General features: G+C 46.8%; 2 protein-coding genes across 4 annotated transcripts; one reads left to right on the forward strand and one right to left on the reverse strand.

The window, feature by feature from the left end:
- Positions 1-1,677: 1,677 nt before the first annotated feature.
- Positions 1,678-32,470, forward strand: FDFT1 (farnesyl-diphosphate farnesyltransferase 1). Of its 3 annotated transcripts, XR_006380955.1 has the most exons (9): positions 1,678-1,864; positions 11,390-11,487; positions 12,446-12,629; positions 15,983-16,111; positions 18,820-19,011; positions 23,556-23,732; positions 24,501-24,653; positions 26,915-26,987; positions 31,540-31,624. XR_006380955.1 is itself a non-coding variant. In XM_044225071.1 (8 exons), the coding sequence occupies exons 1-8, from the start codon at positions 1,766-1,768 to the stop codon at positions 31,759-31,761; spliced, it is 1,254 nt and encodes a 417-aa protein (XP_044081006.1). In that variant the 5' UTR covers positions 1,679-1,765; the 3' UTR covers positions 31,762-32,470. The 3 variants fall into 3 exon arrangements, 2 of the variants coding, with proteins under 2 accessions (XP_044081006.1, XP_044081005.1); XM_044225071.1 differs by lacking the exon at positions 26,915-26,987 and having other exon boundaries at positions 1,679-1,864; positions 31,540-32,470; XM_044225070.1 differs by lacking the exons at positions 1,678-1,864; positions 26,915-26,987 and having other exon boundaries at positions 11,081-11,487; positions 31,540-32,470.
- Positions 32,471-36,043: 3,573 nt separating this feature from the next.
- CTSB (cathepsin B) lies at positions 36,044-55,245 on the reverse strand. Its single transcript, XM_044225072.1, has 10 exons — positions 55,146-55,245; positions 43,125-43,275; positions 42,118-42,203; positions 41,231-41,345; positions 40,441-40,559; positions 39,570-39,655; positions 39,153-39,296; positions 38,512-38,628; positions 37,446-37,574; positions 36,044-37,003 (listed from the first exon to the last, which is right to left on the reverse strand). Exons 2-10 carry the CDS (start codon positions 43,248-43,250, stop codon positions 36,906-36,908), a joined length of 1,020 nt encoding a protein of 339 aa, XP_044081007.1. The 5' UTR covers positions 43,251-43,275; positions 55,146-55,245; the 3' UTR covers positions 36,044-36,905.
- Positions 55,246-70,462: the final 15,217 nt, after the last annotated feature.

Consider the following 70,462-nt stretch of genomic DNA (forward strand, 5'->3'; position numbering starts at 1 on the left):
TGCCTTCTGTTCAGGGCATGATCCCAGGGTCCTGGGATGGAGCCCCACATCCTGCTTCTTGGTCAGTGGGGAGTCTCCCTCTCCCTCTGTGCTCTAGCACTTTTTTCCTGTCTCTCTCAAGTAAATACAATCTTTAAAAAAGTTCCAGTACAGTCCCAATATAATCAAGTGTGTGTTTTAGATAAATTTACTCAAGTTGTCACATGGGAATGCATGAAGAGAGATGGAAGTGGACTTGAAAAATAGTTTGGGATTGGGAGAGAAGATGGGGCTTAAACCAAGATGGATCAGAGAGGAGAGATTAAGACGAAAGAGGTTTGGTTCTTAGGCTCCATAGACTTGAATGATTTCAAAGGGGGCAGGTGTAGGAAGAGAAGGGAATTAGGGATGACAGCAGGATTTGATAATTAGGGAGCTGGGACGCTGTTAGTGCCATTATCCGAAGAAGCAGTTTGAGTGGGGGAGAGATTTCACTTATGGACAGCATAACTTTGGAGGACACCAAAGAGGAGGAAGTACTGGCCGGTTCGGTAAATACTCACTGTGCCCCTAGTATGTGCCAGGCACCGTTCTAGATGCTTGGGGGTATGTTAGTGAAAAAAATAAAGATGTCAGTCATTGAGCTTACGCTCTAGCAAGAAGAAACCGACACAATATCCCGAGTACATTTTGGATTGTATTAGCACGTGATATATACTATGGGAAAAAACTAGAACGGGACTGGGAATTAGCAGCGAAGGTGGGTGGGAAGATCCAGCTGCGGTGGGGGTTGGCGGGGGGAGAATCCCCGCCCTGCCAGGAATCCGCGTTTACCTGCTGGCTCGCGCCGCGTTCTCAAATTAAAAAACAAGCGAAACTAAAACCCAAAAAGCAAGGATGGAGATAGAAATTTCCGTATCATACACTCTTTACACAGAGGTAGAAACGCTTCAGATCCATTTGGGGGATAAAGTGGTTCAACACATTGAAAGAGGTACTAGAGTTTCAATTCGAGGGGCGAGGTAACTTCGCCCAGAAAGAAGGGAAAAGCCTTGAGGGTTGTGAAGCAGGAAAAGGAGGGGTGTTCCTGCTGCACCAGGTGCCCGCTGTCCTCTGCGGCTGTAAGAGCCGCGCGGAGGACTTCTGCTCCCGCGTCGATGGTGAACGCCGACAACTCGGTGGCGGGGCGCTCCTGGCTTTTAAAGGGTCCGCAGCCTCGCGCAGACAGTACAGGAGGGGCGCGTCACTGAAGAGCTAATCTGGCCGCAGGACAAACACGACTACACACGGGAAGGGATTACTGACAAAATCCTCGCGAACTCTCGCCAAAAGCCCACGCACCTCGGGGCCAGGACCCACGACAGAAACGTTAGGGCGTCGGGTCTGGGTTCGGGCTCCAACTGCTACATAGGGAAGTGGAGGAAAAGGCCCGCCCCGTAGAAGCACCAATCCCGCTCTACCGTCCTTTTCTCTTCTCCAATGGGCGTCCAGGGTATGGTCGTCACGCCAGCTTCATCCTGCCGCCGATTGGCCAGCGCCTTCCTCGTGCGAGCGGTCCTAGCTAGTCAGAGCCCGTCAGCCCACCCCGTGAGCCCACGAGAAGTGGCGCGAGAGCCAGAGACCCGTTGAGGTGGGCGGGGTAGTGGGCGTGGCGCCCGCCTGGGCCCGCCTCTGCTCCGCCCCAGTTGTCACGCCTCCTGGGTTTAATCCGCTGAGTTCCTGCGGGTGTCGAGGGGTGTACGGCAATTGAGCACCGAGCCCCGGCAGCCGGCCGCCTGCTACCAGCATGGAGTTCGTGAAGTGCTTGGGGCGCCCCGAGGAGTTCTACAACCTCCTGCGCTTCCAGATGGGGGGCCGGCGGAAGGTGATACCCAAGATGGACCAGGTGGGAAGAGCATTCTTGCATCCTGGCTGGGGCGGGGCGGCTGCGCGCGGTCCCCGGGCGTAAAGCCTGGCGGGTAGGCCCCACAATGGACGGCGAGGGGCGCGGCGAGCGGGTGCCGGAAGCCTCTGGCGCCCTCCTACCCTAGGGGTAGCAGACACGCACCCCTTCTGGCGGCCCCACCCGCCCGGCCTGGTTCCGCTTCCCTTATCCCAAATCCGGCCCTGCTGGCCGACGTCCCTTCGGCGGGCCGCCTCTTCCCTTCCTCGCCCTCCCTCAGGTGATGGTCTTGATGCTTAAAATGTTTCTGTCCTTTCCAGACATGGGTTGTCAGGTGTTTCTTCGTCTGTCCTTCTGTCCTTCTGTCTTTGAGCATTGATGTTTATCAGTTTCTTAATAGGTGGTTGCAAAATTGAGATCATATGGGTAGATTAAATGGGAGAGGACGTGTGAGAGCATATCATGAAGGGTATGAACTATGCAAATATTGCCCCAATACCTTTTCGGGAATGAAACCTTCTTTGCTCATCCTTCAGTTTTTGGTTACACCTCTTCCAAAAGCTTGCCTCACTGTCCTGCAGTCTGATCAATTCCAATTTTTCAGTGTGTCTTCGGTTTTTTTAATAACCCATATTTACTCTTCCAAGTTCTTAGTTATTATTATATTATTTTATTACTTACCTGTATTCTGTCGATTAGCAACATTGTTGGTTGCTTGAAGGCCAGACTTGGTTTTATTTACTTAGATTTCATTTGCCTCATTCTTGTGCCCTTTGCTAAATGAATGCTTACATAGGTATCTGTTACAACAAGAAAATGATTGTTACGTGATTCTTGAATGAATAGACACATTTAGCCAAATTCGTGGGTTATATCAAAACTTTTAAATTCTTTTCTCTGATGGGAACATCACAAAGACTATTCTTTGTTTAAATATGCTCTTAATTGGTGTTCTTTATTATACCACTTTAATTTCCCATCAGAAAAAAATTCTCTTTCCCTCATAACTTGGGATCCTTCTCATCTTCAAGGTCTAGCTTCAGTGAGTGCCACCTCTATTGACCATTCAGTGGAGATTTTTGGACACCTGTTCCGTGCTAGATGTTATGCTGGTTGGACTGTATAGACAAATAAGACCTACAAAGAGCTCACCATCTTGTCCAGTCAATAAAACATTATGATTGTTAGTAGAAAATTCAGGTAGGCACCATAACAAGTTACCTGTGAAACTCCCTCCACCATTTTCTCCAGTACTACTTTGTAACAGCCCCATAGTCTTGTATTGTGGTTATTTGTGTTTTGGATTTATGATCCCTAAATCCCTTTTGGATTTAAGATTCTGTATTTGATTCTGGATTTTTAAGCTGTTTGGATGTAGGAATCCTGCTCTATGTCCCTTTAGTGAATTAATGAATAAAAGGTGGATGCGCTACCCTCAAGAAACCTCTAGCTTTTTAAACAAGCGAAACTTAAATAACTGTGGCAGAATATAGTAAATGCCATAAAGAAATTTCCAGTAGGGAAAGCTTACTGCTGGCTGGAATAGGGGATTCATCTTTTGGGGGATGCCTAAAGGAATTACAACTAAATATTGTTCCTGTGCCTTGCTCAATAGATGTTTAATCAGAGATTTTTACTAAGAGTTTTTGGAGCTTTCTTGAGATTGTTTGCAAGTTTTTATGTTCCTGCACATTTGTGTGTTTTGAGGAGAGAACAGTGTCTACTGTCATCATATTCTTCCAGGGACCTGTGACCTAAAATAGTCACTGCTTTGTAATCCAGTTTGTACAGTCTCCTGAACACCTCCTGCGACAGGTAGTTCACTGCCTCTGGAGACTTGCCCACTCCATCCGCAGACAGTTTTGGATCTTAGGAAGTGTTACCTTACAGTAAGCTGACCTTTTTTCACTCTCTTCTCCTTCTGGAACCAGAGTCCAATCCTTGTTGTGTAATACAGCACTTGCCATATTTTAAGAGAACTCTCATGTTATCACTGAGAATACTGATATTCAAGCCAAATGTTCTATGTTCTTCTTTAGTTATCATTATCTGTTACTCTTTCCAGATCATTTACCAACCTGGCGTCTCCTTTTAAAGTCTATTGTTCAAACTTGAATGGTACTCTTTCAGTGTGACCTGGTCATTTCAGAACTTAAAATTTCTTTCTTATGGATGCTGTGTAAAACTGCTTTCACTTTGAAAAGTATACTTTAATTATAAAATATTTCAAGCAAATAGAAAAATAATGAAAATACTCTAACCAATTTGTGTCTGTTTCCAAGATGTATAATGTTTGCTATATTTGCTTCATCTTTTGTTTTTTTCTTAAGAAATAAAATGGCCATGTACAAATAAAGTCCTTTTCCCCGCCCCCCTCCTCCCCACTACATCAGTGTTCCTTGTCTTTTTTAGGTAGCCTTGTCATGCTATGGACTTAGAATTGTAGTCAGTCAGATCCCTAATTGCACTTGTTCAGGATGATTTCTTCGATTCTGACACCCTGCGGAGAGACTCTTAAAACCTAGATCTTTTACCTTTTAGATAAAGGGCATCACAATAATGGCTAACATTTATTGAGCTCTTATCTATGTGCCAAGCACTATTTTACATACCTCCTTGCTTCTATTATTTAAATGTCCCAGTAACCTTATAAGGAAGGTACTATAATTTTTAGCATTTTGTAGATTAGAACAGAGGCATAAGGTGGCTAATTAATTGCCTGAGGTCCAGTTATCCTGGGGCAGAGCCTGGCTTTGACCCTGGCTGTCTCACTCCAGAGCTCACTGTCTTTCTTACCTCCATCACGCTGCTTGTCATTCAGGTGATGGACCAGACCACACTAAATGAGTACTGTTCAACTTTGACCACTAGACGTTAAAAGGAGAGATGCCAGGTTGGTAAATGATTAAGCAGAGGAGACACATTGAGTAGAGGATTGTTCAGAATCAGGTAAAAATTGATAACACTTCCATGTGACCAACACAGAGTAGAAAATGGCCACCCTGAATATATTCACAGTCCTGTGGAGAATCGGTGTCCAAAGGTCAGATAACCTAAGCAGTAATCTTTATTTATTTATTTATTTGGCAGAGAGAGAGAGAGAGAGCGCGCGCGCGCAGGTGGCCCGCGCACAATTAGGTAAAAGGGCGGGGATTGGGGGGGGAAGCTGAGTAGGCTCCCTGGATGCGGGTCTCAATCCCAGGACCCTGAGACCAAGATCAGAGCGGAAGGCAGAGGCTTAATCCACTGAGCCACACAGGCGCTCCAGTGCCAAGTAATCTTAAGTACACTTGGATTTCAGAAAATTTTAGTGAAATGAGAAATGTCTCTAAGTGAAACGATTTTAGAAAACACAGGAAAAGGGCTTTGTAAGTTATTAGATTTAATTTAGTTGGGGAGCCTCCTCAGTTGAAAAAACTACTGTGGGCCAAGTTATAGAGGACTGGGCATGCCCTGAGCAAGTCATAGAGGACTGAGCATGACTGCGCATGTATGGAGTGAAGAGAAAAGCAACCTGAAATTGAAGAATACAAGCTAGAAGTATGAAGTTCATTGAGGGCATGTGGGAGACCAAGAGCTGAGGTACCTAATCAGTGAAGCAGGTAAGGGTTAAGAGCAGAACAGTGACTTGATGAAAGCAACATTTTTGGAACACAAATTTGACAAGTGAGAGGGATTAGGAAGAAATTATATTGTGAGACTAATAAATTTAATAACGATAATAACAGTTTCCTAATAATAATAGCTTTTATTGAGTTTTTATGTTTGCTGGGCCCTATGCTAAAGTCTTCAAGTCTTTTATCTCCAGTGTTACCAGTTAACTTTCATTGAATAACAAACCATACCAAAACTGTGAGTGACTTAATTCTGGAGATTGGGTTTATAACATTGTGAAAGTCTTTAACACTGCTGAACTGCACACCTAAAAGTGATTAAGGTGGCAAATTTTATGTTCTGCATATTTTTCCATAATTAAAAAAACAAACAATTCAGTGACTTAAAATACCAACAACTTGAGTTCACAGTTTTTTGGGAGAGCTGGGGAGTTCTACGATCTGGGCCAGTTTGGTTGATTTCTTCTGGGCTTGCTCAGCTGGCTAGCTGGGTTGTGGCTGGACAGTCGGGTATTTGGCAGACTGTAGGTTGGAGTAGTAGGGAGAGACTGATGTTTCTGTGTTTCATCATCCACAGACTAGCCCTGGTGTCTTCAAGCCTTTGCATGAGTCACCTTTGCTGCTGTCTTATTGGCCAAAAAAAGTCACAAGGGAACCCACACGTAGGGAGGCAGAGAGAGAAGAGAGACTCCATCCCTTGATGGGAAGAGCCACAAACTTTTGTGGCTCACTTAGTCAATCTTGACAACAACCCTAAAATGACAAGCACTATTATTACCCTTTTTTACAGATTAGCAAACAGTGGCATAAAATAATTAGATAACTTGTTCAGGTAGTGGTTCTAGGATGCCCACCCAGGCTAGTCTGACAACCTCCATGCTCCCTGTTTGGAGGCTGTCTGCAGTGAAGAGCTCAGGTTTGACTGGCCCCAGATCACTGGTCAGATCCCAGCACCATCACACGTGCTCCTGGCACATCGCAGATACCCTTTAATTCCTAGTTCCTTTCTTCCCTTCCCAACCTGGTGTATAGTAGCTTCCTTCCTTCTTTCCTTTCTTGAACAAATACATGACCACCAAATGCATGGCAGATACTGTCCTAGGTGCCGGAGATAAAAGAGTTAATAAGATGGGCAAGACCTTGCTTTTATGAACCTTACTTACATTCTAAAGAAAGACAAAATGAAAAAAAAGGGCAAGTACAGTTGACCCTGGAACAGCATGACTTTGAACTGTGTGGATTTACTTGTACATGGATTTTTTCCCACTAAGTACAGTACGGCACTGTAAATTTATTTTCTCTTTTCTTAAGCTTTATTGTAAGAATACATCATTATATAACATACAAAAAAACTGTGTGTAAATCAACTGTTCATGTTATCCGTAAGGCTTTTGGTCGTAGTAGGCTATAAGTAGTAAAGTTTTGGGGGAGTCAAAAGTTATATGCAAATTTTTGGCTGTGCAGGGGTCCATGTCCCTTATTCCCACACTGTTCAAGAGTTTACTGTATATAGCGTTTCAGGTGGAGGTAAATACTATAAGGAAAAATAACAGCAGGGCAAAGGATCGGAGTGTCTAAAGTCAGGATACACAATTTGTAGGGTTGTGATTTGGTTCCAGAGACTTGACTTCTCTGACTCATTCTTCTCTATATAAAATAAGACTGTTGGAGAAAAGGGTAGCATTGGTTACCCCTAGAAACTGAAGACTTTGCACACTATAATCTCTTGATTTTTTTTTTTAAGTGAGACTCTTCTAGTTTTAAGATTTGATGAACAGTACAGTACAATATTATTTGTTTTGTTGCTCGCAGTTTTTCTGAGTCCTAAAAACCCTAAGAGCCGTTAAAAAAGAAAATGGTTGGATAGAGGGAACATAGGTTCACACATTTTCTTTTGCTTAACATGATTTTAGTTTCTCTCTCTCCCAATATTTTACTTATTTGAGAGAGTGAGCAGGGAGAGTGGGGGGAAACAGGGAGAAGCAGACTCCCCTTGAGAAAGGAGCTTGATGCCGTGCTCCATGCAGGGCTCTATCCCAGTACCCTGGGATCATGACCTGAGCTGAAGGCAGAGACTTAAAACCAGTTGAGCCACTCAGGTGCCCCCTTAGTTTCGCTCTTATGTAACAAAGGAACTGGGGGGAAATGTGCACTTAGCAGATATTGATGGCTGACTATTTCTTTCACAGAAGGATTTGGCTGTAGGAATTCAGGGTTCAGTAAACTTGATTTCTACTGAGTTTTTAGGAGTCTATCCATAAATCGGGGCATGCTGGTGTGATCACCCAGACAGTACATCATGGAAAAAGCAGGTGTTTTGTAATCGTGCATTTCTGGCCTCTATTCTCTAAATCCTGACTCTTAGCTAAATAATTTTTGGTAACTTAACCTCCAGGTAACAGTTTCTTCATCTATAAAACAGAGATACTGATCGCAGTCCCTGAACCATGATTTTCCAACTCAGAAATGGTCTGAAGATGAGAAATGTTTTCATAAATCTGGCTCAAAGTCATTTGGCGGCAAAACTGCTCCTAATTGAAGTAAAAATGGCTTAATATAAATATGAGTGTTTTGCTGAAGAAACATTAACAATTAATTATGGGATATTACTCTATAGCACTTGGGGCTGTATATGCATCTTATTGCCTATTTTCTGAAGCACTAAAAATTCTGAATTCTGCTATACATCTGGCCATGAAGTTTGAATGAAAGTGGATATAGGTCTGTAATATATTCCTTAAAGGATTTTGTGAGGATAAAAAGTAATATTTGTATTGTGCTTGGCATGCGGTAGCTGCCCAGTAAATGGTAGTTATTAATTTTATATAAATTTGGTTAAATTTGTGGGGTTTCTCCCCATTCTGAGGAATCTGCATTCAAGTCTGAAGGAGAGCTGTGGAAATGGTTGATAGCTGTTCACCTGTGGACTTTTCCTGGGAGTCCCAGTCCTGGGAATTCGGTCTCACACTTCTAGCCACTGCACACTCTTCCTCCAAATGCCTTTCATTCCTGTTTTTCTCTCACTTGAGAGTTCTTGGGAGCATACTTGATGTCAGACAGCAGTGGGAAACATCAGGAGGCTCTAGAGACAGGCAGCTGTTAGTTAGCTCTAGTCTTTTTTCCACCCTTTCCTCCCTGCCAGCCCATGGGAATCAAGCAGCGGAAATTTTCATAGGGAGTCGAGTTCTCCAGTGCTTAATAGTTACAGCTTCCTATATCTTCTTGGTAATTTGAGGAAATTATTGTTATGGAGTGAGGAACTGAAGCAAATAGGTGACAGAAGAATGGTGAGGGAAGGAGACTGGGAAGGGATTTATTGACCTTGCTCACTTTAAGAGTGGAAGAGGTGTGTTGATAAGGAAGGGTAGTATTCTTTAAGGTTGTTGCTCTTCAAAAACCTGTCCAGCTTTTATAGGAGCTCATGGTTAGATGTCAGCCCCTAAACCATAAGTTGTAGTTGAGGATTAAAACATTTGGCAGTGCAGTGAAAGGAATCATTGTGGCCTGGTAAAACAGTTTCTGTGAAGAGCTGCCATAGAGCTCAGTAGTAGCTGTTAATTTTGTTTTTTTGACTTGACTGCAAAGCCTGAAGCCTGTCCTCTCTATACTTGAGAGGGAAGGAGTTGGTGAATAGTTTTTAAACCCTTTCAATGGGGGTGGGGGTGGGGCGCCTGGGTGGCTCCGTCAGTCGGTTGGTTAAACGCCTGCCTTGGGCTCAGGTCATGATCCTAGGCCCACACGGAGGCTCCCCGCTTAGTGGGAGTCTGTTTCTCCCTCTCCCTCAGCCATTCCCCCTACTTGTGCACCCTCTCTCTGTCAAATAAATAAAGAGAATCTTTTAAAAATAAATATATAAATACTCTGAACATAATTCATTTTTCATCAAACCTTCACTGAGTATATTTGTATGCCAGACACTGCATGAAATGATTTTATTAGTATGGTGCCCAATAAACACTAATTTTTATTAATCATTTTTTATTGAACATGGCAAGAAAATGAAATTCTCATGATTATGTAATTTTTTAAGCTTTATTCTTGTTAATATGATATGCATCCGTGATAGGAAATTGAGGAAATAATACACATAAAAAAGAACATGGGCCCACTAGGGTTCAGGATTCACTGTTAACATTCCAAAGTGACTGCAGTATTTCCCACCAGTGGATATGCCATTAGGTATATTTTTAACCACTCCCCTGTTAGGTATTTCAGATGTTTTCCTTTTCTTAAAAAGAGAGTGGGGGGGAGACCAGGGGTTGGTGGGATACACGAGAACTCTGTACTTTGCACTCAGTTTTCCTCTGAGCCTAAAACAGCTCTAAAATTAAAGTCTGTATAAAATACACAGCAGTTCTTTCAGCTATGCTTGCTTTGAAGCTATGGCTTTTTTTTTTTTTCTGGAAAAAATGATTCTTGTTGGGGGTGCCTGGGTGGCTCAGTGGGTTAAAGCCTCTGCCTTTGGCTCAGGTCATGGTCTCAGGGTCCTGGGATCCAGCCCCACATTGGGCTCTCTGCTCAGCAAGGAGCCTGCTTCCTTATCTCTGCCTGCCTCTCTGCCTACTTGTGATCTGTCAAATAAATAAATAAATAAATAAATCTTTAAAAAAAAAAAAAAACGATTCTTGTTTTCCTTAGGGAAGAGTAAAAGTTCAGGAAGTAGCTCATTACAGCTTACTAATTTGAAAGAGAAAGAGGATCAGAAATCTTAAAAGTAATATCTTTCCAGAGCATATAAGAAGTGAGAAAAAAAAAAAGCCAGAGGTGGACTGTAGTTAAACCAATAAAAACAGTTTCTTCAGAATAGTCATTGCAATGACTCAGTATAGAAAGAGACCTCAGTATAGAACTGGGCTCAGTTCTGGGCACCTGGGTGGCTCAATGGGCTCTGACTTCCACACTCGGGTCATGATCCTGGGGTCTTGGGAAAGAGCCGCATCTGGCTCTTTGTTCGGCAGGAGTCCGTTTCCTCCTCTCTCTCTGCCTACTTGTGATCTCTGTCAAATAAATAAACAAACAAATAAATAAATAAATCTTAAAAAAAAAAAAAAAAGAACTGGGCTCAATTCTGAATGCAACAAGGAAAAGTGGGAATTTCTAGCCAAGGAGCAGAATGGAGGGGTCGGTGGATGGAAAAGATGACGATAGAACATGTTGGGTGAGGGACGTTCTCAACACACGACCTAACCTAGTGGGATTCTTGCCAGAGGCAGACCAGGGTGATAAGATGATGGGAACTGAGGAACACTGCCGGTCAGTCGGGGTGATCAGTAGCAGGATTCTTGCTAAAATTGAGCCATGCAGGGGTAGACACAGAAGTACAAGAGTGACTCACCGACTCCAGTTTGGTGAAGGAAAGATTCTGGCACCGAGAGGAAGAGCCAGTTTCTCAGAGTCGACTGGCCTTTGGCAGCTGCCCATGGGGTCCGGGGACAAGGGGAAGACTTGGAGGAAGGCACAGGTGGTGAAGGGATGGCAAGGGGGGGGGAGGGGGCGGGGTTGACCTCGGCCCCCCGGGGGGCGGGGCCGGCCAGCCACCGGCCTGGTGGGGTGGAGGGAGAGCCCGCCCCGCCCCACGGGGCGCCTCCCAGCCCCGCTCGGGTCTATGGAGGAAAAACTCTGATCGGGCCCCACGATTCCCATGGCCGTGGCTGCCTGCGGCACCAAGGCCATGTCCCTGTTCAAGCGGACCTTTGTGCTGAGTCCGGCCGCTGCACCCCGGGGCACAGGCGCGGGCGCCGGCTCCCAGCCGCGGGGCTGCCCCTTGTCTTCCGCCGCCTGGCCCTCCAAGGACTGGCCGCGGGGGGAGGGCGTCTGCGGATGGCTGCGCACCCCGCCGGCAGCCTGCCGCCGGCCCCAGTCCCACTCCTGCTCCTCTGCATCTCCCACCTCAGTGTGTCTTCTCTGTCCCCAGGACTCGCTGAGCAGCAGCTTGAAAACTTGCTACAAGTATCTCAATCAGACCAGTCGCAGTTTTGCAGCTGTCATTGAGGCGCTGGATGGGGAAATGCGGTGAGTGGCCAGACAGCTCCTTTTCACGTGGGGGAGGAGAGCTTTTCCTGGGGACCTTGAGCTAGTCTGGGACGTTGAGCCACTCAAGGCTACTTTCTGACAGTCCCTAGCGTTGTAGGGTCCGCTTGTGGCTCATCTAGAGCGTGCCCCACCAGAGTGAAGGAAACGTGGTCGGAACACCCATGTATTTACTCTAGAATGCCCTTCTAGGCACTTCGCCATCTAATAGTGTCCCTGTGGGCCCAGCTCTTTCAGGGAAGTGGGAGGAGGGGGGGTGGGGGATGGTGGTGTTTATTGACTCTTTTTTAGTCCTGGCAGCTGAACTCTGAGTTCTCTGAGTAGGTCATGAATTTTTCTTGGCTTCACTATGCAACTTTGCAATTCTAGTATATGGGGTTAATTCTAATAGAGTTGCTTTTTTTGTTTTTTAAAGTTTTATTCAAGTAATCTCTATCCTCCACCTGGTACTCAAATTTAGGACTCCTGTGACTGAACCAGCCCAAGTTGCTTCTGGGCAGATTGCCTGCGTGAACCTGGACCAGTTGCCTTTGTGTATGATAGTAATTAGACTGAGAAGTTATCGTGTTTTTTTTTACTTTATTTTTATCCGCAAAAATACTAGTTCCATGTAAACACTTGGCCTGTTGATCTTTGTACAGTTGTTCTACATTCGTTAAATGTAACTCATTCTGAGAGTAGTTGTGACATCCAGCCGGCAGGGTTTTTGTTTTGTTTTTTATAAATAAACCACTGAAGTCCGTTGCTCCCACCTAAGAAAGGAAAATTAAGATGTCTCGTTGTATACAAAAAGCTTTGGCTGTCCTTTCATAGTTCTTTAGAGGTGGGGTCCTAGTAGGGTTTAGGACTTCAGTAGGGTTTGCATAAATGACATGTTATTTTGAAATAAATATCTTGGAATGTTTGTCCTGTTATATTAATAGTTCCTCCATTTTCACAGCCATGCGGTATGCATATTTTATCTGGTCCTCCGAGCCTTGGACACTCTGGAAGATGACATGACCATCAGTATAGAAAAAAAGGTTCCACTGCTACACAATTTTCACTCTTACCTTTATGAACCAGACTGGCGGTATATGGAGAGCAAGGAGAAGGATCGACAAGTGCTAGAGGACTTCCCATCGGTAGCGGAATTACAAATCTCTTCTGCCTATGGTTGTGTGTATAACTGATGATGTAATTGTCAGCCAGCCCTCATCCCTGTAGAGAACCGTAAAATCAGCAGTGTGAGGGCAGTGTAATCTAATGTGATGGGTAAGAACTCTGAAACTACGCTGCCTGGGTTGGAATCCCACCCCTTCCCCTTATTAACTGGTTTGGAGTGATGCGGCCTATGTAAACCTCAGTTTCTCCATCTATAGTGATAATAATAGTACCCACCTTGTAGTATTGTTGTGAGGTTTGAAAGAGTCAAGACAGGTTAGAATGGTATTAGCTACTATTACTGTTACCAATATGTTGCCTAGAAGTCCAGTGTTTCTTCCTTTGGAAAGATACTTTTCTTTTCCTTTTTTTTTTTAAGATTTTATTTATTTATTTGACAGAGATCACAAGTAAGCAGAGAGGCAGGCAGAGAGGGGGAAGCAGGCTCCCTACTGAGCAGAGAGCCTGAAGCGGGGTTTGATCCCAGGACCCTGAGATCATGACCTGAGCTAAAGGCAGTGGCTTAATCCACTGAGCCACCCAGGCGCCCCTAAATAAGTGCTTCTTTCATATCACATAAATAAAAGGTTGATTTAGTGAAGTCTCATGTTCTCTAACAGACCAAAGAAGCCCGCCCTTTTATACACAGTTGCCAGAATTTGGGAGGAAGAATTGCCCTCATGTGGCTGTTGCTCCTGAAATAGATCTATATTCTTGAGCGGGGAGGGCTGTAATTCACCCCAAAAGAGTGTTTGAGAGACTTCTTTGGAGCAAGGGCTATTTCAGATTACTGAGAGCATGTCTTTGGTGTCAGAGACAAAAATAGAAGACAATAAAGTTCAAACCAAAAGAAAAGAAATCTCTGAGAAGTAATTACATGGAGCTGATACGGTACAATACAATAAAAAACAAGAAAAAAGGAAAAAAGAACCTGTGAAGAATAATTAGGTGGGGAATTAGAGCACTCACCTAGAGAAGGTACCAGTGATTTGGCTCTCCTAGAACACCTCTCGCGACCTGAGCTGAAGACCAATGTATAACTGACTGAGCCACCCAGGTGTCCTGATGTGTATTCTTACTTTAAAAAGTTATATTCTAGCTAGAGCCTCCAAAAAAAAGAAAGAAAGAAAGAAAGAAAGAAAAACAAAAAACCTTTCATACTTTTCGAATTGAGTAGATTCATAACAAATAATTTCTAGTCGTGGGATAAATGTCATAGGTATTTGAAAAATCAAGGCAGCCCTATCTACTCGGCAAAAATGAAAGAATATGAAAATGTGTGAATGTCAGATGGGGGGGATATAGCAAGTAAATGTTTAGGTAATATTTCAATATGCTTAGAAAACCAAAGTGGTCTTTATAAATATTGCATTCCAATGAGAAAACAACAGTTTGTTCAAGCAAATTTCAACATTCAATTGATCCTTTCCTATGTTGGGTAGTAGGGTGAGAGAACAGAGCCTCCCCTGCGGAGAGTGGAAACTTGCTCTGCCAGAATAGAAGGGAGCAGAGTGCACAGGCCAGGCATCACCATTTTGCTGGTGTTGACTTTTTATATCCTTAAGAATGTGAAATATACGAAGCTATGTGTTGGTGAGGATGGAACTTCAAAATCAGAGGTCCTTTCAGCCTGTCATTCCTATTGAGATAGGAATATATGGAAAATCGCAGTGTCTTATTTTCATCGGGAAAGCTTTGCGCACCTGCTGATCTATCCCAGCATCTCCTTGAGACAAGAGGCACAATTTGAAGGATAAAGCGGTGTCTTTGGGTTACGCGCACCATCAGTTTCGGGCGAGGTCCTAGGGCAGAACAGTTAACTTGGCCTCACTCACACAGTACTGCTCTTAGACTGAGGGAAGAAGGGCCCGCGCCTCCTGGTCCCTCACTTTAGAGGGCCCCACTCAAAGGGGTGAGGGTTCCGCAGTGCCATGGGAGTGTGCCTACCCAGATCTTATGCAGCTCGCCTTCTAGATTATATTCCAGGTGTGTGGAATTCCTTGCCCTCAGCTCCCTGAGCCTGCTTTCTGGGTTTGAGTCTGTTTCCTCAGGCTTGTCTTCTCCAGGGTGAACCGTGCACCAGTGACCCTGCCCCTAGGTCTTCTGGGTGCTAGACAGAGTTGGGAGTGGGAGGGCCAGGCTGCAGACCAGAAGCTGGGGATCGCCAGTCTCTGCTCTTGCTTTTTGGAACAGAGCCCTGAGGGAGATTTAAACTCACACCTGAGTCCTTCAGGTTGTGGTGAAGGTCTTTGTAAAAGCAAGAGAATAACACATACTGTTTAACAGATTACTAGTGTGACTGATAATTTCAAGATTTTGAGCCAGTATAGTGTGTGCGCCTCCTTTTGTGCTCTTGTCCCAGGTCCCACAGACTTTAGGCATAAGCCTAGACAGAGTTTTCTCACCAAGTGAGCCTCTCCCCAGTGTGTGTGCATTAAGATTGAACCTGGTGTTTTATGCTTTGTGGTCATTAGTTAGTATCATTTGAAGCCAGGCTTTCTAGAACTTCTGCTGTATATTATGGATTAGAGCTTATCTTTTTCGCCTGGTACTAGTGGAAACTAGTAGTCTTTGAGACCCCCCCCAAACACAACTTAAAGAATAGCATAGGGTTATTTTTAAATGCTAATAGTGGTAATAACATATATTTATTGAGCTATGAATTAGTTAATGAAATATTCATTTAATGTTTGTATTTTATGGTAATGTAATTTTAACATTTAGCCTTATAGTAGGGGAGACACTATAACTTCCTGATAGAAATTTGGAAATTGATGATAAAAATGGTGGCTCATCTCCTCTGTAGAATGTAAACTGTACCAAGTTTAAGTTTCTGTTCCTTTCCAGGCTGTGTATCCCCAGTGCCTAGAACAAAGCTTGTTACATAGGAAGTGCTTGGTGCATGTTTGAAGGAATGAGTCTTCCCTATCATGAGGTTTGTCTAAAATGGGGCATTCTCCCTAAAATTCTTAAAGTTTTTTTAAAATTCTTTAAAATTTTAAAGTTTATGTCCACTTTATGTTGAAACACCTCATTTATTATCTATTGGAAAGATGAGTATAGAGTGAGACTTTGATTTTCTTTAGAAATTTTAGCAGTTTTTAGACCCTTCTATTTTAACAGTTATAACATTTCTGAGCTTATTACGCAATATGTAGAAAACTAGCATGACCTAGGTGTTAGGCTTATAGATGAATCATCCGGGAGTCTTAATGAGTTCTACTGTTATTTTATCTTACGATCTGTGTGTACCATGTTCCCAGTGTAAATACATATTTCATACTTTCTTTTCTTTTCTTTTCTTTTTTTTTTTTTTTGTGATTTCCATTTCCAGATCTCCCTCGAGTTTAGAAATTTGGCTGAGAAATATCAAACAGTGATTGTTGACATTTGCCAGAAAATGGGATTTGGGATGGCGGAGTTTTTGGATAAACACGTAACCTCTGAACAAGAGTGGGACAAGGTCAGTGTTTACAAGCTGCGTTGGTGTGTGGCACATAGAACAGAGCTGGCAGCATGTGCTGTGAAGTTCAGAGTGAGGAAGAAAGTTGTCTTACCAGTTCCAAGTTCTCTGGTTTTACAGCCCACCTGTGTAGCTTGAATGTCTCATCATAAACACTTTAAATAAAGGGGCTTAGAGTTGAATACTTGAAATAATCCATGCCCTAGGGAGTTGGCCATTAAGTTAGGCCAAAGTGAATATAACCTGTCCCAGAGATACAAACATGAAGCTTCTAGAAGTGCCTCTGACTTGCTGTGAAATTTTAGATTTCTTAAAATTAATTAATGTAATATAGACATAGCCGAGGTTTTCAAATCTTCAAAAATGTGGTTTGGGTTATTTGCTTTCTTCCATCACTGAGTATGTGTGTATGTGGACATACCTTAGCATCTGAATCAGTTTCCAATTCCATCTTAGCACAAGATGACTTTTAAACTCTGTGCCAGCCTGTCCCCATTTGTTGAGGAGAAGTAGGTACCACTTAAACTGTTAAATTATATGTGTGTTTCCTTTCCAACTTTCTGAGTATCCAGAGGTACTGACTTAGGATCGTAGGTGTGTTGTGCTGAGGAGTGAGTAACTCTCCCAATACCGTATTCTTCCTTTCCCGTCATCTCCTTAGAGAATTAACACAATGGGAGAAGTTCCAAGTTTCTCAGCCTCCCTCCCCCAGTTCATATGGCCGTTAGAAATGAATATGTGTGGGGATTAGCAGTGGGAGACCCCACATGGGTGAGGTGGTCTTCCTCGGGAGGCAAGGTAGCTGGAAAGGGCAATGAGAGCAGATGATGTGGCAGATAAAATTATGATGACTTTTATTTGGCCTGCGTTTACTCCTGAGCAGCAGCTGCATAGGATATGGCCAGGGTAGGAGTTAGGGGACAGGGAGAAAGTGCCTGTCTAGACAAAGTGACCTAATTGACCATGGGGACTAAACTAAGCATCAAAATACTCGATAGGAAGGAAGGATGTTGCCCATTTTCCGTAGGAATGATGTTTGTGAGACTTGTTCATCTCCCCAGTGGAAGCGGAAGCAGAGGCATTTTAAACATCTGAACTATGTATGTATTTTGTATCTTTAATAGTGTTTAAGTTAGGATCTCAGAAGAGAGGTGACTACATGCATACTCCCTGGGTGAATATAGGTTCAAAGTCTGGCCTCTTAATCCTTCAGTCCTCAAAACTTGGCTGGCAACGTCTTTGCATCTGCTGGGTTATGCTCTCCAAGTTAGCATGAGTGATGCTGCTGCTGGAATTACCCATTTATGAAATTAAAGTTAAAGCTGAAACTCCTCCGGGCCAGGAATCAGTACTGGTTAGCTGTGTGGTGACTCCCTTTTCCGCTCTGCAGACCTATTCAGGAGACCCAGTGGTAGTTTGTTGAGTATAATTTCTGATTAGATGAAATTCAGTACTTTGAGTGATTCTCCCTGCCTTCAACTTTGGAGGAAGAGGACTACTTCCAGTCTGGGAATATTTCTATCCAAAGAACCGTTATCTTAAAATCTCCTTTTCCTAGGGCAGTGCCAAGGAGGAACTGATGTTTTTAAATTTCTAGTAATTCTTTTTAAGTTTCTTTTAGCTGTCCACAGCTCATTTCTCTATTTTAGCATATCTTTATTCTTTCCAGAGTCTTCCATTCTTAGACCACATTTTGAGTACTTTCTCTTTGTCATTTCATTGTGCCCTTTGATTAGTCTGGCTTTGAGTTTCTTTCATCCAGAGGTCCTCCTTGGGTCTTTCCTGAATGTTTGCCCTTGCTGTTGTCCACCCCAGAGTGTACCTTCTTTAACTGCTGTCCACCTCTTATAGTGTATAATGGACATTCATTTCATAGGAGTATTGCATTAAGTTGTCTTGGAATACTCTTTTTAAGAGAAGAGAGCTTTGACAAACTACTTTTATAGGAAGGAACTTCTTTGACAATCAAGAATGACACCAAGATTTCTTTGGAGAAAAGGCAGTTTCAGTAAAGTTGTTGGAACCTGCCTTGTAAACCAGACCACCTGGCTTTGAGTCCCTCGCCTCTAAATTCCAGATGAGTGATCTTGGGTAATTAATTGAACAAACTCTGTCTGCCCCAGCTTGCACATCTGTAAAATGGTGGTAGTAATAATACATGCCTCATAAAGGTGTTTGTGAGGAGTGAATATGCAGAGTGCTTTGAAATGTGGCAAGAACAGAGCTGTGGTACTTTGTCCTTCTATGTAATGAAGATTTTGAGACACGGCAAGATCTTGAAGTGTCTTCAAGACTAAGCTCCACTTACTATTCTAGTTTCTATTAGAATATTCCTTATTCCCTCATTGCCTTCACCCTCAATTTTAGATACCAAAAAGCTTACTGTACTAGTTTATTTTTTCAGTGACCTTTTATTCTAGGAGTAGTGCATGTCCACAGTAGAAATACGGAAAAGCAGGTGAAAAAATAAAACCATCACACTAGCCAGAGATCAGAGGTCACTTTGGTTAAATCTTTTGTGCACGTGTTTTTTATTCCTCACATGTACATAGTGCATATTTGTGTTTTTTAATCAAAATCAGATCTTGCACATTCTGTTTGGAACCTGTTTTGGGATTTTGGTTTTTTTTTTTGGCTTTTGGGATCTTTTTTATAGGCAATTATCTCGGATGTTTCCATTATAGTAAGTACTTTATTGTTTCTTACAGTACTGTCACTATGTCGCCGGGCTGGTGGGAATTGGCCTTTCCCGTCTGTTCTCAGCCTCAGAGTTAGAAGACCCCTTAGTTGGTGAAGACAGAGAATGTGCCAATTCTATGGGCCTGTTTCTGCAGAAAACAAACATCATTCGTGATTATCTGGAAGACCATCGAGAAGGAAGAGAGTTTTGGCCTCAAGAGGTAACAGATGTAGGAGATTTGAGAAAAAGAACTTTAAGTACTTCTGAGAACAAAACAAAACAAATCTTTCAGTTGTAAATGACAGAAATGTGAACAAACTACCTTAGACAATGTAAGAGAATATATGAAACAGGTTAGGATTTAGTTTGCTTCAGAGTAGACTGGCTAAATCCCGGGGTTCAGACTATGTATAGTAATGCACACACACACACAGACGCTCACACAGAGGCTCTATCCTTGTTCTTTCTATGTCTTGAATAGGCTTTCTCCAAGTGGTGGATATAACAACTCATGACACAATCTACTAGCTTAATAAAGAAGTTCTTAGGAAGGCCCAGTTGATGAGACATGGATCCTGTGCCCAGCCCATAATCAGTTACCATGTAGCCAGAGGGCTGAGTACTCTGGGTTATATCTTCCCAACACACAGAGTGGACTCCACCCCACCCTTAACCCCTGTCAAAAAAGGATTCTGTGGCAAGAAGGAAGAAGACCATAGAGAGGGAGAGGCAAAAACTACTGAATGTTCATTATAAGAGAAGAGTTGATCTTTGACTTAATTTTAAAAAAGCAAGTAGTCAAGGAAAGCCATGGATGTTGGCTTTATTCAGAAGGACAGCTAGAAAGTATTAGGACTATGTCCTGATTTTACTCCAGTATTTGTCTATTGCTTTCCGTAAAATGATTTCCTAAAAGCAAGCACTTTTAATTTTTTAATTTTTTTATTATTTAAATATTTTATTTATTTGAGAGACAGAACGTTAATAGGGGAAGGGGCAGAGGCAGAGGGAGAAGCAGACTCCCCGCTGAGCAGGGAGCGCCTCTATCCCAGGACCCTGAGATCATGCATGGCCTGAGCTAATGTCAGTCACTTAACTGACTGAGCCACCAGGCACCCCAACCAAATAATTTTAAAGTGAAAAAAAGGCAGGTGACAAAGTAGGGAAAATATTTGCAACTTATATAGCAAATACGGGACTGGTATTCCTAATATAAAAACTGCTAAAAGTTAAGACGAGCTACTTGATTGAAAACTGGGCAAAGAGATAACAGGTTATTCACAGAACAAATTTTTTTTTTTTTTTTTGAAAGAAATATCCTTAAACAGCTGAAAAGATGATCAGTCCCACACCTCATAAGAAAAATTCACATTAAAACGACCCTGGGCTGAGACATCCTAGTTTGCCAAGCTTCCCAGGTGACTCCTGTGTGGGCAGGGTTGCCAAAGAGCTCTTGACCACCCTTCTGGGATGCCCGGCTCAGCGAAGGGAAGGGGTTTGTGTGAGGACCCGCAGTGAGTCAGGGGCCACCTGGAAGGGCCACTTGAGTCTCTGGGTCCCAGCCGGGGCTTGTCCCTTGTCATCACACTGTCTGTCACCAAGGCACGTCCCCCCAGGATGGGTCATGTGCACTAGCTCTACAGGTCTGCACACCGTTTACTTCCTCTTCTGTAATATTGAATAGCTGTTAGACCATAGGGTAGTGGTGTGAATAAAGTGAGATAAACCTTGGCCAGGGTGCTTCTAAATGTCACTCCAAATAGCTTAACCAAAAAAGAGAGAAGAACCCTTAGAGACTATCCAGCACCAGACTGGCAAAAAGTCGTTAAGGTTGGTATTCACTAAGAAAAACTGGGGACGCAGGCACTCTGTGGCTGGGGAGAGTGTATCCTGGTGCAAACAGCCCTGAGCGCTGGCAGCTTGGCAAGTGAATAATATGGGGGCTTAGTGGTGCAGCTTTGTTTTTAATAGTTACAGTTTATAAACAACCGAGATGTTCATCTATACCGGACTGAGCGAATTATGGTCTATTCTCTTGGTGGAGCACAGATATAACTATACTACTATGGAGTAATCTCCAGGTTATATTATTAAGTGAAAAAAAGCAAGGTGCACAGCACCGTAAACATACTTAACGTAATCAAATGTGTATGTGATTATACTGGGAATAATATTGTTATTGAAATACTGAAACTGTTACAGAAACACTGCAACATACAGCAAATAGGCAGTTGTGTTCTTATCAGTCTGGGAACCAAGATGTTCAGTCTAAAATAAAAGGTACAAATATAGAACTATTAATAAAGTTAAGCAAAATTTCCATAATCCTAAACTGACTTGAAAATGTCAGCATGAATTCCTGATACAGATTCTCTATTAAAAAAAAATGTCTCGCTCGCTCTACAAAGAGATGTAGAAACAAACCAGTAATAATGGGTACCGCTGGTGTTCCAGTTTGGTTTTTTAATACTGTTTTCCACCACACACAATAGGGGAGTAGGAACTGAGAATACACTGTTGTGCCAGGAAGTAAGGCAGCTATCAAAGTACAAAGTATAGGGTTAAAAGGTATAGGGTCCAATTTAAAGGTGCCTTTACTGACTACATATGGAACAATTTGAGTATCGAAAAGAAGGAAGACTACAATGGGTTGAAACACAGCAAATGTGTTTAAATCTAAAGAGAAAAGAGCTTCTGCCTCCTGAAGGACGGGTTGCTCTCTTATCGAGAGGTACACAACGTCTGATCTTCGCTCACTTTAATGTTAGCAGTCATTAGGCTTCATGTCTAGTTCTGTTCATTTATTGGGAGTCAAGTCCCATATTGGGCTCCTTGCTCTGCAGGGAGGCTGCTTCTCCCTCATCTGCCACTCCCCCTGCTTGTGCGCTTTCTCCCTTTTCTGTCTGACAAGTAAGTAAGTAAATAAAATCTTAAAAAAAAAAAATCACTGATTAGGTTTAATCTGTTGTAATTATTCTCACTATTAAAGCTCAAAATTTCCCTCCTTTGGTCAGGAACAGGTGCAGGTTGGCTCCTGAGTCCTCACGAGGGGACTCTTAATACTTTGATAGCTTCCTTGCCGTTTGGTATGTACAGATGTTCTAAGCTCATTTTGTACATTTCTTGCTTGAGTACTGGACTCATCCAGCTCTTAGGAACCCCAGGTAAGACACCTGGACTAATGGGAAATAGTACCCAGCACTGTACTTGGACACTAAGCACAGTCACTGCTCTTGGGACAGTCACTGTGTGTGTGTATAGTTTTAAAGCTCAGATACCTTCCTTCTAAGTTCATGTTAATATTCCCAGTTCAGGGATTGTTACATAACCTCCTCCTCTGTATTACATTTCTACTTCATTTCTTCCTCATCGAGATTCATAATTCTCGGGGAAATCAGAGATGCTAGAATTAGTATATGCCATGATTAGTCATTTGCTTTTCTCCCCCTGCATTACAGATCCTGCAGTCTCTCAGTAGAGATAAAAATGCACTTACCACCAAAATGATTCTTGAAAATAATTGAAGACTATTTTTGTGTATGCTATACTAATTTCCAATTTTTTATGATTGTATTTATTTCTGAGTTGTCAGATTAGATGGCCACTGATACTGTACTATCTCCCTTTCCCCCTTCCTTAGTCTTAGTTTAAGCTCACCTTAAATTAAGGTGAGCTTATATTGATGTCTGTAGTCATTTTGGTTGTCTGGAGCTCACACACTTCTCGATTGGAAAGGCCCATGAGAATAATAATTTCTCACGTTTATACATATTGGTAATTTGTGACTTTGATATTTGAAAGTTAGTTTTTCTAGATATAAAATTCTTAGCTCACATTTTTGAGTATCCCATTTTCTTCCGCTTTACAGACTGTTAAAATTCTAAGGATAACTTAATTTTCTTTTCCTTGTAATTTATGGGTTTTCTTTTCCTTGGTGATTACTGCTTAGATCCCTTATCACTGGAGATGCCAAAAGGTGATGTCCTAAATTCTGTCACCCTTTCTGTATTTTTTGCAGGAATTTTGGATTTTGTAAAAATGGTAGTGGTGGTGGCCAGTCATTTATTGGGGGAGAGAATAAAGTGACAATAACCATTATTCTTTGGGAAACTTAAGAGTGACAAAAAATGAAATTAGTTCTTTGTTAGCTTCAGAGACTCCTTTAAAAATATTAAAAATTGTTAAATCAATCACACTGTTGGAGTTGAAGATGTTATTTCACTTTTGAGTTACTAAGATCCAAGGAGGTAATGTTCTCATTGTGTAGACTCAGCTCATTCTCCCCCAAGACACTTGTTCGGCAGCATTCTTCTCAGAATTGGGAACGTCATGTTAATCATTCATTAATTACTTTGAGTCCTGACCATCTTCAGAATATTTAACATTTAGCTTGCACAGTACTCTTGTAGCTGATTTTGTAAGGAGACTAATGCCTTCTGGAACAACAGGAGTCCTCTTTATTTGAAGTCATCAAAGTATTGCTTAGTACATGATGTACCAACTGTCCCTAAGGGACAGTTTCCCAAATACTTAACTGACTCCTAGGTTGTGATCAGACCCTGACTGGTCATCACAAGTAGCCACTTTGTGGAGCTTGAAACGGACTTGATCTTGGTGAAAGAGGAGTATGCAGCTAAGAAAAACTTCACTGTAGATCTTACTAATAAGATGATTCTTATTAATAAGATAGTTCTTATTGACAAAGATTCTTTCCGGTTGCTTGTATGTTCTTCACTTTATGCCTGTGCTAACTTACTTTTTAAGGTTTGGGGCAAGTATGTTAAGAAGTTGGGCGATTTTGCTAAGCCACAGAACATTGACTCGGCTGTGCAGTGCCTGAACGAACTTATAACCAACGCACTTCACCACATCCCAGATGTCATCACTTATCTTTCAAGACTTAGAAATCAAAGTGTGTTTAACTTCTGTGCTATTCCACAGGTAGGTAAGGGAGCTATTCTTGTGTATGAGAGGCGGAAGCTAAAAGGACTGGCATGGTGGTGCTGATGGGGGTGGACAGAATGCATTTACTATTTTGGTTTGCTGTATTCAGGAATATGGTTCCTTTTAAAAAGATGACTCCAGTCTCTTTTCTTTCGCTGGGTGGGAAGGCAGGCACCTCCCCTCTGCCCCACAACCATAACACCCAGCTCAGCTTCCTTAGATCCTTAGCCTCACAATTAAATCTAAGGCTTTGGCTTAGGTTTAGGGGGAATGCTGGGTAAGATATAGGTGAAGGTTTATCATTACAGAGTCTTACTTAAGGGCCTTGTTTCTGCTGTCCTTTTCCCAGACATGGGATAACAGAACCTGATCCTATGGACCTAGCCCCTCAGTCCTCTGGTACTTAGGCTTTTTTATTTAAAAAAAATTTTTTTTAAAGATTTTTATTTATTTATTTGACAGACGGAGATCACAAGTAGGCAGAGAGGCAGACAGAGAAGGAGGGGAAGCAGGCTCCTTGCTGAGCAGAGAGCCCTATGCGGGGCTCGATCCCGAGACCCCGAGATCATGATCTGAGCTGAGGCAGAGGCTTTAACCCACTGAGCCACCCAGGTGCCCCACTTAGACTTTTTTAAATGCCTTTGCCAATTATTTTAGTTTTTAACTCAAATACATGAAACTCATGGGATTTAACTGATTTGGAAACTTGGTTTGATCTTTTTTCATGTTTTTTCTCTTCTTTTCTCTCCCTCCTCATATATGTAGGTGATGGCCATTGCCACTCTGGCTGCCTGTTACAACAATCAGCAGGTGTTCAAAGGCGTAGTGAAGATCCGAAAAGGGCAGGCAGTAACTCTAATGATGGACGCCACCAATATGCCAGCGGTCAAGGCTATAATCTACCAGTACATGGAAGAGGTGGGTTCTTAACGACCTGGAAAATTTGTGTCTCTCTTTAAGATTTAAATACTGTCACTCTTTCAAGAGTTCATATTTGGCTACTAGATGATTGTAACAGCTCACGGTGTTATGGTATAAAGAGACAGGGGTTGGTGTCCTTTATTAGGAAGTATGTGCACAGGTTGCTGATTGATTGGAGCTGCACGGCTCCCTGCTGGGAAGCTCTAAATGGAACAAGGCTTTAGGGTGAAGCCCCTATGGAGGATCAGATTTTTTGAGGAGGGGATCAGATTTGAGGTGAACCAGGCTTCATGGGTGCGCTGAGTGAAGCTGAGGCTTGTGCATGCTGATGCAGGATCTGACCGAGTGCATCTCCAACCCCAGGCCAGGTTGCCTGACACCCAATCCAGTACTTTCCGTTACGTGATAGGTCTCAACTGAGAAACCACAGTAGGGAAATGCAGCAAAGGAGAATCATCAAGTGGCAGTGATTTTGTCAATTTTCTAAGGCAGATCTCATTTCAAATGCCAAGACCACCCTATAGGACAAAACACACTTGTTCAAGTCAGATCTCCTGCTGAGGAGGATATAATACATGACTAGGTTCTAAAAACTTTTTCATAGAGGGTAAAACTAATCACTAGGCCCTAGAGCAGTGGTTCTTAACTGAAAGGGCTTTTGCGCCCTCCCCCTCCGGGGACATTTTGCAGTGTCTGAAGACATTTTTTTGTGATGGTCACACTGGTGAGGGGGGTAGCCACTAGCTTCTGGTGAGTGGAGGCCCTGAGATCTTGGGTTCTTACTAAAGATCGAACTGCTATGGAAATACATGAAACATGAAAGACCTTCCTCCTTCCTCTCTCCCAGAGAGAACTACTGCTGCCAATAATTTTCTCCCTCCTTCCTGTCCTCTGGTTACACCTTTACAGGGATGTGATGTGTAATAGTGGTCTCCCCTAAACAGAATTCTGCAAAAACAGTGATTTCCTTTGATTTCTGTTGTATAATGCCCATTCTCCTTGGAGTTCCTCCCTGTCTTCTATCTGACAAGATTTGGACCTCTGCATTTCTACCAAAGACACCGATAGAAGACATAAGAGTAGGGACCCTGGGTGGCTTAGTCGATTAATCATCTGCCTTTGGCTCAGGTCATGATCCTGGGGTCTTGGGATCAAGCTCTGGGTGGGGCTGCCTGCTCAGTGGGGAGTCTGCTTCTCCCACTTCCTTTGCCCCTCCACCATCTCTCTCTCAAATAAATCAATAAAATCTTAAAAAAAAAAAGAAGAAGAGGAAGACAGAAGACCACATTAAAAAAAAAAATCCTAAAATTCTTTTAGTGACTAGGTACAGTGTTTAGCCATTGACCAAAAAAATTGCTGCTAATGAGACTTGGGGACAGTCTGGTTGACCGTATCGCCAGCACTTCCTCTGAGCTTGCTGCGCGCCTGGCATAGCAACTGACTAGGTGGGTACTATTAATATCAAGGAAACCTGAGGCTGGAGCCATAATTTGGGCCTAGATCTGGCTGACTTCCGAGCCTGCTGTAAGCCACAATCCTAAGGGGTTTGGATTACACTTTTGAGAATGAATAGTACCATAGTAGTTACTTTTCCTTCATTTTATATAAATGGGAAACCTTTTATGTAATACGTAGTTCAGAGAAGATTTATTAGAGTCCAGAAGCTGCAACAGAGGGTGGCCCACACAGCTGAAAATAGCTCCTGGCCCCTTTAAGAAAATTTGCAGACCCCCAATTCAGGGAGTCAGTTGTTTAAAGCTACTCCAGTGAAACTCAGTGTAATTTGGGGGACACATTAACGCTTGAGTTGATTTGACTGAGAAAAATCTCTGAAGGCTTCTGAGTCTGAAGGAATAAAATGTAGTAATGGTTTTGATGTCAGCATGAATGAAATTTTAACTTTTTGTATCAAGTCCACAAGTTGTCTGGCCTTTTTTTTTTTTTTTTTAGGATTTTATTTATTTTGAGAGAGAAAAAGAGAGTGCACATGAGTGAGGGGGAAGGGCAGAGGGAGAAGCAGACTCCCTGTCTAGCAGGGAGTGCAATATGGGACTCCATCCCAGGGCCCCCGGATCAGGACCTGAGCTGAAGGCAGACGCTTGAATGATTGAGCTACCCAGGCGTCCCAGCTGCCTGGCCTTTTGCTGCTGTCCAGATACTAACACTGATCAAGTCTGTTCTTCGCAGGAAGACAGGCAGACACATTTATTCTGTCAGGTCTCTGGGCCTGACAGGTGGTAACCAGAATGTCCTTGCAGGGGACTTGAAGGCTTTCCTCACGCAGCTCTAGTGTTTAAAGGAACAGTCAGAGGGACAGCCGACCATTGCAAAGTAAGTGCGCTCTGCTCCTCATGTCGTGGGTCCTCTGGAGCAGCCACAGCTTCAAACCACTCTGATTACCTGTCAGCTGGCGAGAAGCTCCACCAGCTATTTTGGGACAGAAACAAATGCTGAGGCAAAGAGCCAGAAACAATAGTTTCTTTCTCTGCCAGTGCTTGCTTACTCCTTGGCGAGGGCGATCTTTTTCAAGCTGGCACTGCTTCTCGTCTCCCCCTGCGCTGTGGTTCGTCTAGAGCATTGCCCTGCCTTTACCAAGCTCCCCAGGTGATCACCTGTGAACAGAAAGTCCGAAATGCACTGTTGTACTCCCCGTCCTCTCCTCCTCAGCTGGCACTGCTTTCACCGTGGGAGGAAGTGCGAGATCGTGTGTTGTGTGGCGTGAACCCCCTCCACTCCTCTGTGTCCACCTCTCCTGGGTGAGCCTTAGCCCTCCTGCTCCCCTCTGTCACCCCTAGATCTGCCACCTCGTTACCCAAAGCCCCCCCCCCATCACTCCTCTAGTTGTATGTGCACTCAGGCCACTCTGCTTCCAAAAGGGAACAGGTCATGGCTCTGGCTTGACTTTGCTCCTCTCTACCTACTCCCCTCCCCACTCTCCCTCACAGTTAAGCTTCTCAAAAGATAATGTACTTCATGTTATTTATTCCCATTTTTTTTCTTTAACCCACCTCATGCTCGCTGGCTTTTTTTCCTACCTTGTCATGAGACTTTTCTTACTAAAGTGATGTGATGACCTTCTAATGACCAATTTTGAAAACATTCTCCCCGGTCCCACTGTTTTGACCCTGTGGATCTTTCTTACCTTAAAAGCCCTTTCCTCTTTGGGCTTCTGTGACTCTGGCCCCCAGTTTAACATCTTACCTGTCTGTCGACTCCTTTGCCTTTCTGGCTTCTTTTTACACTGGTATTTCCTGGAGTTCTGTCTTTGTTTGCATTTTTTCTCACTGCACAAAAGCTTTCTGGTATTCTCTTCAATGGCCAGGCTTCTTTCTCCACTACGCACTTGTCAGTCCTGACTTGATTAGTCCAGCTCAGGACTTGGTCATAAACTTTTTCATTTTTGGTTAATGATACTATCATTCACCTAATCACGGAATCCAGATAACCCAGGCTCCTCTTTATTCTCTCTAACCCTCATCTATATGAAACTCCACATCCTGCCTATTCTACTTAAAAGCTTTCTTTCTTATCAGAATTTTACATGCATTACCCTCTGACCAAGCAATTCTAGGGCTTTATGTACAAAGTTAGCTAGAAGATGTCCAGAGGTGTTTGTTGTAACATTTTGTCCTCAGTCCTTATTGGGAAGGAATTGATTAAATTTTAGTACATTCACATTATGCGGCTTGTGTTTAGAAACAGAATGACATCATTTTGTAGGTTCTAGCATTAAGAAGTGTCCATAAAAAATTATGTGAGTGAAAAAAGTCAAATTGCAACATAATCTATTTATAATCTATTTTAAAAATAAAATTGTGTATAATTTTATATGCACAATGTAGTCATGTATTTATATGTTATATAGAATGATAGTCATTTTTTTAAAAAGATTTTACTTTATTTATTTGACAGAGAGCACAAGCAGGGGGAGCGGAAGAGGGAGAAGCACCTCCCTGCCAAGTAGGAAGCCCAATGTGGGGCTCGATCCCAGGACCCTGGGATCATGACCTGAGCTGAAGGCAGGCACTTAACCAATTGAGCCACCCAGACACTGACTATGATTTTCTAAATCATAGTTATTCTATGTAGTATATAGAATATATAATACATATATGCATTTTATGTGTTTGTATATGGTTATATTTGCATATGGCAACAGGTATAAAAGTAACTATACCAATTTATGATGTTATTATTATAGAAGACATTTATACATTTTTATATAGAGTTTTAGGGCATAGTGAAGAAAGGTATAAAAGTAACTATACTAGCCTATGGCTGAGAGAGTAGTATAAGGGAATTCTGGTTTTTTATTTTATTTTTGTATTGTTTATTTGTTTTGAAGATCTTACTCGTTTATTTATTTATATTATTTATTTAATTATTTTAAAATATTTTATTTATTTATTTGTCAGAAAGAGAACACAAGCAGGGGGATTGGCAGGGAGAAGCAGGCTTCCTGCTGAGCAAGGAGCCTGATGTGGGACTCGATCCCAGGGACTCTGAGATCATGACATGAGCTGAAGGCAGATGCTCATCTGACTGAGCCACCCAGACCCTTCTGAAGATTTTATTTATTTGGAGAGAGATCGTGAGCATGCCTGCAAGCAGGAGGAGGGAGCAGAGGGAGAGAGAATCCCAAGCAGACTTCCTGCTGAGTATGGAGCCCAATGTAAATGACTGGATCTCACGACCCTTGAGATCATGACTTGAACTGAATTCTGGAGTCAAATTTTAACTAACTGAGCCACCCAGGTGCCCCTGTATTGCTTGTTTTTTACAACTGTAACTCTATCCTCTAAAATATTTATTGAAAGAGGGGTGCTGGCGTGGCTCAGTTGGTTAAGTGTCTGCCTAGAGCTCAAGTTATGATCTGGGGGTCCTGGGATCCAGTCTCCTATGCTGCTGCCTGCTCAGCAGGGAGTGCTTGTCCCTCTCCTTCTGCCCCTCCCCCCGACTCATGCATATGTGCTGTTTCTCAGATAAGTAAAAATCTTTTTAAAAAATTTAAAACATATAATTTTTTAAAAAGAAAGTAAAGAGGAAATTGTAGTTTCATCCCAGTTTCTGTTTTTCTCTAAAACTGTTCTTGGTAGCATGGTATTAGAAATTAGATATTATTTGCATATTTCTGTAGCCTTTTTTTTTTTTTTTTATTTAGGTGAGCTCTGTGCCCATTATGGAGCCTAAACTCATAACCTCAAGATCAGGAGTCACATGCTCTCCCAACTAGCTAGCCAGGTGCCCCTGTAGGATGTATTCTTTTATTTTCTTGTTATTCTAGACTGTAGCTATGCCCTTTTGGTGGAGAGGTAGGAGGCTGGCAAGAATATAATATATGTCTGTGGAAAAAAATACCTATTATATAATGAGAATTTTGGGAAAAATTTATTTAAAAATACGCCTGCTCTGTCATCTTCCTTCTCTTTGCCTCCTCTCGGCTCAGATCCTTGTTACTTCCCACCTGCATCGTCTCTTATCTGCTCTGTCAGTTTGAGTCCATGTCCATTTGAGCAGGGTGCCAGGCACGGAGCTGGGCTGGAGGCAGAAAGATCAGTAAGATGTGGTGCCTTTGAGACTTGCAATCAGGGAGACTCATAAGAAGTAGCTGAATTCAATTGAGAAGGTAGGAGTATGTGCAGGAGGGGGCAGGTGACCCAACCTGGGGGTTCAGGCAGGTTTTCTTTTCCTTTTTTCCTGTTTTTTTAAGATTTTGTGTATTTATGTGAGAGCGAGAGAGAGCATGAGATAGGGGAGGGTCAGAGGAAGAAACAGAGTCCCCCGCTGAGCAGGGAGCCCCATGTGGAACTTGATCCTGGGACTCCAGGATCTCGACCTGAGCCCATAGAGCAGACGCTCAACCAAAGGAGCCTCCTGGTGCCCCAGGGCAGGTTTCTAGAAGACTTAACACCTAATTTGAGACTTGGGCAGCAGATAAGAGTTGGCCAGGTATCAGAGCGTCACAGGAGCATTCCGGGGGTTGTGGGGGGATGGTGTGAGCAAAGAGGGGAACAGAAGCGTGCAGAGTATCACATGAGTTGTTCCAGGTGGGCAGCGGCAGATGAAGCTGGAGAGGTTCAGTGGGCCCAGATCATGGGTGGCCTTATGCTCCATGTCCCAGAGCTCACACCTCACTCAGCAGCCCATGGGGAGCCAGTGGGCGTGTCAAGCAGAGGTCTCCATTTCTTTGGTGACGGTGTGGCAAGCAGGTGAATGGACTTCAGGATTCAGTAGTGTCAGAGCTCAGTTTGGAGGCTGGTCATAGCTCAGATGAGAGGCATCGAGGCCTCAGCTTAAGCTGTAGTTGGAAGCATGGACATGAGGCCTGGATTCAGCAAATGCTCTGGAGAGTTGTGGAGGGAGTAGGAGGGCCAGGAGGCACCAAGAGAGGGTTCTAGAAGGACTACTCTGGCTCCCAGCTTCTGCTCTCAATTTTCCTCGTCCAGCCTGTGGTTCACACCACAGATTCCATCTTGTCTGGCTGCGTCTGCCCCGTCTTTTCAGTAGCCTTTTCGCTGCTGTGTGAGCAGAGCTATCAAACCCTGCTGACATTCTCAGGCTCCACACCCACCCCCCCATGCCCGGCTCTGTGTGAGGCGCCAGGGAGGTGCAGCTCTATGCGGTGGCTCCCCGGGGGCAGGGACTTGCTGGTGCTCTCGAGGACAGGCTGCAGGACAATACAGGCCTCCATGGACAGTCCTGCCTTATTAGTGGAGTGACTTTGGGTTATTCCTTCCGTGTTCTCTGAGCCTGTTTGCTCATTGGTAAGAGGGACATAAAACGTCCCTTTGTAGGGTTATTGTAAGAAGTAAATAGAGAAGGTATTGATCAAGTTCCTAGGACTCATTAAGTGGCACTTATAATTTTCTCCTTTCTTTGGCAGATTTATCATAGAATCCCCAGCTCAGACCCATCTTCTGGTAAAACCAGGCAGATCATCTCTACCATCAGGACCCAGAATCTTCCTAATTGTCAGCTGATCTCCCGAAGTCACTACTCCCCTCTTTACCTGTCATTTGTCATGCTGTTGGCTGCCCTGAGCTGGCAGTACCTGAGCACGCTGTCCCAGGTCACAGAAGACTATGTGCAGACTGGAGAACACTGATTGGGTCTTAGTCTGGAAGCTCAAGTTCACCATGAAATGGATTGGCCTTTTCTTCAAGGAGAAGGATATTGGTACCCCTTGTCCTCCCCCTTTTCCCTCCTGCTTCAATCCCTGAAAGAACTCTATGGACTTGGGACTTTTAGGAACTGTGATGTGCAGTCAAGAAGCTAAGAATAAAAGGGAAGGCTACCTCACCCTCAGCAAGCAGGCCCTTGTGCACGGTGCTCCCGTCTATGCACCGTGGCCGGCAGCAGAGGGCCCCTCACTGCAGGTCAGGGGACATGGTGGCTGCTGAGAGATCTTACTTAGTGTGAATCCTAGCTAGAATTATAATTAAATGTATTTAATTTGAAGCAACCTTGGAATACATGTCCTTGTACAAAGTGAAGTGAATTTTCTTGGTTGGGTTCCCATTTTTCTCATTTTGTTTCCTTCAGTTGATTGAATGTAGACATCCATCTTTGTGGGTCTAGGCAATGGCCCCAGGTTTCCTAAGAATGCAGACTATCTTCTGCCCACGAAGGCTAAGGACTGACTACTGGGGGTTATGGAATCACTTCCTGGCTTAAAAGGAGGTTAGCTTTCAGAAAGAAACTGCAGGATTGCTTTGGGCACCATCGTAGAAGACTGGCCTCCAGTTAAGGCTGACTTTTTAAGTAGACATCATATCTCAAGATGTGTTTGTAATAAACAACTGAATTACTTTGCATTTGTTGAGGGCAGCTCATTTGAAAGCCTGGGTGCACGTGGCAAATAAGAACACAAGAATGGAGTTAGTGATGGAGGGACATGGCCCCACGGAGCCAGCCAGAGCAGGACCAGGAAGAAGGATCCAACTGCCTGGGCTCTGCACACTGTGCCCGCTGGAAGTGAGTGCGTGGCAGCCTCGCCTCCTCTGCCTGCTTGTGACCTGCACTCCCTCTGCTGGCCTGCTCTCACTTTGGCCAACTCTGCTAGCTGCATGCAGAAATCTTAACCATATCCAGGTTTTATGTGTTTTTTTTTTTGTCTTTTGTTTCTTTTTTAAAAAGTCACCAGTTTATACATGGAGGTCTCGAGATAGGCAAGATGGGTTTTCAGTTGGTGGGCTGGAAAGCCAAAGGGCATTTAGCCTCATTCTTCTAGCATCACTGTCTGCCTTTAGCCCCACACAGGCCAACGGGGCGTGAGGCACCCTCCTCCAGTGACTTACTGCGAATCTCGGCCTGGGCCGGGGAGGACACAGTCCCTTCGAAGGGTGTTTGGAAAAGCCCCCCAAGCTGAGGAATCACTGGTGTGGGGCATGAAAGTACTTTCTGGAAGCCATTCATGCTCTCGGTGTATGTAGCCTGCTCTTAATGCAGTCCATTGTGTGTGGTTATTTAATCATGGAAGCTGGGGGGTTTTCCCTGGCAGGAATGCTGGCCTCTGGTGATTATACACATACACCGATTTCCTCCTTGTCCTCAGCTGCCACCAGACACAGTGGCTTAGTTTTAGTACATGGCACCTGCAGTGAACTGGTTCACTTGAGGTCCTGGACAAACTTGTCACCATGCTGAAGTCAGGCACTTGTGACACGGAGTACAGCTCTGAGCTGGGCTCCTAGCAATTTAAGCATCAGAACTTGATTTCAGATTCCAAGGTAGGTGGTTTCTACACAGCATTTCTACACAGAAATGATGGATGAATTCTCTACAGCCTGTGTAGGACAGAGGACAACCTGGTAGAGTCGTGGTCTGAGGTGATTGTACTGGAAGGTTTCTTTCCCAGCTCAGTGATGACCTGTGGGACTTTCTGAGCTTCTAAATGGTTTAGAAGACCTAGGCCCCTCCCAGCTACAGAGTTATGTGACTTTTACTATCACTGACTTGTGCAAAGTCTTAGCTCTTGTGCCCACTCCTGGGTGCTTTGGAAGATCATTTTCCTTCTAGAGTTCTCTATTAAAATTGCCGGGTAAAATACAGGATGACCAGTTCAACTAGAGTTTGACGCCCTAGTTTTTGTTTTGTTTTGTTTTAGTATAATTATGTTGGAAAATTACTGCACAGGATGTATTTCTACTAAAAAATTTGATCTGAAATTTAAATCTGACTGAGCATCCTTTGTTTTTGTTGAATCTGGCAACCCCATTCTCCGCTCCACACTTTAAATCAATCAGATATATTTTATCTCTGGCCTCTAGTCTACTTGATTTTTACTTACAGAGGAATATTTTAGCTTTCCCCAGAGTATCTGACACATCTGAATTAGGGCTCTAAATCTAAAAACTCCGTTACAATGGACAGGAGCAGGAGCCCGCTCTGCACGTTTGGGGTTTTTTTTTTTTTTTAAGATTTTATTTATTTGACAGAGATCACAAGTAGGCAGAGAGAGGGGGAGGAAGCAGGCTCCCTGGTAAGCAGAGAGCCCGATGTGGGGTTCAATCCCAGGACCCTGGGATCATGACCCGAGCCGAAGGCAGAGGTTTTAACTCACTGAGCCACCCAGGCGTCCCGTTTTGGGAGCTTCTAAGGCTCCAGATAGACCTGCACACATGCACACCCATCTCTGTTTGGGGAAGTGCTTGGAGCAATTACTTGGAAGCCCGATTCTGTCTGAACCATTTCTGTGGGGCTAGCATGCACGTGTGTGTTGGGGGAGGAGAGGAGGCTAGCCATTTTGTTAATTAATCTTAGCAGTTTGGGAAGCAGAGCTCTAAAGCTGTGGTTCTCCAACTTAAGCATCCAAACTACCTGAAGGTCCCAGATTGCTAGGACCGTTTGTATCTCAAACCCCGAAGCATTTTTTTTTTTAAGATTTTATTTATTTATTTGACAGAGAAAGATCACAAGTAGGCAGAGAGGCAGGCAGAGAGAGAGAGAGAGGAGGAGGAAGCAGGCTCCCTGCTGAGCAGAGAGCCCGATGCGGGACTCGATCCCAGGACCCTGAGATCATGACCCGAGCCGAAGGCAGCGGCTTAACAAGTTCTCAGGTGATACAAATGCTGGTCAGGAGCCCAGTTTGAGGACCATCGCTCTAAGGCCTTACTTTTCTAACTTTAATGAACAGGTGAACCAGCAGGAGTCTTGTTAAATTGCAGGGGCAGATTCAGAGCTCTGGCCCAAATTCCACATTCTAAGGTGCTAGGTGTCGGCCCTGCTTTTGGTCTGAAGTACAGCTATCTGACACATTTTCAGAGTGGAAAAGCAACTATGTGCCCAAGCTTCGAAGTCTAAACTATACCCACACCCTCTTCTGGGTCATGAACAAAAAGGCACGGTGCCTTCCATTGATTGAATATACCTCGTTCCAACAGGCACCCGAGAAAAGCATACCACTTGATGAACTGAGGTGACAGGTTGGTCAATGAGGTAATTTGAGGTTTATTTAAGTATTGACATTGATCCCAATCCTAAACAAACATTGCTGGTTTTGTTTTCTAACAAAGGCTCCTAAGCCAAGCGTGCAGATGCCTTGCGGTTCACCTGGGTCCTTGCTGTCCATGTCCCCTGGCTTCCTCGCTGAGCGCAGGGTGGACATGGGACCATCCAACTGTTTGGGCACAGGTTGAATCTGTCAGAACTACACTGAGGTTATGAATGTCTTCCAGTTGAAAATTTAAGAATAAAGTGATTGCAAAGTTGTGGCTTTGGCCTTTGTATTATGCTAGGTTTCAGATTTTTAAATTTTTCATTTAATTCCGGCTTAGTTTCTGATCCCTAACTTCTAATTTCAATCAGAAGTCAAACATCCCATGCTTCTGAACTAGTCTGGCCCTCAGCAAGGAAAGAAGTTAGGTACTGACGTGCCAGTGGGATGGGAGTAATTTCTTCTAGTTTCCTGTTCCCTCAAACACTAGTATACTTCACTGCTTGGGATTCTTAACCAGCAACAGAACCCAGAGACAGGGGAACTCAGAACAGGACACACAGGCTCTGCTTCCTCCCCGTCCCAACATCAGCAGGGCCCAGGGCAACCTGGCTCTCCACTAGGACTGCTGGCTTCCGGCATCACCCACACGCCATGCTTGTGTGAGTCCCCACATGGGTTACTGCTGGCTTGGGGCTGGTACAAAACGGACTACAATTATGTTCTTAGCTCTTGAAATTAAGCAGGGGCACAAATCATTGGAGCTTGAGACAGTTTAAGGGATGAACTGTAGAGCAGAGCTGATGAAAGTGACAGGAAACAATGAAGAGAAACTGGTTTGAGGCAGGAGTTCCCTGGTTTGAGTTTCAAGGACATCCGGATCCAGGAAGACGGGAATCTGCAGGGTAAGAACGGACGGACCGCGGCATCCCACCAGAACACAGACTTCGCGTCAAGGGAGAAAACGTTTAATTGGCACAGTCATTCCTTTCCTGATTACATTAACAGTGAAGCAGTGATTTTTACAGTTAAAGCTGGTTTCTCCCCAATGAGTGTCACTGTTAGGCTGGGAGGCCAGTCCGCTCACGCCCCGCCGGTGGTACTGGAGGAACACAGTCTGTGAAGCGAGGACAGCTCTCCCAGCTGTTCCTCTTTCATTCACATGATCAGCTGAGGTGCACACAAAATAAAGTGTTTATTTAAAAAGGAATCATGCCAAGGACAAGACCAGAGGGTCTTTGCAGCAGCACCGCAAAGCTCATGAGATGCAGGTGCCCTGGGAGAGAATGGCTCTCTCCCAGGGCTGGCCCATTGGTTTTCTTTTCAACCCAGCCCACAGCTAGTGAGCTACTTGCTTAGAAGTACCCCTGCTGGTAGGGGACTGGTCTTGTTAGGGACTCCACTTTCCATTCCTCTGGAACGCCTAACAGACCTTTGGGTCTCGGTCTGGCTTCTTGGTGAGTGTGGCCGGGGAGGACGTGGGGGCAGCAGGCACTATGCGCAGCACTAGTCTAGGGGGAGAAGGACTCACTTCGCTTGCGGTGGCGGCTCACGTGGTCTAGGTGTGCACGGGGATTGCAGTCCACCCAACGGGCTGGGAGGTAGCCAGGCCTTAGATGTGTCTCCTTGGAAGACGGCTCTGACAGTAGACACGAGGTTTGGCCCAATCCCTCAGGCCCTGTCTGAAACCTCTTGTATCATATCTGAACTCAAAAGAATAAAAGACATTCCTACCCTCCATCTCCTCACCAGCCCAACTGGCTATATTTAGGGAAACAGTGCCCCAGGGCTGGCAGAACTAATCCCACAGCAGATTAGATCTTTTTCCAGTACTGGTCAGTGCATGGAATACCAGCCACAATTTCTGATTCAATTCCACAGTGATCCTGTCCTCTGAGGATTTTAAAGAAGCCTGGAAAGCAAAAATGATATGCCTTAATACTGTGCTAAGTTACGAGCCTTGCCAACATACTCAGACTTACTCAGACTTACTCCAGGAAGACCCAGGAGCAAGAGACACCAGCCTAGCCCCAAAGCAGTCACCAAACTAGCCCCAAGGTGTTCTCCCGACCTGTTCTGTTCGCCCAGCAGCCCAGCTCTGACCTCACTTCCATGTGACCATACATAAGCAAGCACTGCATCCCGGGCATGGGGAACTGTAAGGGACAAGCACCTCAAAGCCATGGCCTGACCCCTACCACCCCTTCTCAGCATCAGCGTCTGCCCTCATGGCAAGGGAACCCCCAGGAGGTCACTGCTGAGCCCCAGGCCCAGTGTTTGGAGCAGAGCAGGACAAGATGACCACCCCATCCTGGCCCACACACCCTGTGAGCAGGCAGGGGGCCGCCACTCACCATTGTCGCCCCAGTCCGTGTTCCAGGAGTTGCCCACCAGCCAGTAGGGTGTGCCATTCTCCACTCCCCAGCCCAGGATGCGGACAGCATGGCCTCCCATCATTTCTCCAGTGACGTGCTGGTACACGCCTGAGAGAAGGACAGCCCGTTCAGGCAGAGACCGGGCTGCTGCCTCACTTCCCAGAGCATCCCTCCAACCCGGCTGGCCCACCATGCCCTCCCAAACAAGGTTATAGAGAATGCCCTGATGTTCTCTCAGAAGGCTCCAGCGGCTCGCATGATGTGGGGCAATGATTTCAATAGCTTTTTGAAAGCCCAATGCCCAAATATGTTGAGTAAACGTTAAAGTGGAGTCCAACAAAATGTGCTCATTGCTTGCCTTGAAAACTGAAGCTATAAATTTTAATGAGTAGTAAATTTAATGTTACCATCCAATTCCAGTTACCCATTCTACATGCTAGGACTCCAGGTGAGGATTTATTTGTCAAAAGGGTTCTGTAACTTAAGTTTTAAGGTTCTGTCCTGGGCAGCACCCTGCAGAGGTGAAGTGAGAGGGAGGCCAGGGTGGCGGCAGCCGGGCCTGACAGAGAAAGCTACAGGCCAAGGTGCTCACAGAGCCTGTGCAGCAGGCGATCTCCACACTGGTGAATCCCTCTGTCAAACTGGAAATGCACCCTTTTAAATTATAGGGAGGGACAACTCTTAAAAAACAGCTGCTTTATAATCTTATCTTCCAGAATTATCTCCCTTTATCCAATGGTGTTCCCTAACGTGGATAATGCTGAAATATTTGAGCAGGCAAAATGGAGACAGCTGGGCCAGCCACAGACTGTGCCAGAATAGGGGGGTTTCTAAGGCAGCCCTCAGGCCAGGGGCATCGGGATCTCCAGGGTGAATCCCCACAGCCTCACGCAAAGCCAGGTGCTTCCTGCTCCGCCGTCCACGCAGAGCATGGTCTGGGACTTCGCCAGCACAATTCGAGTTCTTCCTCCCTGATCTAGTCCTGTTGGTTCCCTGGAACCCACACCTCCCCTGCTCCGCTGCCATCAGGGGGGCCAACACGCACCAGACTTGTACATCAGGAAGTCAGAATACACGGAGAAGGCCGCCTCTACCGGGCCGTTCTTGTAGATCTCCGCCATGATCTCCTTCTCGCTACTGGACACGCTGTAGGAACTGCATCCTGGCAAATGAACCGGCCGAGTGGGTGTGAGGCGTGCCCCCTGCGGTGCCATCTTCAGCTCTTCACTGACTTACGGGGAGCCGCCAAATGAAGCCTGCATTTGGGCTCTCACCCAGACCTCATGGAAGGCTTCCCTGGGGAGGAATGAACGATGGCCCTGGACCCTGAAGGGGAGATGTGGGAGAGCACAGCTCCGCAGCGGGAGGGGCAGTGAGCATGAGACCCTGGGAGAAGGACGGAGCAGTGCCCTGAAGGTTCTAGGCCAGATCACTCCCCTGTAAAATGAGGGGTCTGGTCCCTCCAACCCTAAGGGTCTGTGACTGACACCACAGAGATCCTAGGGCTGGAGACAGGCAGAAAACACAGTGTGCTGCTCCCTCTGACAAGGTCATGACCTTTACTTCTCCCTCCTGTGTTCCTGGCTCCAAGGGTCAATCGCCCTGGCCTCTCCCTTCCTCTGGCTCAGGAAGGGTGTCAGTGGGTCCCTGGCCCGGGGGTGCTGGGCAGCATGGGCCCCACCTTACCGTAGTGCTTGTCTTCTTTGTAGGACGGGGTGTAGCCGGGCTCGCAGATCTTGCTGCACTTGGGGGTATCCCCCTCCCCTGTGCATGGGGGCCGGGAGCCATTCACGTGGTGCTCACAGGGAGGGATGGAGTAGGGTCTGCAGCCTGAGGGGGCCCAGCGGAAAGGAAGGATCAGCTGAGAGTCTCTTCAGAAGCCCCTTGAGGGCAAAATTGCAGCAATGGTAACAGGGGGTCAGGTGTGCAGCACTGACACTGTTGCTAATTCTGCCCTGGAGGGGACTGCCTCCTATTCCTCCTGGATTTTTCCACCTCCCGACCTCAACTCTCAATCCTCACTTTATAATGCAAGCAGAGACCATTCTTACTCATGGCTTAGAAAATCCATTGGCCAGATGTGGGCTGACGGCAGACACTCACCAACATGCGAGTCATAGAGGCCACCGGAAACCAAGCCTTTTTTTGTCCAGAAGTTCCAAGCTTCAGCAGGAAAGCCCCCATTACAGCTAAGGAAAGAGCCGCTTATTAAATTCACTGTGCAAGAACTTCTAAGCTGTTTCCAGACCACACTGCCTGCTGCCTAAGACCCCAGGGTCCCTTACGGATCCACCAATGCCTTCAGCAGCTGGCCTAAAAGTTCTCCTGGGTCCCAACCAAGCCCACTTCACCCACCCTGGGAGTCACTTCTTCCAGGGAATCTCCCCAGCTCCCAGGCCCACCCACCACCATCCTCAAAGAGACAGAAGGACCCTCGCATTCCTGTCTACCCTGAACCAGGCTGTCACACGGATTCTAAGCACACTGCAATTCCCTGGTGTTTTAATACAAAAAACGCTAATGCCGGGGACTGGGTTAAGTGGAAGGAGAGGAGGCTGGACACTCATTTCACTCCCAGGTACTCCTAATCCGCAGTCATATCTGAGAACCACGGCTCTAAAACCAAAGCCAGAGTCAGCAGAAAGACAGACACCCATGCTGGGAATTCAGTTTCTGCAACGAGGCTGGGAGCCCATCATTCCTCATTACAGAAACCAGGTGCCAGGGTTACTACATTTCCATGATCAAGGAAAGGCAACAAGGAAAACAAGCAGGCTGGAGATCAGAAATGTCCCCACATATCCTGAGACCATGTCTGTTGTGCCGGGACGCATCACCCACACCCCGGGCAGGGTCAGCCTGGCTGTAGGCAGCTCCCGGAAGGCAGCAGTCCCACCGGGGCCTGCTTCCAGACTCCCCCGGCCCCCAAGCTGTCCCAGCAGAGGGCTGTTAGAAGGGGCCGGGGCTGACTCACCCGTCCCCACACTGGTCGCCACAGCAGGTGAGCATGTCCTCGGCAGACACCTCCACGCTGACGTGCCCATTGGTGCGGATGCAGATTCGGTCTGAAATGGCTTCCACCGCCCCAAACGCCTGCAGGAATGAGCCCCGCCCAGGTGAACCGCAGTCCTGGGCCATGGGCTCTGCCAGGCATCACGTCGGAGGACCACAGTGAACCCCGCAGACCTTCCTGGTGGCTGGTCTCCCCCAGTGTCAGTGAGGGTCCTGGCACTCAAGTTTGTCTCTAAAGCGGGAGGCCAATCTGCCCCAAATCTCCACCTGCGCACTCAGTTCACTTCTAAGATGTGGTTTTTGTTAACATAAAGCAGCTCACACGGGACGATTACTGATTGATTTTTACCAACAGGAGGCAGCTCAACTGGTCAGTAAGAGACGGAAAACAGATGGTTCAATGTACACCAAGTGCACTTTACCACAGTTTGAAACAAAACTAAGACAGCTCACTGACACAGAGGGGTACTTCATGGAGCAGAGCAGGGCTCCAAACTGCTGGTATTTGCTGACGGCCTTGGGACAGCATGTCAGAGAAGTAAGAACAGCTTTCCCACCGACACATGGGCCACCGATTCTTCCACCTCATCTTTGCAATAACTCATGACCACAGGGATCGTCCTGATTTGTATGTCGACGGAAACGGACATGCAGAAAGTTTCTATAACTTGCCTAGTCACCTGATGGTCTGGTCTGACACCTGCCCCCCCGCCCCCCATGGCTCGGGCCCCTCCCAGCCAACAGGGCCTCACCCAGCAGGACCCGCAGGAGCCCTGGTCCCGGATCTCTTTGATGGTCGGGCAGTTAGGCCACTGCTCCCGGGAATCGAAGCTTTCAGGCAGAATCATGTTCTCGGCAAACCAAAGTCTAGATAAAGGAAGGCCTCCGTGACAAACTCGCATCTTACAACTCTCCCCCATCTGGCAGACGTTAGCGCCCGCCACATGGGAGGGAAAGCACAGGGAAGCCAGGGAAGGCACGGGGAAGCCAAAGGTGACATCTGTGGGCACGTCCCCTGGGAACTTTATACAACCAAACCAGGAACTTTACCATTTAGCACATTTTGTTCCCTGTGTTTCTTGCTAGTCTTATTTATGGCATATTTTTCAGGAGTTCGGCCACAGGATCTACATAACTGTGTTTCTTACTTCCCTCACTACCACCTTGGGTCTGCCCAGGGTCCCCACAACGTTTTTAGCATCTTTGCCATTGCGTGATGTCCCGTAACTATTCCACCCATATTGTTAGGTATTTCTAATGCTTCCTACAAGAGTAGTATCTACTTGAAAATGCCCATTAAAGAGTTCTCTAGGAAAAATGGAACACTGATGACAGATCAGATAGCTTTTCTCAGATTCTCCTTCAATTCCTAAAGACTAGATCCGCTAGGTCATACAGGGCAGACCTGGGGGCCTGCCCACTGGGTTCTGAGACATGTGGAGAAGCACAGTAGGAAACACGGCACTGGGGGCTGAGCCCTGTCAGGCAGTCTCGCAGCTCCGAGGGAAGGGACACCTCTGGATGCCAAGGAGGACTTCTTACTCCCTCTTTCTCACAGTCCTAAACCAACCCCTGCTGTTCCTACGGCAGTGGAGGCAGGTATGGCCAGCATATCCATCCTCAGCTAGCAGACACTCACCTCTGGGGCAGCTTCGGCCCACCCAGGAAGGTGCCACATAGCTTCTTCAGGTAGCTCTGGTCCACACTGTGGAAGTTGTGTCCAGCCTGCAGGACAGTCACAGCAGTCAACAGAGGCAGTGTGCAGGGGTGGGGTGCATGAAAGCCTGACAGGGCCAGGGGTCCTGTTTAGCTCAGGAGAGCAAGGGGGCTTGGGGGACTGCAAAAGAAATGTGTTTCCCTAAATTCATGTTGATACCTAAACCTCAAGGTGATGGTACCTAGAGGTAGGGCCTTCAGGAGGTGATTAGGTCACGAGGCTGGAGACTTGGTGAATGGGGTTAGTACCCCAACAAGAGCTGTGAGACCTGGCTTGTTCCACCCAGTAAGTGAGGCACTCCCCTAGAACCCAGCCATGCTGGCACCCTGCAAATGTACTTCCAGCCTCCAGAATGGCAAGCAATTGCACTTCTATTTATGAAGCACCCTATCAGTGGTATTCTGTTACAGCTGCGTGGACAGGCTCAGACAGGCACCATGCACAGCAAGCAAGGCCCTGCCCCAAAGGAGCCACCCAGAGGGCACGCAGCTCCCAGACCACTGGGTATCTCATTGGATCTGCTACACTTGCTGAGGTCCACAGAGACCCTCTATAGCCCTGAACATGGCTCATTCTTTATTCCTGTAGGCCCACGCCCCAGGGCTGGGCAAAAGCAGGGAGCCGCCTGATGGGCCTTAACAACTACCAGGATTTGGGGGGGGGGGGTGTCCAGGGTCTTCCCGGCTGTGAGCACTTCCAAAGCTCGTTTACCCCTGTGCACTACCGTGTGCATGCACACACAGCACGGGGCAGGGGGAAGGCGCAGGGAGAAGGTTAGCATAGTCTGGAGTGGCTATGACTCTCAATCAGCCCAACTCTGGGACAGACCAGCCCACGGCTGCACCTGCAGCCGCCACCCTCGGGAAGCAGACTGCATCAAATGAACCCTTGGGGGAGGGGCGTGCACAGAAGCGGTCCCCACAGCTCACCTTCCACGTAGTGTTCTGTTTGTTAACATAGTGGACCAGCTCATCCGACAGCGGCTGGAAAGGCGGCCTTCTCTGGGCCCCGGTCAGCACCACCAGGCAGCTAAGGGTGGCCAAGAGCTGCCACATTTTGGAAGCTGGATCTTCGATTCACCTAGAAAAGACAGGACATCAGGATGCTCCAAGCCCGTAACGTACACGAGGGGGCTGTCTCAGGCAGCTGGGCTCTGAGGCCAGACACAACCCAGGGGTCGCAAGACCCATGTTCTCTTCCCGGCTCCACCATGTGCCTCCTTCTGTTCCTCAGTGTCCTTTTCTGTGAAGCCAGGGTGTGGCGGCAAAGAGACCTCAAAGACCCACAGCGCCCATGAACTCCCAGGCCCCGTCTCACCACAGTCCCCAGCTATGCCCGTAGCACAAGGAGCCGTGCTGCGGACTGAATGCGCGCCCACCCCAACCCCCACCCAAACTCATGTTGAAATCCTAACCCCAGCATGATGGGATTCGGAGATGGGGCTGTTGGGGGTGATTTTCATGGGGATGGGACTAGAGTTCTCACGAGAGACCCCAGAGAGCTCCCTCTCGCCCTCTGTGCCAGGAGCACACAGCAGGAAGGGGGTCATCTGGAAAAGGACCCTCACCTGACAGTGAGATCTCACACTCCCACAGTGTCCCCAACTGAGAAACAAACCAGCGGGGCGAAGACAGGCCGTGTGCGCTTCTCCAGATGCCCGGGAGCCGGGAGAGAGCGAGCTGCGGGCAGGGAGGTCCCTCTGCGGCTGCAGCCTGGTAACCGGCGTACTGCTTGGGTCTCCTGGGGTCCCCTGAGCCGATCTCAAGCCAGACTCATGCTCTGAGACAGGGCTGTTCCACTGATGTGCGGCTAGCTGGGGAGCTGTGGGCCCAGGGCCAGCCCGGCCCTCCTGTCCATCATAACCGAAGGCCCAGGCCACAGGCCGCACCTATGACAACATCTGAACCCCGTCAACAGACCCATATCTTCAGGCTAAAAGGAGTTTGGGGCCCTCCCTGCTACTGCCAAATTGCCCCTTGCTGGGTTTGTCAAACTGGGTTCAAGCCTTTTCCAGGCTAGTGCTCTGAGTGAGTGAACATTCTTAGGTGATTAGGTCCCAAGGGGAGAACCACTGAGATTAGAAAAATGCAAAACAAAATCTATTTCACAAGCTACATTTGGGATATAAAATAAGCATAAACAGGGAAACAAGCAAAAACAGGCCAATGAAGCCCAAAAGCACCAGGGAGGGAGAGCTAGTCTGGCCAGTGGCAAAAGTCTGGGACTTTCTCTGGTTTTTCCAGTCAGCCAAGGGCTCTGTTTCAAAGACAGTCCTTCCAGGAAGGGAACCCATCACATTATAACCACAGTCCTTAGATCTTAGACTGGCCAGCAAGTCAGGAGACTGGCTCCACCTCTGAATCATGCTCTTAGGCAAGCAGCTCTAAGGAAAGCAAGGAATGTTCTGGGTGCCACAGTCTGTCTCCCCCCCCCCCCCCCCCCGGCCTTGTGGGAGACCCATGTGGGCAGGTGGGGGGTGGGGGGTGGTTTCGAGGGCTGGAAGGGGGAGGGTTTCCTGTCCCTGACCTCAGGGGCTTCCAGAAGGACCCACCTCCTTCCAGGTCACAACTGGGCCTGCTGCCTCCCACAGTGAATTATAGTTAAAGCAAGATTTAAATCTGATGGCTGCTTAAGCAACAACCCACCCCGGAGGACAGAGGTGTGACAACAGCAAACAGCTCTGGAAAAGAGCAGGAAGAGACGCCTGCCTGCCCCCTGGGGTAGTGGAGAGAGTATACAACCCTGCCTGATACTGGCCAGGAACAGTCCCATCAACAAAACCATTCAGAAGCTTAGGGTTTGTGGCACCAGTGGGAGACGAAAGGCCTGTCTCAGGGTATGTGCCCGCACCCCTGGCTCTGCATTGTGAAAAACATAGGAAGGCCAAATGTTTACACCTGATTTCTCACACACATGTGGTATGCGGAACAAAGATCTTGAATAAAAACACATGAAGGAAATAAATGCACTTTAAAAACTGTCCTATCCAAATGAGAAACACCTATGATCGACAAACAGAATCTTAAAGAGACGGAGCTTGATTACTGAAAATAAAGCCTCTCTTTCTAAGAGAAAAACAAAACAAGATAAAAAGTGGCACACTGACAAAACAGTGCTTCCGGGAGCTTAAAGCTTCATTTCCTCAATATGCAAAAAGTGCTCAACAATCCGAATAAAAACAGAATAGAGAAATAAAAACAGAATAGAGAAAGGACACACAATTAAATTACAGAAAAAGTAGTACAGGGCGCCTGAGTGGCTGAGTTTGTTAAGTGTCTGCCTTTGGCTCAGGTCATGATCCCGGGGTCCTGGGATTGAGCCCCACATGAGGCTCCCTGCTCAGTGGGGAGTCTGCTTTTCCCTCTGCCTCTCTCTCTCTCTCTGTCTCTCATGAATAAATAAAATCTTAAAAAAAAAAACCGACAAATAGCCATCAGATATCAAAAGATACGCAAGCACGGGGAAGTACAGATAAAATGAAGGGCTTGCAAAGGCTGGGCAGCTGGCCGGTCCCTGGCAGGGTCAGACATGGGCAGGCAGCAATGCTGGGCCGCTGAACCCCGGAGGTAGGCCCAATCACGGAGACGACGGCCAGGACGTTTCTATTACTTTTGCAATCTGCATGCCCTCTGACTCAGCAATTTGATATTTAGAAATTAACCCTACTGGCCTCAAATTCGAAGATACAGAACAGGTATACAGATGTTTACTGAATATTCTCTGTATGACAAAAGAAACAAAGCAGGTGTCTAATCAAAAAAAAGAACTGTTAAATTACAGTAAATGATTAACAGAAGACAAAGCAGCCATCGAGAATGAACTAGGTAGGGACGCCTGGGTGGCTCAGTTGGTTGGACGACTGCCTTCGGCTCAGGGCGTGATCCTGGAGTCCCGGGATCGAGTCCCACATCAGGCTCCCAGCTCCATGGGGAGTCTGCTTCGCTCTCTGACCTTCTCCTCGCTCATGCTCTCTCTCACTGTCTCTCTCTCTCAAATAAATAAATAAAATCTTAAAAAAAAAAAAAAAAAAAAAGAATGAACTAGGTAAAGTGAATCATATTGTCCTGATAAAGTAAAATATGCCCAACACACGCATAAGTGGAAAAAAGCAAGTAGCAGATGAGTCACGGTAAGTGTGTGAGCCCAGGAAGCGACGTACATGCCTTTTACCGTTACCACATGTAAAACATCAATAAAGTGTTAAAGTAGTATGTGTGGCGGGCAGACTTATTTTTCACTATCCTTTTAAAAAAATTAAATGAACATACTATATTCAAAGTTTGGCTCTTTTAGGAAGAAAAGCAGCTAGGACTACCCAAAACCCTGAGCCCCCAAATGTACTTCCAACTGAATACTGGGCAACAGTGAGGCCTTCTCCTAGTGACTTTCTGCTCAAAACACTTAACCTTCTCGTTTTCAGTGCCTCACGGGGAGGCTGTGGCTCCCATGACCATGTCAGGATCCACACAGCCTCTCTCATGGTAGGAAAATGTCTTGCCGTGTCCTCACACCTCGGAAGGAGCAACGGAGCAGATGTCTCACTCATAACATCTTCTGAGCAAAGGAGCAAAGCAGTCGTGTTTCCTTCATCCTGATACCCCTTATACTCCCTCGGTAGCTTCACGTTTCCTCACGACAGGAGAACCTCATGAATGAACACTGCACACAGGCCATCAGACCTACGCCAGCAGGGCCAGGCCCGGATGATTAGCCCATTCAAATCACAGCCAGAGGGCTGCCCTCCAGGGCTTCCACCATGACCCATCAGGGGTCCGGGAATGTGGCAGGGTGCCGAGGCAGCCTCAGGGAAATACCCCCCACAGGTCACAGAGGGGCATCCCACAGTGATCCCTGGGGGCTCTGCCATCTGCAGAGATGTTAAATCACGAGCAAGTGGGGAAGGGGAGCAATTCCATGGTAACTTGGACTTGAAACAAGCTTTCTCTGTTTTTTCTCATGGCAGAGAGCAAAGAGGCACCACCCACTTCCCAGTCTGTTTCTGTGCCGAGGGCTGCGCCATGGCCATAGCCAAGACAACTCCCAAGGCCCGTGAGGCCCTCGCAAGCGAGACTTTCACGCACTTGCCCTTCTTCTCTTGGTTCCACAGGTCCTCCTCCATACTTCCTGTCAACGTCATTCTCCCCATCTTAATCCTGCATCAGGGAGAACCAGGGACCCCAGCAAACTGCAGAGCCATTAGCCTAGAGGTCAGGAGGTCAGCTTGAACACCTGGCTCCAAGCTCCACTAGCACTGGGCAAGGGGCTGTTGCTTTGGGAGAAAGTCTGGATTCGGTTCAAGTAGTGAATAGGCTGCTGTGGCCCATGGCCAGGACGAGCACTGGGCTTAGAGTCAGGAGACCTGGGTTCAGATCTTTCCCTTACTGTGCACTCTTAAGTACCAACCTGCACTGAGCCTCAGCTGTAAAAGGGGGCTCATGACTCTTCTTTTTTACAGGTGGAAGTCAAGAGTGCCATGATGGCACCTGGTCTATAGCAAGAAAGCAACAAAGGGCTGCTCCCTTGGGCACCCTCAGCTCCCACCAGCCACCCTCCTTTTTTCCCTCCCTGCCCCCTTCGTCCCCACTTCTAGCCTGTGCCAGGTAACTCCCATTGACTCCAGATGTGCCCAGATTACCTCTACACCACAGTCTGAATTAAAAAATGAGGTTCTAACCTCAATTAACCTCCAACTGGGCTTCCTTTTCTAGAGGTCAAGAGACTGCTGAGCCCAAAGACTGTGAAGTCAGACTTCTCCTGCTAGAAGGGACAGACACAGATGTCCCATGAGCAGTGGTGACTGTACCCCAGGGAGTGCTCAGCATCTTTCTGCATCTGCAGAATCATGCACAGCGGACCAGCTACAGCAGCTGGCTAATGTGAGCTGTGCTCTCAACAAGCAGGCCATGGGTCGGTCCTATGGCCTGCGCTTGAAACAGAAGCAGCTTTCGCTTCCCCTCTTTGGGGCAAATACTTCCCTTTTGTCAGTTTTGTGTTTTTTTTTTTTTAAATTACAGGACAGAACGAACAGAAAGTCCTTATTCTGTGAGAAAAGACAGGCCCAAACTGAGTAAGAACATTTGGAGTCACCAGACTTACTTGCAGGGCGTGGATGGGCAGAGGGAACAACTGCGGGCAGACCTCAGGCAGCTGGCCTTCTTCGGGGGACCTGGGGTGCCACTACATCCCTCTGGCCCTTTGCCAAGCCAATCTCTGGCTATGAAAAAATAGGCTCTGGCACTTCTTCCCTTTCCAGACCCCTACAGCACTCGATGGTTTCTATGGAAGCACAGGCCACTGAAGTTCTGTAGAATGCTGTCATGTGTGAAAGGTGCCTGTGGCCAGCAGATCCTATGAACCCCGCTTACAGCATAATCATTCCCCAGATGACTTTGAAGCCATTCCCGGGACTACGGTGGACCTTGGGGCTCTGGAAGAAGGCAGAATGGATGCGGGAGAGGAGCCAATGCTGAGTTGCAGGCTTCGGTCCTGTTATTCTCCAAGGACATGGACCTGCCACCGAGCTTGGTTTTTACCAAAGCTTCCTTTTAAGGCTGTAGAATCCTCGGGGAGACTGGATTCTCAATATGCCCCAAATCTAAGGAGACAGGACACAGGTATATGAGGTTTCCAAGTAAGCCCAGCCGTGATCTTCTGGGCAATACCGACACAGATGAATGGGTCTCTGGCACGGCTCTCATCCCCTTCTCTGCTCGGACTTGCCCGCTGCTGCTGTTCATGCACGGTGGGACTTCCTTCACAGCTGGCTCTAAAGGACCACAGACTGAGGGCCCCGATTCTGCCCACAACCACGGAATAAGGCTATGCCCTGCAGATCAGTAGTGGAGTGCCTGCAGACCAGGGGGCAGGTGGACAGGCAGGAGCGCTGGGAAGATCGAGTGGGACCTATCTGGAGAACTCGGCTGCAACTTTCTCTCTCACATTCAAGGCAGCTGTTCCTGAAGTTTTGGCTGCTTTGGTGCACCACCTACACATCAAAACTACGCAGCTCTTCGTTTCCTCCAACGGCAACTTGCCCAGCTACGCCTCCGTGCTGGGGCGGCGCCACGGGGGCTGACACCAGCGCCTTCATCTCTGATCACACCAAAGGAGACCTTGCCTTTGAGTCTGAATCACAGCCTTGATGTTTCCTGTTTCTGCTCGTAATGGAAACGTGTCTAACTGCCTCATGGCTTACAATCCTCAAATTAAAAATAACAAAACCAAAAGGGCTCCTCATCGCCATCTGCCTCCTTAGAGCTGTGAGAATGAACGGGCACCAGCTGGCACTCTGTGGTCTAGAGCCAAACTCCCCACAGCTGAATGCCCCCCTGGCCACTGCTGTGTGACCCAGAAAGGGCACCCACTGCAGTGGGCCAAAGCTGTGCAGCTCACAGCCCTGCAAGCCCCAGGGGGACCTGGGGAAGCAGTGAGAGGGCCCCGGCTAGGGGTGCTGGGGTGGGTAGCCTCAGTTGGTTAAGCATCTGCCTTTGGCTCAGGTCATGATCCCAGGGTCCTGGGACTGAACCCTGCCTTGGGCTCGTTGCCCAGCAGGGAGTCTGCTTTCTCTTCTTTGCCCACCCCCTCCTTGTGTACTCCCTAATAAATAAAATCTTAAAAAAAAAAAAAAAAAAAAAAAAAGGCAGCCCCACCTGTCTCACCCACTTAAACAGTGTAGGTCACTCACAGGTACACCTGCCAACCATCTGTCCCAAAACCAGAGACTAATTCCCACCAGGCTGAGCAGGCCAGGCCAGTCCAACTCCTCTCCCACAGTGCCTGGAAACCATCTGGCTGCAGTGCCCACAAATGGAACTCTGCTTAAGATCAGCCACAGCAGCCCACATCCTGAAAACAAGAAAATTATGACTTTGGTCTTCAAACAATAGACGCCGGGAAGGCCCTGGGCAGGTGAAAATCTTTGTATTGTGGAGAAACAAGAATTTGGGCAAAGTTCTGGAAGCTATTGCTCACAAGCTTTGCTCATGGACTCAGATACTGACTTACTGGGATGCTAAAGGGGGCATTACATTCTCAAGTCTCAGTTTCTAAAACAGGCATACTGCCTGGATTCTGAAGGACCTTAGGACTACTTTATACAAGCTGGCGGGAACCCTTGGAGACTGAAGTGAGATCAATGTTCCAGGCCTCCCCAGCTCACAGGAGCACTGCGGCTCTAATTCGATTGCAGGCTAGATCCCACTCCGGGCTGGCTGTGGGCTCTGAGGGGTGGAGACACTGGCAGTAACAAAAGCAAGCAACTGAAAGACGCTGCCTCCCCAGCTTGGTTCTGGTTCCTCTCGAGGCCCCACGAAGATGAAGACGTATGCACCCCACAAGGCTGCTGGGAGACAGAAGGAGATGGTCTTCTTCAAAGTGCCTTCCATGCAGCCTGGCTTGGAGCAGACAGCCCAAGCAATGAACTAACTGCCACCAGGAAATGGCTGTGTCCTCACTGGTGTGGGAAGCGCACAGCGCTCTACTTACAGGCTGGTCAAGCTGTACCATCCCAGATTAGTTTTTTCTTCCCCCGCCTCAGAAAAATTATGATCACCCTAGTTTTTTTTTTTTTAATAAATATTTTTTATATTTTTTTAAATAAATATTTTATTTATTTATTTGACAGACAGAGATCACAAGTAGGCAGAGAAGCAGGCAGAGAGAGAGAGGAGGAAGCAGGCTCCCTGCTGAGCAGAGAGCCCGGTGCAGGGCTTGATCCCAGGACCCTAGGATCATGACCTGAGCCGAAGGCAGAGGCTTTAACCCACTGAGCCACCCGGCGCCCCTGATCACCCTAGTTTCTTAAAAGATTTTATTTTTTATTCGTCAGAGAGAGAGCGAGCGAGCGCACAAGCAGGGGGAGCAGCAGGCAGAGGCTGAGAGAGAAGCAGGCTCCCCGCTGAGTAAGGAGCCCGATGCAGGACTGATTCCAGGACCTGAGCAGAAGGCAGTGGCTCAACAGACTGGGCCACACAGGCGCCCCTACCCTACTTTTAGCAACACATCCTCAAATAGTGGTTATTTAATTCTGCTACTTTGACCAGTAGAACAAAGCACTTCCAAGCACCCACAGGGCTCAGTGGAGGAAAAGATGGCTCCCAGCAGATGTCTGATGATGCCTCAGCCCTGGAGTGGCCACAGGCCTGGGCTGGCAGCACCTTCCCAGGTCTTGTGCAAGCCCAGAGGCTGAGTGACCCAGAGGGTCACGGAGAAGCCCAGCCCCTGCTGGGTCCTTTGGCAGAATAACTGGGTTGTTCTCAGTGTTTGAGACTGGATCAGTTTACTCTTTTGGTGGTATCCATCTCATCCTCCTCCCCTCACCCTTGCTAGTGACTAGGTTATCTTGACGACCAGAGTGAAGTGAGTTAAGAGGCTGGTAGAAACAGAGAACACTGGCAGGCAGCTTCCTGGGCACCCCACAGTCCAAAAACAGTAATGCTGGGAAAGGACCTCTGGCTTGTATCGAACTTGTTTTATAGGTGAGAGAAAGTGGTGCCTGAGAAAACAACACGAGCAAGCCCGGAGGAGTGTACCTGGGGAGGGACGGACAATTATGAAGAGTTCAAACTCTAAAACTCCACCACAATTATTTTAGTGACCTCTGTCATGTCACAAGCTTGCAGGAGCCACAGTGTTCTCATCTGCAAAATGGAAGAGTCAAACTGCACTACCCAAAACTCACACGCATTCTGGAAGTTAAAAAAAAAAAAAAATTAGAAAAGGTTATCTAATTGCCTAAGTCCAGATACCTGTTAGGATCTAAAGAAAGCTCGGTGAGTTCTAGCCGTTAACAAACACATTAAAACTACGATTCACGACAAAGTCAGCGATTCACAACAAAATAGAAATCCTCACTCACCAATGATTTCTGAGAGCAAAGAATTATTTGAATCCTGGTCATCGAAAAGAAAAGAGCAACATCATTACAAGCCCATCATGTGGGTAAAAATTAAAGTCTAGTAATACCCGGTGGTGGTAAATGAGGAAAAGGGACCCTCACCCACTGCTGGCAGTACACAATGGTAAAACTCGGACAGCATTCTATCAGCAAAATAGAAGACGCACACAGCTTACGCCCCAGGAGTTAACTGGAATTCTCCTGCTTCTGCCCTAGAGAAACTCAGGAGTACCAGAGAGATACCAGGATTTACTGCCAGCACTGACTGCCCTGCCTGCCGTGAACAGCGAGAAAGTAAAAACAACCTGCCCCTCAGTAGACACTAGAACTCCATGTATTAAGAATAACCCTCATAAACAGAAACGGGAAAGGATATGAATAGCATAATTACAGTTACATCACTTTTACTAACATTGTTCGGGGACTGATACAAAGTAAAAAAAGCACCCCCCAAAAGGTGCAAAAGAATTACAAAGAGACAAGATAAGAGCTACCCGTCCCTCAGGAAGACCAGAAGCAGGCTCTGGGGTGGTCATGAGTCTTGCAGAGCAAACAAGCCAGTACTGACCTCTGGCCAAGACGAGCTGTGTCCAAGAGGAAATGTACTTCCTGGAAACCCCACGGAAGCCTGAGCTGTGTGAGCCCCAAATGGGGGTGGGGTGGGGTGGGGATGAGGCTGGAGGGTAAAAATGAGATAGGTTAAGTCTAAATATATATGGGCATTTGATCCCTTGGTGGGATATGAACATGAACAGCCATGGAAAGACCCAGGATTTACTGCCCACCCACCCTTAGGCAGCTTCCAGAAGTGTGCGCAGAGCTTAAAACAAGAGGTGATGAAGGACACGAGACCAGGTGTAGACACTGATGACTGCCTCCCAACATCCACTGAGTACAATATACACCTGCATGTGCCCAACTACATGCATCAACTTGTCAACCCCACCACCTCTCTGCACCTGAGGCTGAACCATATGAAAAGTGCCTGATTTCCTTCCTTCTTGATCTAGAAAAATTCCCAGCTCTTACCATCTTTCACATTTTCCTTATGTCAAACTATCTAAAACAGGCAGCAGACACCATGAGCCCTTACCCGGAAATAGCCTAGTCCTATCCTCCCAAGGACAGGGATATTCCACACAACCACAACTCCGTAACACATTTAAGAAAATCACCCAGCGGAGGCCCCACAACTCCCCTGAAAGTGCTCTCCCTTGCTTCCCAAGCCAACTGCCCAACAGGAATACAAAATATCTCTTACTCCTAAAATGTGCTCAACTTCCTACCCCCACGCCCAGGTCCTATAATTGAGGAACTAACCAACCGGTCTCGGAAGAACGCCTCAATTCAAGCTGCTGAATCAGCAGCGTGTGGACAGGTTCCTGGGGCCAAAGAGCTTCCACCCTCACCGCCCACCCGACCAGTCCAGAGACAGAGATGTCCTGACCCAACAGCAGGGGAGTTACTGGAGCCAGGGCTGGGCTGGCCTGTGGAGCCCCCAGATAAGGGATCTTTCCACTGCTGAATGGCAATACCCCAGCTCCTGGACAGATGCCCAAAAAGATTTGAGCAGAAGCTTTCTCCAGGGCACCTTCAACTCTCTCTCTGGGAAAGCCACACAGGGTGTGGGTGTGTGTATGGGGGAGGGGGTACAGCTCAGTCCCTTTCTCTATAAAGTTCAAGGGCTCTAATCACCATCACCAGTGCTAACAGGAAACAATTCTTAGGGTGCCTGGCTGGGTCAGTCAGTAGAGCATGTGACTCTTGATCTCACGGCTGTGAGTTCAAACCCCACGGTGGGCACGGAGCCTACTTAAAAACAAACAAAACAAAAAACCGAAACAATTCTCCATTATTTAAGGATGTTATGGAAGAAAAGCAGCCCTTACCCAACCAGACACCCTTCTAAACCTATTCACCTTATCATTCTGAATCTACAGAAACAAGGGGATGAATGCATTCCAGCTGCATTTGTGTCTAGTGGAAGCACCTGAAGATCAGTTTTTCTAAGCAAACTAAAGAGGCCAGATCTCCATTTGAACCACTGGGTGTGAGGGACTGGTAGAGGATGTGGGGCCTGGGTTAGTGTCCTTATCCTTATGCTGCCTCTCCCAGGACTCCAGGGTCATCAACCAAGGGAAGTGGTGCCCCAGGGATTCTGCCCTGCTTTCCCTTCTCCCAAACAGTCCTGAGCCTATGGAAGGCACAGTCTCCCTTCCAGGTCACTCCAGAGGTAGGGAGTGGCATCTTCTCCTTCCACCCCAGCCTCCCAGGGAGAGGGCGACCGGGACTCTCAAGCCCTTTACCTAGTTTCCTACCGCCCCCCCCGCTTAAATTTGTCCTCCCATCAGCGGGTTTAACTCATTCTGTGGCCTCCACTCTACTCCACCCAGTTCCAGGTTCCAGTTTTCTGGTTCCTATTTCCCGGGGCCCCCAAAATTGTGCATGTGGTTCTGTGTAGAAAGTTGCCCAAGCAAACCCTTTGGAATAAGAAAACACCTGTAGGGAGTCACTATTATTTCAGCAATTTCCTGAGGAAACTGAGGCCCCGAAGCTCACAGGGGGCTGGGGAGCTGGATTCCACGCGAAAGTCACCAGGATCCAAGCCAAGCGCTTCCCGCAAGCTCCTCCCCCGGAGCTCCCCCGCAAACTCCCCAGCTCCTCCCCCGCTGTTTCCCAGGCCCGACACCGGAGCCCGGCGGACCGTGGGGGTCGGGCTGAGCCCACCTGCGGTGGAGAACACAGCCCTAGGAGAGGGGGCCGGCGGGCGCCTGCTTTCTGGTCAGAGTCGGGGTGGATGCCGGGCTGCCCGCCTGGGGTTGTTTTTTGGCTTTTCTTTCCCCAGTGACTTTTAGGAGCTTGCGAGCTGCCACCCCTGCCCGCCCCGCTGAGGCAGCCCGAGGGTCCCCCGCCTTCTCGCCCCCCAGCCCCGGGGATGCCTCGGGACCGCGCCTGGGCCTGGCTGGGGGCGCAGAGGGGCCCCAGCCTGCTTGTCCCGCTCCAAGGTCACTTCCACCGCGGCCGGGCCGCGCCCGGGCCGCCCGTCCGCACTCACCGAGCCCCGCAGCCAAGAGCCTGGGCCTGCAGCCTGCGAGCGCGCAGGAGCCGCCGCCACCGCCGGTGCCCGAGCAGTCGCCGTAGCTTCCCGGAGCCGGCCCCGGCGCCTATTTACCGCGCCCGGCCCCGCCCTGCGCGCCCGGCTGACTCGCCACGTGACGGCTGCGAGCCGGGGCCGGCCCCCCCGCCCTCCGCCCGCGCCCCCCTCCGCCCGCGCTCCGCGCGCCGCGCGCCACCCCTCCGCCCCAACGCCGCCTCCGCTGCGGACTCTGCGCCTGCCTCTGCGTCGCTGGGGGTGGGCCCCCTGCCCCGGGAAGAGGGGCTCCGAGCCCTGTGGGCCGCCTGCCCTACTGATGGGGGCCAGAAGCGGAGGGGAGATGAAGGTGGCCCTAAGGGCTTCCATCCAGCCAGGAGAAATTCCCCAGGGGCCGCCGCCGCCCGAAAGCAGCCATTCAAATCCGGGTGGATCCCTTCTTGGAGGAGGGGATGACTGTGCCTATTTCATTCATTTGGAAACCACTGAGTTGGGGATATCATGATAGCAGGTCTCCCAGAAGAACCTGAACAGGCTCCTTTAGCGTTGATATTCTGAGAACATGCCTATAAGGTCCTCCAGTTTTGTAATAATAAATGGGTATGAATTTCAGGACCTGTGTCAGGATGAGGATGTCTATAGAGAAGGGTCTTAGGGGCAGAAATCTGTTGGAAGAGGTGTGCCAGACCTGTCCTAAAGGGGACACGCACAGCAAGTACACTAGTTTCCCTGGAGTTTGTTCGGAGAATGGCTAGGCAGGCTGATGGAGACGGTGGTGTGGCTCTAGACCTTGATGCATCCCCAGGTTTCCGATCCTTCTGACAACTTTGCAATCTAGGTATGATCCCAGTTTTATTCGAGAGGCTCAGGAAAATCTAGGATTTTATCTAGGTGCTCCTGGTAATAAGAAAGCTATAGGTCTGGTGGATTCCAAGAGGTTCCAGGTGATGTATTTTTTGAGTAGTGCTCCAGCTAAGAAGGAATTTTTCATAAGTCTTTAGTGCAAAGAAATTATTTTATTAAAGCAGGGGACCAAGACCCATGGACAGAAAGAACTGCTACCCCAGGGTTGTTAGTTGCAATATACTTTGGGGTTGCGGGAAGTAAAGAAAAGAGAAGTTCCAAAGAACTTTCATAGGGTAAAGACTCGCAAGGTCTTGGAGGCCTTGCTATTGCCAAACAAAGGTTGTTTTTCCCCTCTAGCAAAGCATTAAGACGGTTGGGAGCTTCCTGGAGGAATGTTATATAGTCTGCGGATCTCAAGTATTTGTCAATATGGGCTGCAGGTTATAAGGACATTTAATTTTTTTCTACATTTCCTTCTGCCTTTGTTTCCCCTATTACAGGCTGCTCTCTGCTGCGTCTTGCAGCTAGCTGTTACACAGTCCCTGTGCCTGCTAGGACACATCAGAAAGCTAGCTAGACACATGAACTTATACCTGTTTGGTCCCAATTAAAGAAAGGAATGGAAACAAGGAAGTCTCAGAATCTGCCCTTGGTTACTAAACCCTCAACTGAGTGGGTTAGCTGAGGAGCTCGCAAGTGGGGAAGAAGACTGCAGATCACGATGGTCCCAGCTGCAAGCTCACCCAGTCATATCTTGAGAACCATGGACTCTAGACTGCAAATCAGTGTTTTGACATTTCATCTCCCACATGGTGTCAGTCATTTACAGACCCCGTAATGGTGCTCATAAAAGGAAACCCCAGTGGGGAAGGCACACAGAGGACCATGGTCAAAATCTCATCATAACAGGAGGGCTAAGTACTTTACATTTATCTCCTTTTTATGAAATTTTGAACGAGTGCCATTGGAGAGTGAGAAGTCATGTTTCTGAAATAAAAGAAATAAGCAAGTACTGTTTGAGTAGAATTTAACCCTTCCTGCTGCATCTAGGACGGCTTTATAAAGAAAGGAACACACTGTATAACTGACTTGTTTATTCTCCTCAATAGCCTCACTGGATCTTAAACTCCATGAGGATAAGCATTTTTGCCTATAGTTAAAAAGAAAGCCACAGGCCCAGGGAAGAGTTGTTATAGGATTGTGGGGATACTTGTCTCTCAGAGTTAAACAATGAATCTTATGGACACAAAAGGGTGAAGTGAAGTGAAAGTTTATAAATGAAGGAGAGAGCAAAAAGGAAAGAAAAAAAATCTATCTATAGCGACAGGGGTCCGGAATGGGTTACCACTAGGCGCTTTTACTGGCAGTCTTTTATTGAGAACTGACAGGAAGCTTGTAGCCTTGAAATTCTAATGCCGGCTTGGTTTGAGCAAGGACTAATGATAATACTCTTAATGGCTCACTTCTTTGAGGTCTGGTCATTTTCTGCAATTACAGTATAGCTGTCAAAAAAAAAAAAAAAAACCCCACCAAAAAAAAAAACACCAAAAAAAACCCAAAAAAACAAAAAAAAAAACCCCAAACTCCCTGACATTCAAGGCCAGGTGGTCTGATTTGTTCCCTTATCTCTGGTTTTGTCCACGTCAGCATTTCTCCACATCTGGGGGTTCTGTGAGCCTATTTGGGATTTCTGTGAGCCTGGTCACGTAGCCCCTTGTGTGAGCCTAGTCAGGGGAGTCTCGGGCCTCCTGTCTTTCCCTGCCTATACCCTCTTTTCCTCAGTCACTTGCCCCCAGGACAGCAAACTAAGACTTACCTGCAGTTTCTGTCTTCCCAAGAATGGAATTTTAAGCGAATGAATCCAGAATTTCTGGTCAGCACCCATGAGGTAATCCGTCACATGGGTTTCCATCCACCCACTCCCCAAGGAAAATGGCATGACCCTCTACCCTTCTGGCTAAGGGAAGGTAACCTCACCAGACCAGTCCTTTCTTTGGCTAGTAACTTTTTGCCCCAAACTCTCTCTCATAAAAACCTTCCATTTTGTACAACTCCTCAGAGTTCCCCTTATTTGCCAGATGTGGGATGCTAGTCAATTCATAAATTGCTTAATAAAGCTCATTAGATCTTCACATTAACTTGGCTGAATTTTGCTTTCAAATGCTATGCTGTTATTTCCACATCCCCAGCATGTAGCAGAGAGCATGGCACCTTATATAGAACGAATAAACATTTACTGAGCGAATGTATCCCGTGCATGAAGTGGGCCTTGAAGGTTGAGTAGAATTTCAGCTTAACCTGCCAGGTCTGAGGTCAGGGGCTAAGGGAATACCCCTCAGAGCTTACGGAAGGACCTGAGCCTGTATATGCTGAAGCCATTTGCCTGCTGAGCTTCTGGAAAAGAGGCCTAGGTATATACTCAAAAGAGACGAAAACCTCTGTCTTCACAAAAACTTGTACTGAGATGCTCATTGCAGCCTTCACAGGATCATCAACTGTTAAAGGATTTACTTCTCCTTTGGTGTCCGTGGTTCTTGGTCACGCCACTTTGAAGAATGAAGAAGTTAGACCAGAGTGGTGGGCAGCAAAACAAGGCTTTTTGAGCCCTATCAGGAAGCTCCCAGAGCGAAAGGGGACCCGAGAGGGTTGCCACCCCCTTCTCTGAGTCTAGGGGTTTTAATGGGTTTGTGGAAGGGCCATTTCAATCTGATTTACCCTCCCTGCACCGGTCGTCCAGTTGGGCTTTTGTCATCTATCTGTCCCGTAGAAAACGGTGGAAGGCTCCCTCCAGGGTGGGTATAAAAATCCTTTTAAGGGGAGAGGTGTTTGTCCCTCCTGCCTATCTTCCAATTATCCTTCATCAAAAAGATGGAAAAACCCAATGTCCACCACTGATGAATAAAACGTCATACACCCACGCAATGGAACATTTTTCATTCATAAAAAGGAATGAAATACTTGGGCATGCTCCAACATGGATAAACTCTGAAAACATTTATGCTAAGTGAAAGAAACCAGCACTCAGATACCTGACCAGCTGAAGCCAGGGAATAGATGATACTGACCCTTGCTGGCCCTGGTGACTTTGACCTAGACTCGAGCACCATACAATGACTTTGCCCCAACCCCAAGCTGTATTCGCGTTGCACCAGGCCCTTCATGAATATGTATGCACCCTTAGCCTAAAACTGCCTGGTTCCACTGTGGTTCAGGAAGACACTGCTTCAGGAAGGATCCCAGCTGTTCTTCTGCACTTGGTGCAAGCAAAACCCTTCCTTTTCCTAGTCTTTGGCTTGTTTTATCTTTCGGCTCAACATCCACCAAGAGGTGAGCCCAGTTTCAGGTAAGCGTTTTAGCAGCAGTCAGTTCTTTCTCCCAGGTGTGGACAACAGTGACATCTGACGAGGGAATCCCCTCTCCACCTTCTCTTTCCTCCTGATTAGCGCTGGAACCTGGAAGTTCAGATTTACCTTCAGGCTTCGGATTGCAAGGAACTTACAAGGTCAGACCAACTGTCCTATCCAAACTGATTTAAAACGACAGCAGCAGGACAAGAAGGTCCTAGATCCAAGGCAAAACTGGGGCAACATGGAGCTGTATTCACCATCCCCAAAGGAGTAGGATAGTATTTAACACAACAGAACAAATTAGCTTTGTTTCTTTTTGACAATCTGTTTGGCCAAAGACCAGAAGAAGGGGAAATAAAAAACAATAATTGATCATCTATTATATAATATGTACCTTGTAAAGGATATTCTCGACCTGGGACATGGGAAAATTCCCTCCATTCTACAGATGAAGGAAAAGGGACACAAAAGACATATTGGGGCAATGTATTAGGGGTACAGCAGCTCATAACACAGCCTCAGGCTTTCTCCAGCTTCATCAGGTGAGAGGAGTGGCCACCACTCACACACCTGCGGGTCAGAGCATCATCAGTGATGATGATGATGATGACACAAGACCTTGGCCCTCTCCCCCCGGCCAAGGTCTTGTGTCCTCAGGAGATTGCTGCTGAAATGCACACAGGTAACCTGGAGAAGTAAGTGCCCAGGGTCCCCTGGAGCATTTTGGACTAAGAATTGCTCTCCCTTTGCTGGGGCTCCGCTGTGGGCCAAGTGTCCCTCTGCCAGGGGGTTGGGGGTAGGAAGGGAAGGTGGTTCCCTTCCCTGCCTGCTTCGGGCTCTGGTCCCTCCTAAGATGGAATGGGAGGCACTGTTTTGCCTCAGGATCCACATGCTTCATTCAGCATTCTGTCTCAGAGATGGGGTCTCAACACAGAGCGGGTGCAGTTGAAGCTGAGGCTGCCTTGTTGAGAATGTCCCCTTGGTGTGGATTCTCCCATGTAGTCTGGTAGGTCACAAAGAGTCTTCTCTCAGCCCCCAGCCCCAAGCCTGTGATTCCAAAGCCCTTGTCTCAGTCCTTCGCACCAGGAGGTGGACAGAGTTTGCAGTCTCCCACGCAGAACTGTATGACTTGAGATCAGTGACTCAGACCCTCTGATCTTCAGATGCTTCATCTGGCTAACAAAGACACTTGAGTTTGCCTCATATGATTGTGATGGATGGAGTGCTGTGTGTGCTGTTTCCTCTCCATTTATATCCCAAACCCCAGCAATGACATATTCTTTCAAATCTGGGAGCTCCCCAGGGACATAATTGGCTCTCACTGGGTCAAACAGCCCATTCGGGGTTATTATTTCAGCAAGGCAGAGCTGTAACTGAGATTAGAGCTGCACCCAGAACTCCTTATCCCCAGTGGCAGAGAAGACCTTTGGAAAGTCTCTCTGGGCCCTTCATTCTTCCTTCAAACCTTTCATGGTCCTGAGAGCTTCATTTCCTAAGACCTCTAGCAGGTAGAAAGATGCAAGTGTTTGGAGAAGGTTTCTCTCCTCCCTTATCCTCTATCCCCAAGTCACCCAAACCTACAGGGTCAGAAGCATCAGCTGCTAACATGGACCAGAATCTTCTGAGCTTCCTAGTGCCCTAATGGGAAACAGTTGATAACACTCTTTTGCACAGGGATCTCCCTTCTCAACACATTGTTTTTAATCAAGGTGAAAAAAAAATGGGACCAGAAAAACCTGGGTTTGAATCCCAGTCCCACAATTACCTTATTTCCTCCAGCCTCTGAGCAAGTTGTTAGAGGAATAAATTTAAATTAGATTCTGTATGGGATACTAACCACAGTGCCTACTGTACATGCTTAGTAATGGAAAGCCCCTCCCATTTCCTACTGTCCGGAGCCAGACATGTAGAAAGGTCTGGTTTTATTAAAAACACTGATGACACCAGATGTTGGCGAAGATGTGGAACAATGGGGGTAACTGTACATCATTAGTGGAATAAAAGGGCACAGGCACCTTGGTTTAAGAAACACTCTGGCAGGTTTTTTTTTTTTTTTAAATAACAAACTAAACATACCCTTGCTCCATGACTCAGCAATTCCATTTTTATGTGTTTACCCAAAACAGGTGAAGACATAAGGCCACAAAAGGACGTGTACAAGAGTGTTTATAGTGCCTTCCTTCAGAATAGCCAAAAACTGGAAACAGCCCAAGTGTTCATCTGTAGGAAGATAGATCGCCAGCCCCATTGGTATTTAACAATACTTCCCAAACTGAAAAAGAGGTCAAATGACTTGCTGTGCACAGCCACAGGATCTGTCTCAAACACATTATGCGGAGTGAAAGAAACTGTAAGAAAAAGAAAGCATACTCTATGATTCCTTTTAAAATAAAGTTCTAAAGCAAACACAACTAATCTGTAGTGGAACAAATGTTATAATAGAGGTTGCCTCCGGGCACAGTGAGGGTGGAATTGACCAAGAAGAGGCATGACCACTTTTTCAAAGCGTTGCTCATGTTGTACATCTTGACAGGGGTTTGGGTCCACAGGGGTGTGAATGAGACTGACGCCATCTTGGAAAAAAATCTGCCATGTTGACTGGTCTCTGACCTGAAAACCTCCTTGAGCACAACTCTCTCTCCCTCATTCTTTCCTTTTGTTTAACCACATCCTTAAACACACCCTCAGAGCATAATGTCCTTGATCTACCCCGCAGATATGACGGTGACACAAACCCATTTTTAAACATTCTCCTTTTGGGGGCATCTGGATGGTTCAGTCAGTTGAGCATCCAACTCTTGATCTCAGCTCAGGTTCTGATCTCAGGGTTATGAGTTCAAACCCTGTGTTGGGTTCCATGCTGGGCATGGAGCCTAGTTTAAAAAACAAAACAAACATTTTCCTTTTGGGTGATGCCCCAGCAAGTACTCCCAATCTCTAAGGACTATAAAAGTCTTAAGGGAGATGTGATTTCAGAGAGATCTGGTCTTGTATCCACGCAAGACTCAGTTCTTTCCTTAGTTTCCCAAATAAATCATTTCCGATCTAGATGAACTTGTCAAACTTTTTCTTCCGTTATAGGGCTCTTTTGACCTTTCGAGGTCTTTTTGAAAATACCTCCCTTTCCCAGAACAATAGATGTATATCACTGTCAATGCTCAGGGTTGTAAATTTCATCATTGTAGATACATTTTACATGAAAAGAAACCACTGTAAACAAATACTGGGTTCTGGTTAACGACATGGATGCTGAAAGGGAAGTTACAGACATCTGCAACGTACTTTGAAACGCATTAAGATGATGGATGGGATGGAGAAATCGAGGAAGGGATGGGAAAATGGATAGGTGTGCAATAAAGCAAACACAGTAAAATATTAATGGTAGAATATCGGGTCCACATACCAGCGTTCATCATAACATTCACTGTAAAATTCTTCCAGTTTTGTTGTCTTTGAAATTTTTCTTAATATCACCTTGGAATAAAAGTTCTGGTCTTAGAGCCATATGTAACAAAGCGTAATATAAGTTGGAAACAGCTCCACCAAAACTATTTTTTTTTCCACTGTGCACACACAATCCCTGGTGTCTCTTTTTGTGTCCTAATATCCTTTTCTTATAAGGACAAGAGTCATATTGGATTAGGGACTTCCAGGCCCAATAGAATCATTTAACATAATCAGGACTGCCTTTAAAGGCCCTGTCTCCAAATGCAGTCACATTCTGAGGTCCTGGGGTTTGGGCTTCAACATACAAATTTTGGGGAAAGGCAGTTCAGCCTCTAACACTGTCTTAGAGGACAGGGCTATTTTGGACTTTCCCGGAAGAGGCAGGCTTATTGGCAACTCCAGAGGAAAAACTGACCGGGGACATTCCTGACTATATGTTTTTGAACCAAGAAGCGAGCAGAAAACAATGAAGCAGCGAAGGCTAGTCCTTCTCAGCAAATGTTAATGGACAGTCTATTATGGGACAAGTGCCCTGACAGGTACTGGAAATTAAAAGGAAACTTTGCTACAAAACAAATTGGGTTAGGTTGCACACATGTTGGTAATCAAAATACATGTCCTTGAAGACAAATGCAACAGCAAATGAGCTTTCCTCTATTACTTTTAAAAGTATCTTTGTGTTGGGACATCTGGGTAGCTCTGTTGGTCAAGCCTCTGTCTTTGGCTCAGGTCATGGCGCCATCATCCTGGGATGGAGCCCTGCGTTGGGCGAGGGGTGGGGGTGGGGGTGGGTCCTTGCTCAGCAGGGAGCCTACTGCTCCCCCTACTTGTGCAGTCTTTGACAAATAAATAAAATCTTATTTTTTTTTAAAGAGTATCTTTGTGTTGTTTCCTGGTTTATAATCAGAGATAGTATTCAGGTTTTTACACTACCAACAGATAGCTTTATCATTTTCACATAAGATACTGGTTTGGTTGTCTTATGTTTAGAGCTGACCTTCGATTGTTCAACCATCCTAAATGGTAGAACCCACTTGCTGCCTGTGGCTCTGGTCAAGTGAGAGCTCAGTAGTCCCTGTTAAGAAGGACTCTTGGAGATGCATTAGTCAGGGTAAGGAATGCCAGGTTCTATAACAAATAGACCTATCCCAACAACAGTTCATTTCTTTTTTTTTTTTTTTTTAAGATTTTATTTATTTCTTTGACAGAGAGAGAGATCACAAGTAGGCAGAGAGGCAGGCAGAGAGAGAGGGGGAAGAGAGAGGAGAAGAAGGCTCCTTGCTGAGCAGAGAGCCTGATGTAGGGCTTGATCCCACGACCCTGAGACCATGACCTGAGCCGAAGACAGAGACTTAACCAAGGTGCCCCTCAGGTGCCCCTCTTCATTTCTTTTCTTTCTTTTCTTTTCTTTTTTTTTTAAGATTTAATTTACCCATTTGACAGAGAGAGAGAGAGAGATAGTAAGAGAGGGAACACAAGCAGGGGGAGTGGGAGAAGCAGGCTCGTTATTGAGCAGGGATCCTGATGTGGGGCTCGATCCTAGAATCCTAGGATCATGACCCAACCTGAAGGCAGATGCTTAACGACTGAGCCACCCAGGCACCAACTGTTCAATTCCTACAGAAGTTGGAAACCAGTGAGGGTTAGCTGTGGGGAGGTGCTCTACCTCCTGATGTCACTGAGGGACCCAGGCTGCTCCCTTCTTGTTGCAGGGCTATCTCCTACACATGGACTCTGAGGTCCCTGCCACAGGAAAGGGAGACAGTGGGGAAAATGTCCCTGTCCTCTTCACCATCCTGGCTTATGGGCCATATACAGTGCTTTCACATATATTCCACTGAAGAAAACTCTCCAGGTAACAGGGCTGAGAAACATGGTTTAATTGTGTGCCCAGGAAGAAGAAATAATTTAGGTGAGTTCTGGCGGGTGTCTGCCATGAATTCATAATCCTGGTTGGTGGCCTTGGCCTTGGACAAGTTCATTAAACTCTCTGGGGTCCTTTTTCCTCATCCATAGAATGACCATGATGACGGGCGATCTCAGGGTTGTTAGCAGAGCAAGAGAACGTCTGACTCAGCTTGGGCTGCTCTAACAAAATAGCATAGACAGGGTTTAAAGAACAGGACTTTCTTTCTCACAGTTCTGAAGGCTGAAAGTCCAAGCTCAAGGTGCCTACAGAGTTGCTGTCTGGTGAGGGCTATCTCTTTGGCTTGCAAGCGGCTGCCTTCTTTTTTTTTTTTTAAAGATTTTATTTATTTATTTGACAGAGAGATTACAAGTAGGCAGAGAGGCAGGCACAGAGAGAGAGAGGAGGAAGCTGGCTCCCTGCAGAGCAGAGAGCCCGATGCGGGACTCGATCCCAGGACCCTGAGATCAAGACCTGAGCCGAAGGCAGCGGCTTAACCCACTGAGCCACCCAGGCGCCCAAGCGGCTGCCTTCTTAATGTGTCCTCACATGGCCTTTCCTCCCTGTGGACAGGTGAGAAGAGAGAGGAGGCAGCCTTTTTAGGGTCTCTTCTTATTCCCTTAACCCCATCTAGACCGACTTACTTCCCAAAAGCGCCGTCTCCAAATACTGCTCCACTGGGGATTAGGGCTTTGACACAACTCCATCTGTGGCAGAGTCAGTACACGTCCAGCCCCGAGTGCCCAGCACAGAGCGAGCTCAGAAAAGAGCCTGCTCCAATTCAGAAGCAGTGACAATAATTTATACTCTTAAGGCTTCTTACAGTTTACAACACGTTCTTACCCTCAACCTTTTCTGCTTGGAGCCTCTTAGCAGCCCTGTGATGCAGACTTTTTCCAGATGACAAAACCAAGGAAAGGCTGGGCTATTTTCCAAAGTCACATGCACTTAAGCAGCTAAGCCTCCTGACTCAGAGCAGTGTTCTTCCTGTCTTGCTTTCTGACGTCATAGTCACTACCTTCAGCGCCATGAGGTCCCCTGGACCCAATCCAAGGCTTCTGAGAAGCTTGACAAGAGGGCCTGAACTAAGAGAATGGATGAGTCTACTTTGGGTCTTTTACTTCTGGCTCTCATGGAATGTTTCAGAGTATTTTTTTCCCTAGGTGCTGAATTTCCTCCCAGGGACAGACCTAGTGACTTAGCTCTCTGTGAAAAGGCAGCTCCATGCCCTCCAGCAGTGAATACTGAGTGTCCAACTCCTGAAGTTACCAGGAGGGGTTACAGTAAGGAGGTACCCCAACTTAAGGTTTCCCCATCATTTGTGGCCCAGCCCATGATCCAAAGGGAATGTTAACAGTGAACTGTTTCCATTTAGATGCATAATCATGGCTCAGGCTCATTTTAGACATCGGTGAGATGGGCCATATAGAATGACCTAATTTCTCTATAATTTTATAATTTTTTAGTTTTTAAAAGATTTTATTTATTTATTTGACAGAGAGAGAGGGAGCACACAAGTGGGCAGAGCAGCAGGCAGAGGGAGATGGAGAAGGAGGCTCTCTGCTGAGCAGGGAATCCGATGTGGGGCTCGATCCCAGGACTCTGGGATCATGAACTGAGCCAAAGGCAGCTGCTTAACCAACTGAGCCCCTCAGGAACCCCTCTCCATCGTTTTAGAATCATGGGCTCCTTTGCTATAGAGAGCCAGTAAGTACTTTTCAAAAATTAAGTGATTGTTGAAGAAGCGTTTTTATTTTTTGTAAATTATACTTTTGCTTGAGAATATCTTCAGACTTTTTAATTTAATTTAATTTAATTTTTATTTTATTTATTTGTTTGAGAGATAGACAGGGATAGTGAGAGAGAGCCCTAGTGGGGAGAATGGGGGAAAGCAGGCTCCCCATTGAGCAGGGAGCCGGATGGAGGACTCCATTTCAGACCCCGGGACTATAACCTGAGCCCAAGGCAGGCGCTCAACTTACTGAACCGCCCAGATGCCCAAGAAGGTCTTCAGATTTTAGAAATCATGGTAGGACATGAAATCCTTTGTTTCCTCCAGACATTTACCTGTGTGAGCTTCCCATCCTTGTTTGTTTATTTAGGGTTATGCGTATACAACACCTCCTCTAATTGATGTGTGTGTTCATGAGTAAACGTATAAAGCATGTTTCACATGCTCATCATCTCATTTGTGTGTGCCAAGGGAAGTCATGGCTCAGTCATCAGGGGATCAGGTGGGCGAAGTTGGTGAATTTTGTACCGAGAGCTAAGAATGGATTGGACATTTGGTGGGGGGCAGAGTGCAGCGTTAATCTCAACTCAGTTTGCTGCCTTTCGTTCAGGCAGACATGGTCTTTGGTCCAGGAATAGGAGCTTCCTGCACGGTTGGCCAGGGTTGTGGACTCCAAAACCTATAAAAGAACAGAGCCTTCTGCCACCATTGGGGAGCTGACAGGTAGGAGGCAGGGTTATAGTGTGTCAGAGTGAGTCATCAGAGCGAGCACTGAGCCAGATGTAGGTCAGGTGGCCTACGGCAAGAGGACAGTCTTTGCTCAAGCCTGAACCAGCCTTCCTGGTGAACCAGCATATTAGCTCAAGACCATGAGACAGGAGGGGACCCGTGGTCTGAGTATCTGAGATTAACCTGAGTTAGTCAAAGCAAAGATAGCTGTGCTCTGGGAAGCTAGCTGTTCCTTTTATGGTTTTCTATTTTTTGCTTTTGCTTTAGGTTTTCAACTGGGGCTTCCCCTTTCTTTAAATCCAGGTAAAATGGATGGAAGCCTTCTGTTTTCATGGCCCTTTGGCTGTTTAAAACCCTCCCTTTAATGTTGGATGTCTACGGGGGATGAGGGAGTGTTTGCTTTCAGAGGATGGAAAATTCCTCCCCATGCTTGATTTCTATACACATCTGCACAAATCCTGGCGAGTTTACAGACCCTCTGGGAAATTCCTGAGTAGGCAGTGAGGATGAGCAGGAGGTTGCCAAGAGGTGGAGAAGGGTTTTATCTTGCAGAAATGCTTCTAGAACCTGAGGCATCTCCTTTCAGAAAATGTTCTTTCGTGACCCCCAGCTCTGCTTGATTCCATTCACTCCCACGCTCTCCATCTTTCTGGCTCCCTTGCTCCTTCCCGTATCTCTCCACCTTCCTTTCAGGGCCCAAACAACCCATCCCGTTCCTGTGTCCTGCACAGTGGCCTCCCCATTCTGTGCAGTCCCACAAGCCTCATCTACCCCAACCTGGTTATATCAGTTAGAGCTCCAGGACCAGCCACTCTACATTTGCCTTTCAATTTGACTTCTCCGGGAAAGTTCTTTTTGGAAATTCCAAACTTGCTCAGTCGAAGTAAGCAGGGCAGGGCAGGATTGCTGGTGGGATTGTGCGTGCTTAGAGCATTGTGCTGGGGTGTGCCTGGAGAGAGGACGTGCTGGTTAACAGGGTGTCCAGCTGTTGGGTCGGGAGTGCGGAGTCGGGGGCACAGCTCCTTCCCAGTTGGTACAATGGCTTTGCTGGTGCTGCTGAAGCTTTCCTGGGAGAGGGAACGCACCTGACACATCTAGACCCACCTCCGCAGACAACAAACTTGCCCTGAAGTGGGTTTTTTTTTTTTTTAATTTTTATAATAGACTTTATTTATTTATTTTTTACAGCCATTTTCAGTTCACAGCAAAATTGAGAGGAAGGGACAGATGTTTCCTATATCACCCCTGTCCCCCTTCCCCCGCCACAGCTTCCCCTACTATCATCATCCCCCACAGAGTGGAACATTTGTTACAGTGATGGACATCGACACACCATTAGCTCCCAGATTCCAACAGTTTACGTTGGGGTTCACTCTGGGTGGTGTGTGTTCTGATATGTCCTTATATCCACCAGTACACCCAGTAGCTTCGCTGCCCTGAGGATCCTCCGCACCACCTCTTCATGCCCCCCTCACTTTTGCCCCAGAGTTTTCATCTTACAAATGCAGGTCAAGTTTGACCTTCGTTCATAATTTCATATTCATGTTAGTGTTAATGTGAAAATAACCCAATCTTCAGATTTGCAGTGTTTATTGTATACTGATTCTGCTCACTGTGTGCCAGGCACTGTACCGGGCACTGGGAATTGAGGGGCAAGCCTGACTCAGGAGGAACTTAGGATCTAAGTGGAGAGATGGATGTTAATCAGTCAGCCCACCAACAGAAAACACCAGCACTCTGGCTTTTATCTAGAGGCCGCCTGCCTCGAGGGGTCTAGTAAACTAGGTTAGCAAGTGCCATTTCACTCTTTCCCCAAGTTTTTCTGTAGCTATTCCGCCGCGTGGCTCCCAGGGGGCACTTAGTCCATGTTGGCTGAATGAGCGAGTAAAGGGATAAATGTATGGATTATAAAGTTCGACTCTGATTCTCATTTAGGAGTGTGACAATTAATTTTATGTGTAAACTTGTCTCTCCTGAGGGATGTCCAGGTGGCTGGTAAAACATTGTTTCTGGGTATATTTGTGAGAGTGTTTCTGGGAAAGGTTGCCACTTGATTTAGGTGGCTGAGTGAAGAGATCAGCCCTCACCAGTGCAAGTGGGTGTCATACAGTCCACCGGGGCCTCAATGGAACAAAAGGACAGAGGAAGGGTGCCCTCTCTTGACCTGGGACAACCATCTTCTCCTGTCCTCGGACATCAGAGCTACTGGTTCTTATCCTTTGGACTCCCAGACTTGCACCAGCAGCTTCCTGATTCTTGGGTTTTTGACCTCGGACTGAGAGTTATATCAGGCTCCCCTGGTTCTCAGGCTGTTGCACTTGGACCAAATTCTACCACAGGATTTCCTGGTTGTCCGACTACAGCACATTGTGAGACTTTCTGCCCCCCACCCCCATAACTGCATGAACCAACTCCTAGAATAAATCTCCTCTTATCTAGCTCTCCTTCTCTCTCTATAGATCTATCCTGCTGGTCTGTTTCTCTGCAGAACCTTGCCTAATATAAGGAGCTTGGTGGTACAGCCAGTCTGGAATAGAGATGAAATCCTGGGAATAAAATCTGAAATGATCTTCGGAGATGATTCCACTTAACCTCTTGATTTGGTCTTGAGGAGGATGAGGCTAGAGAAATAACACGGACGAGACAAGAACCCAAGATCTTGGGAGGCACCGTGGCTCCAAATCCACTGCCCCTGCTGTCCATCCTTTCAAGCACACGCGGATGACTGGCATCACCCTTGACGTAGTTGTCAACAAACGTGACACAGGCATTCACCTGTTAGAGATCATCATTGTGCTGGTGTTTCTAGAGCCAGAGTTAAGCAACACCAAGGTTCTAATGTGCAGACTGGCTACTCCCCCAAGCTCTGGGCTGCCCACAGCAGTGAGGGTCGAGGGTGCGGGGTGGAGAGAGGTGGGGTGCTAGGAATAAGGGAAACGGCTTGGCAGGAACATGCTCTCTGTAAACCATCTTTGGATGCCTCCTGGCTGGGTTCCCATTTTATTAGACCATAATAAAGGTTATGAGGTTGCCATCCCTGGAGGTCTCCTGTCTCTTGTGGTGAGACTACAAAAAGAGACTTCAGTGGGCTCTTGGGGATATCTTCCTAGGGGTCTTGGGAGCAGCACTCGTGGGCTGCCCAGCTGGGTCTCTCTGTGTCATTTGGTTTCCCTCAGCGTGCGGCAGGGAGGTGGAGAGGAAGGACAGGCTTCGGGGAGATGGCCCTTGGGCTCTGTGCCTTGAGCAAGTCACTCAGCTTTCTAAGTCTCACTGT

The sequence above is a fragment of the Neovison vison genome, chromosome 11, assembly GCF_020171115.1.
Source record: "Neovison vison isolate M4711 chromosome 11, ASM_NN_V1, whole genome shotgun sequence".
NCBI classification, from domain to species: domain Eukaryota; kingdom Metazoa; phylum Chordata; class Mammalia; order Carnivora; family Mustelidae; genus Neogale; species Neogale vison.

What these genes read in the sequence shown, in the direction of transcription:
- FDFT1 (XM_044225070.1), top strand. Translation starts at nt 11,117, where the DNA reads ATGGCCGTGGCTGCCTGCGGCACCAAGGCCATGTCCCTGTTCAAGCGG. An exon ending in GAGAGTTTTGGCCTCAAGAG is followed by an intron (nt 19,012 to 23,555) that starts GTAACAGATGTA and finishes TTACTTTTTAAG; the next exon opens with GTTTGGGGCAAGTATGTTAA. An exon ending in ACTTCTGTGCTATTCCACAG is followed by an intron (nt 23,733 to 24,500) that starts GTAGGTAAGGGA and finishes TCATATATGTAG; the next exon opens with GTGATGGCCATTGCCACTCT.
- CTSB (XM_044225072.1), bottom strand. Translation starts at nt 43,250, where the DNA reads ATGTGGCAGCTCTTGGCCACCCTTAGCTGCCTGGTGGTGCTGACCGGG. An exon ending in GGCGACCAGTGTGGGGACGG is followed by an intron (nt 39,656 to 40,440) that starts GTGAGTCAGCCC and finishes CTCTTTCCTTAG; the next exon opens with CTGTAATGGGGGCTTTCCTG. An exon ending in CAAAGAAGACAAGCACTACG is followed by an intron (nt 38,629 to 39,152) that starts GTAAGGTGGGGC and finishes TTCATTTGCCAG; the next exon opens with GATGCAGTTCCTACAGCGTG.